Below are 72,089 nucleotides of genomic sequence, written 5' to 3'. Positions count from 1 at the left end.
CAAGAGGGTGTACAGGCTTACACGTGCTGCTTCCTTTCTTCTGAAGTTCCACAACCCTTCCAGGCTGTGACAGCTTCTCTCAACCAGCAGCAGGAGAGAGCTACATCCATTATTTTCCTTCTTTCTATACCTTTTTCCCCAACTGGGAGCAGCTGGAATGTGTCAGTAGTCTGTGGAAGACGGTACCAGAACATCTGTGCTCAGTCACTGTACAGTTTGATTTTCAACCCCATTTTAGCTGTTTTAGCATAAAGTAATCTATTCTGCCTGGGGCATGGCTAATCTCACAGAAGACTAGAAAGAGACATCGTTCTGACCAGGGGCGATTCTAGAACTTCAGCCCCCAATGACACTATTAAGTGGGTCGCACATGACATGGCACATACAAAAATTTTAAACAACTGTTTTCAGTGAAGATACACACACTGGTGCTCACCATCTGTTGGTGGCACCCAGCTACAACTCCGAAGGCTGCTCAAATTTCTGCCATGCCATAGAGCACAACTCGCATATTTTCCAATAAATTCGACCCAAGTCATTATCAAAGGACGTAGATTATTTACTCTAGCGGTGTTCATTCTTGAAGAAGGGAAAAACCTTTGTAACTTTTGTGCGTACTGTCTGCTACTTTAAGTGCATCGACGTACTCTGTGTTTGATACCTGTGCCGTGTCCGCGATGCATATATGGTGGGTTTTTTCTGTTTACATCATTCAACATAGCAGGCTTATGTTCATTCAGAATTTTTTAATTTTCTATAATAAACACACTTTAAGTTATAAAAAAAACCTGAAACCATTTAAAGAACCATTCAAATAATTGTGTGTGTGTGTGTGTGTGTGTGTGTGTGTGTGTGTGTGTGTGTGTGTGTGTGTGTGTGTGTGTGTGTGTGTGTGTGTGTGCGCGTGTGTGTGTGTGTGTGTGTGTGCGCGTGTGCATTTATCACTTTGTGGGGACCAAATGTCCCCATAAGGATAGTAAAACCCGAAATTTTTGACCTTGTGGGGACATTTTGTTGGTCCCCATGAGGAAAACAGCTTATAAATCATACTAAATTATGTTTTTTTGAAAATGTAAAAATGCAGAAAGTTTTCTGTGAGGGTTAGGTTTAGGGATAGAATATAAAGTTTGTACAGTATAAAAACCATTATGTCTATGGAAAGTCCCCAAAAACATGGAAACACTACGTGTGTGTGTGTATATATATATATATATATATATATATATATATATATATATATATATATATATATATATATATATATATATATATATATATATTAGAAAATTATAGTTTAGGACATCTGCTTTGTGCATGACATAAGTCATTTTTCCAACAATCCTTGGGAGCAATTTCCAAATGCCTGAAGGTGCCACGTTCATCTGTACAAACAATAGTAAGTATAAACAGCATGAGACCATGCAGCCATCATACCGCTCAGGAAGAAGATGCATTCTGTCTCTTAGGGATGAACGTACTTGGGTGTGAAATGTGCAAATCAATCCCAGAACCACATCAATGGACCTTGTGAAGATGCTGGAGGATACAGGTAGACAAGTATCTATATCCATAGTTAAACGAGTCCTATTTTTACATTGACATTGCTTAGCAAGGAAGAAGTCACTGCTCCAAAACCGCCATGAAAAAGCAAGACTACAGTTTGCAAGTCCACATGAGGACAAAGATCTTAATTTTTGGAGAAAAGTCCCCTGATTTAATTAATCAAAAATGTAACTATTTGGCCATAATGTCCATTGTTATGTTTTTGAGAAAAAGGGTGAGACTTGTAAGCTGAAGAACACCATCACAACCATGAAGCATGGGAATGGCAGTATCATATTGTGGGGGGTGCTTTGCTGAGCAGTTATATGAGTTACCATAGACTTTGTCAGTTCAAACGAGTCTGACCACTCTCTGTTGACCTCTCTCGTCAACAAGGCATTTCCGTCCACAGAACTGCCGCTCATTGGATGTATTTTTTTTTGACACTATTCAGAGTATATACTAGAGACTGTTGTATGTGAAAATGCCAGGAGATCAGCAGTTACAGAAATAATCAAATCAGCCCATCTGGCACTAACAATCATACCATGGTCCAAATCACTGAGATCATGTTTTGTCCACTTTCTGATGGTTGATGTGAATATTAAATGAAGCTCCTGACCCATATCTGCATGATTTTATGCACTGCATTGCTGTCACACGATTGAATGATTAGATAATCGCATGGATGATTGTTGGTTCCAGATGGGTTATCTACTGGTGAGAACTTTATCGGTGTGGATGATACAGGTGGGTAAACAATTAATTTTGTCATGTTACACTTTAACACACTATCACGATTTATATAGTAAAGGTAATATTAATTTATTGAGAATCACTCCATGGCTAAAGTTAAAGTAAAATTTGGTTTGATTTGTCCTGTGTAATGTGTTCATCAAGGATGAGATCCATGCACCTCATTGTCCTTAAATAATGTGTTTTAATACCCGTTCTGTCAGTTGTTGATAAAAAAGTAACAAACATTAATTGTAATCATACATGGCACGGATGCGTTAAAGGTATGGTGCGACTCTCTCGTTAATGTGTGCTGAAATTAACCCGAGACTCTTGCTGAACTGCAACTTTTTTTTTTAAAGAGACCATACAATTTTTGTATTTGATCTACACATCAATGTTATAACTTGTACTCCAAACAGTGGCAGCTCATGTAATTATAAACTTCTGACTTCAACTGTATGTCCGGATATCTTTCTCCACATGCAGAAGACCCTTTTTCTCTCTCTTTAATTCATGCCAGGGTCCAAAATTAACTTATTGGCATACCTACACTGTAAAAAATGCCTGTAATTTGAATGGTGATTAACAATACATTATAAAGTGAAATGCAGATTGTTACAGTTTTGGAAGTTTATCATTTAATTATATAAACAACGGTAACGCACTGTAAAATATACAGGCATCAAAATTACATCCTGTAAAGCCTGATATGTGGTTACCATATTTTTTTATGGTGACTTTTTGGTAACCACAGCTGCCAGTTTTTTACCGTAAGTTAAACAGGATATTTTGTACAGTGCAACATTTACCAGATAGAAATAGAAGAAAAAAACTTGATTGTACGTTTTCCACTGAGGTAAAAAGTTGTTAAAGGCACAAGTCATGGCAGATGGTATAGTTACTAATAAAGTTACTAGCCAACTGGTAAGTAACTCTGTTCTATTTAGCAAAGCCAAAAACTTGCGTTTGTTTCTTAGTGAGTGTTAATTTTGGACCTTGCCGTGATGCTCATTAAATAGCATTTTTAAAATGAGACTGCTCAAAACTCTGAGCTTTGGTTTTAAGTACAAAAAGTTTATCAGTTCCTTGGAACAAAAAGATTTTGGCTCATAGCCAATATTAGTGCCCTTGATAAAACAGTCCTGTTCTCTGCTTCCTCTGTGCTCTTCAAACTCAGTGCACACTGTATATTGATTTCTGTGTGCGGTGCAGGAGATGATGGCCTGAGCTTTCTCTCTCATACTTTGGCAATTCACAGCTAGAGTTTGAGAGAGGCAGAAAGAATTTTCTTTGTCTTCTTGTTTTTCGCTTGGAGCTGCTGAGGTCATTGGGTGGGATCCAGAGATGGAGGCCCTGGGATATCAGATATTGTGGTTTGGATTACATATATCGGTTCTCTCACTTTACCCGAAAAATATTGTGCAGTAATAAGAGCAAGTAGGTAAGAAGACAAAACATAATGCAGCATTAGATCAACAGACACTATTTAGTATATATATGTGTATATATATGTATATAAATGATATTCTAATGATAAACACACTGGATCCAAGGTATACTATTCTCTCACATTTGAATGAGAAACAATTTTGTAAAAGATTGTAACGCATCACAGTTTTCAATCGCAAAACACTAAACATAGAATCAGATAATTATATCCTGACTCGTATAACGATATTTTATTGCCTGGTTCCTACTGAGACCCACCATTAACACATACTCTAAAAACAACTGATATTGGTGCACATTTACCACTTTGATGACATCAGAATCATTCAATCATGCCGTTGGATCATCAGAAAAGATTAATGAAGCATTTTGTAAGCTCTCAGACAGAATACTTTGACTGTGTAACAGCAGGATGTCGTTGTACAGCATATTTAGAGGATAATCAAGACAGGCTGTGTGCTCAATGGCTCAGAGCTGTTCCTCATGCACACTTCCTTTAGACACACACACACACACACACACGCATGCATGCATATCTGTTTCCCAGGCACTGTTCTTCAAATAGCGGGTTCATCAGAGGCAGAATATTTAATGGTTTAAATTGTAAAGGGTTTCTTTTATTGGAGCTTGGTGCTTGGCAGGTATTAAATCTGCTTGGCAGCATTAGACCGAAGATAGCACCTCTAGGACACTTATAGACTGCACAGTAAACCTCAGGTGTTTTATCACATATGAATGTTGTATGGTCTAATCAGGTAGGAGTCATAATCCAATATATTTCTTTTTTTTTTTTTTTTTTTTTTTTACTCCTTTTGGCCAACTGGAAAGCGATCTCAGGGGTGCTGTAACACTGACATCCTCCTGCAGCTGTTGTCCTGTCATCCTTGTCTCTGCAATGTGCAGTATAATAAAATAAATATACTTATTTTTATTTCTGATTTGCCATGCTGAATGCACAGATGCACCCTCTCAAAGATTTGGCTGTTGTCATGAATTTGGAGATGTAACCTTACAGTTTACCCAGACTTGAAAATCTGTCGTTATTTACTCACCTCCATGTCATTCTTAACACGATGACTTTCTTTCTTCAGTGGAACACAAAACGAGATGTTAGAAAATGTTGGTTTCATTCACCATTCACTTCGTTTGTACAAATGTGTGTTTTTTTTTTTTTTTGCAATGACTGTGAATGGTGACTGTAGCCATCCATGAAACTCCTTTTGTCTTCCATTAAAGAAAGAAATTCTTACAGGCTTGGAAAAACATGAGGGTGAGTAAATGATGGGAGAGTTTTCAGTTTTGTGTGAACTATCCTTTGACTAAGTCCTAACTAATTGTAAGACATTAAGTTGAGTCAAATTTTCCTACCCTCTGTAGAATTGAACTACAGAGTGTGAACTTCATGGTTGTTGTTTAAATCATGACAATATAGAGTTGGATTTTGGACCAGTGAGATAAAATTATGGATGGGATCCATCAAATGTATTTTGCGTGGTGCACCAACAATATACACCAAGCATCTGATGATGATTGCGGCTGGTTAAGGCAACAGAAACTCACGATAAACATAGTAGAGATGTAATTTATCACTTGACACTTCTAGTTAGGACATCGTGTTCCATACTAGTCTTCCATTTCCCTCCAGTATTAATAAAGAAATGTTTTGGGGTCAATACAAGTTAAGCTCAATCAACAGTATTGGTGGCATAATGTAGATTACCACAAAAAACTATCCATAAATATTAAAATACAAACATTGTCTGAAGTATAGCAGCAAGATTAGGGCTGGACAATATACAAATATTTTAAAATTGCCTTGAAAAATATTGAGATATATGATAATGTCTTCATCCCCCTGTCGAGGTTTGGTGAATATTTTTGTTTTATTGATTTATTAATTTATTGAAACATGAAAAACTTAAACAAAAGACATTTCTAAATTCAAAATGCACTTAAAAAAAAAAAGCAGTTAAAACTGACGAAGTGATAAAAATCTTGTATAACCACCTTCCCAAATCCAAACCAAGTACATATCATAATAATAAAGCCTAATAAATTAATTATGTTCCCGAAATAATTTGCCAAATTTGTGATCTTATCGAATTTGTGTTTGTATTGCATTTTGGTAATACAGTTTAAAAAAAGCCCATATTATGCTAATTTACAGGTTCATGATTTTATTTTGGAGGACTGTTACAATAGGTTTACATGCTTTAATGTTTAAAAACACATTATTTTTCTAATACTGCACATTTCTGCTAAATCTATTTTCATCCTCTGGCTCAAACGCTCTGATTTAGGTCCTGTCTCTTTAAAGACCCCCTTTCTGTGTGTGTGTTGGAAATGTAATGCCATTCACCATAAATGAGTTTCAGACTTGCTTAACAGCTGTAAACACTATCGTAACAATGGCGTCGGTTTTGCCGTACCAGTTTGAATCCGAGTTCGATAATGAAAGTTTAGAAGAACAAGCTGATCAACCCGAACCACCATCACAAGCCCGGCTTGAGCAAGACGTTTCATAGTGGTAAGTTTTAATTTTGTAGCTTTCTTAAAAGTACACTGTACAAAAAAAAAGTGTGAACTCTTTCCATGCGTGTGTTCCACGAGACTGGCTCGTGCTGCACGCCTCTGAACAAACAGCAAATCAGCCACAAGCATTGTCTACTTTTCTTTAGTCTGTTACTAAACATATCTGTTTCTTCAAGAGTGCATCTTTGTGTCTAACATCATGTGTCACTCCGGGACATCTTACAGGTCACCCGTCTGTTTGCGGTGAGATGAGCAAAATTATCCGCGCATTAAATACCTGCATTTGGACGAGGAGCTTGCGAACTGGATTCAGCCTCGTCGCATTTGACCAGATTAGACCTGCTCGAAAGTGGTTATTCCTGGTTTGGTGTTGGTCTAGCTGGTGGACCAGCATAGTCAAGTTTTGTTTACAAGCACAAAAATGTTGGTCAACCATCCAAACCGTCCAATAGAGCATCCAAAACACAACCTTTGCTGGTCACCAGCAATTATGGTATTTTCAATCGCCTTTGACCTCTGAATGCTTTTCTTCCTGTCTCCACAGCAATCTGCCTACAAATCCACTCTTACATGTAGATAATGTTGCTTCTTATTGGGTGTGAGACCACAACCCAGGAGTTCATCCTGGCCTAATTTCAGACCACCAACGAGCCTGGCTCACTCCTCCTGACACACTTCTGCCTTTTTAGTGGATGAAATCTGGGCCAGTTGTGTTTGCAGTTGAGAAGAAAATTTAAGACCTCCAGCCTAATGTCACAGAGGGTTAATACAACCATATCCTGTGTTTGTTTTGTGTTTTTAAGTTCTATGTAGCCTTTAGCAGTAAAAATATGATTAGAGATAAAAGCTCTTCCAAAATCCAGTGAATTGCCTTTCTGCCTATTACCTACTAAGGCCTCATCCTCACTAATCTATTTCGGTCTAAACTAGTGGTGCACCAATCAGAAAGTTGAGGTAAAGATACAGATACTGTTTTCAATCACTGCTAATTCTTTTAAAATTGCCCATTGTCACACTTCTGTAAGTTATACTGTATGCTGAAGTTATATCAGAGATATGTGTAAAAAAATAAGGGAGCTATATCCATTACAACTCCAAAATTGCTCCAGTGACAAATCATTAGAAATCATTAATTATTAAGCAACTGCTTGAAGATGCGCAAGTTTGTCCCTGAATCGAGGCATGATCGGCCGATTGCAGATCATAGAATTTAAGATGAAGATCGGCCAATCTAAAAATAGGTATTTAAAAATAGCATTTGAGTTGCGAGCATCCCTTTTATATGCAGTTTGTTTCCAGACAGTATACAGCCGTTTACTCTGGTTTGGTCCCCACAGACTTTCTTTTAAAATAATGACCTAGAGTTACTCTGAATTATGAAACATTGACATAACTCACTCTTGTCACCATGATGGATTGATTTGCCTAAAGGAAAAGGATTTTAAATGGTCATGTTCATCATGTTTTCCCTTTAAAATGAAGTATTAGCTTCTTGTGGTACCGTGAATGAGGTTTGATATAGTAAATCAGTGTGCGTGCCATATACCCCTGGGGTGTTTTTCATACCACCGCCGTACACTACTTGACAAATATGTTTTTAAATGGCATTTGTCTCCATGCAAGCTCCCCACAGAGGGCTACAGTTGAGATAAGGCACAGTGAAACCCCTTTGTGCTGCTTGCTCTCTCTCTCTCTCTCTCTCTCTCAATTCAATTTAGCTTTATTGGCATGACAGTTTTCTAACAGTATTACCAAAGCATTTGTTTTTTAATTTAGATTTTAAATAAATATAAAATATAATAAAAAAAAAGATGCAGATCTCTCTCTCTCCCTCTCCCTCAGCAGGCTCTAATAGTGAGCCAGGAGACCTGAGCAAGAGAAGATAGAAATAGACCCATAATGTCAGGGGAGAATCCTGTGGATAATTTATGTCGAGGAACACAAACCGCACAACAAAAAGTCACCCATCCCGCCTTAAAGGAATAGTTCTCCCAAAAATGAAAATTCTGTCAACGTTTAGTCACCCTCATGTCATTGTAAACCAGTATGACTTTCTTCCAACAAACACAAAAAGAGAACACAAAACACCCAATTATATTCATGCAATTACAAAAAAAACAAGGACACTGGAGCTTTCAAGCTGCAAAAAGAATGCAAAAGCACCTTTTTAAAGAACCATAAAAGTAGTCCAGATGTTCATGAATTCTGCTATATTCTGAATCTTCTGTTGTTATTAATTCACTGATAATTCTATTCTACAGAGTTTTTAACTGCTGGAATTGGATCATTGAGTCAGTTTGTTAAACTCCAAAACCAGTTTCAATGATTTGTCCACAAATCAGATTAAACCTGCACACAGAAAACATATTTGCTCATGAATCTAGCATTGATTATTGTGAACGTACCAAGGAGCACTAGGGCGGATGTCAAGATTATCAGTGAATAACAATGAAAATGTATTTCTGTTTCTCACAAAATTATCAACCGTTATGCCTCAGAAGTCTACTTGTGTGGTGTTTTTGTATCCATTGTCTATCTTAAAACCAGTCATCCTTTGTTGTAATAGATGGAAGAAAAACTATCAGTACATTCTATAAAAAATTCTCTTTTGGTGTTCCATGCAAATGGAATGACATGAGTGCAAGTAAATGAAAGCATCATTTTAAGTTTTGGGTGAACTAGCCTTTTAACCTGTCTCTGAAAGATGGCTAACTGTGAATAAAGCCTAATTTCATTCAGACCATTTTAATACAAGAAATTGCCTACAAGTTACAGACTCTCAACTACCATGGCCTTATTAAAAACTAATTAAGCGTTTCCAATGGGCAGATGAGTGTTCTCCCTCCATTAGCTTGTTTATGTCGGTGGTTCTCCCTTTCTTCTCTCTCAGGCAGTCTTTTTTTTCAGTGTGAATGTGCAGTTTATTCGCAGGGAGTTATTCTGGGCTGAACTGCAGTGATCTTTTGCTCTGCATCTTGCAGTTGGGCTGCACTACACTACACTGATGGCTGCCAACAGTTATTTAATGTATGACTGGCTGCACTGTTCCTAATATTATTGCCATGTGTGATTTACAGTGTCTTAGCTGAGTCCCCAACTAGAGTCCTGAGTGGCGCTTAACAGATGGTGCACAAACTGTAGATGTTTGCTGATTAGGTGAGCTTCATAAGATGCTATCTGCTGTCTTGCAGGCAATGTTTGTGTGTTTGATACACACACATATGTTGGTGCAGCTATCATTATGAGTACACTCCATTGACCTAATGATTTTTATACTGTACAAACGATATATTCTATCCCCTAACCCTACACCTACCCCTAAACCTAACTCTCACAGAAACCTTTTTGCAATGTTTAGTATGTTGTTGTTTTTTTTTTAAGCTGTTTGAATTACGAGGACACTAGATGTGTCCTCATAAACCACATTTATAGCATAATACCCTCCTAATTACTAGTGTGTAATCTAAAAAAATGTCCTCGTAAACCACAAAAACCAACTCGTGATCCTACACACCCGGTCCCGTATTAGGCTAATCAAGCCTCCGAGAGGGATAAAGGTCGACTGCAGAGGATCGTGCGGGAGAGAGATCGTTTACGGACATGTCCGTCATGTGTGTGTTTGTGTGGCCCTCCAACAACAACTGAGCGCAGAGGAGCGACGCTCACAACAACGGGCATGAGGGTGGCTAAAGCACAGCAAGTTGGCACAGTAGGGGGCACAGGTGATGCATCAGCCAGTCATCTCAGTCATTCGACCCGTGTCGCCTGTTGGATCTGTCCCGTGACCTCCTGCCAGCGGGCGTTCGACACTTCACTTGGCCTTAACGTGTACATAGCCTGGCACAAGCGTCGTGGTCACGTCACTGCCACTTAGTGGCGAATGGCGTGTTGTTGTTGTTGTTGTTGTTGTTGTTGTTGTTATGTGTCTAAGTTTACTATTAAAATATTATTTACATCGTCAAGCCAGTTCTCGCCGCCTCCTTCCCATTGACTGCTTTACACTGGTGCCTAATACGGGACCGGGTGTGTAGGATCACGACCCGGCCCTGCCACAATGGTATTCCAGGAATGATAGCCTTATGAAAGATAAATTCAGACTGTGCCTTATGTTAGCTAGACAAACAGTTCTGCAGGCAAACAGCGATTAATGTTTAGAGAGAGAGTGACCCTATCAAAAGCTTGTTTTAAACTCGCACTACCACATAAAGTGGCACCAAAAAGCATTTGGGTGCTTAAGCCACACTTAAAGGGATCGTGAACCCAAAAATTACAATTCTGTCATTTACTTTCCCTCATGTTCTTCCAAACCTGTATGACTTTCTTTATTCTGCAGAACACACATAAAAACATTTTGAAGAATGTAAGAGAATATTTTGCCCATACAATGTTAGTCAATAAGGTCCTAAACTCCAAAAAGGAAATAAAGGTGGCAAAAAAAAAAAAAACATGCCTGTTTTACTTTGTTATTGTTTTCTTCATATAACTTCTCCAACCATGTGTGAAGTTTGTTTTGTCAGGTTTGATCAGTGCCAAATCAGCTTTGCTTATTTTTCCTTTTTTGTTGTGTTTATATTGACACTACACGTCAAATTCCTCCTCAGAACATAGACAAGATGGAGTTGAAAAGAAGGCTGATTCTCTGTTATATGAAAGGACCTTCGGTGACCGAAGACCAATATGTTAAATTTAGGAGCAAAGGAGTTCACAGCAAAAAGTTCATATGTTGCTGGATACAGGCCTGTTTTAAATCATAACACCAAACATTATTATTTAACCTAGTGCAAGTGTGACCAGTTCTTTGTGACTTCATACCCATCAGTTTCATCAATGCCAATTCCTGCCTCTGTGACCACTTCCTGGTCTTGTTGATCATGTCTCAGCAAGTTAGAGTTATTGGTGAGGGGTGTGGAGAAGAATGTGTGATGTGGTTTCCCTGTGCTATGAGTCTTGTCACCCACGCAATGACAAACTAAACTTGTTGACTCTGAAATGAGTGGGTGGCTTCTAAAAGTGTGACTTCCTCTTCTTATTTTTATCGCTTGTGTTCTCATTCCATGACATGTCATGCTCAATTCTCTCTCTCCTTTTTTACTCCCTTTTCTTTTCCTCTGCCAAGTAACTTGAAATTCTGATTGTTGCCATGACAGCTTGAAGTTTCTGTTAGAATGTGTCTCATTTTGCCCCTTAAATTTCACATGCACGTTTTGTTTCTTAATGCTGCGCTCTTTGTTTTCCAGTCCTCTGTTCTCATATTTCCCTACATCTTTCAGTCCCATCAGGATTTCGGGGCACCTTTTGCTAATTATTGTGGCCCAAAATTATTGCATTTGCTAAGGCTTTTCTCAAGTATTGCAATGCAATATGCAGCGTGTTTTTTTTGTTTTGTTTGTTTTTTCATTATTTTTTTTTTATAGTCATTATTGTACACCTTTGTAATTTGTCAATGATGGTATAAATGCAATTACATGTAAATATTTTAGTACACAATAAATGAATATGCAGTTATCAAACAAAAACAAATACATTCATACAAAAATACCATACAATTAGGGGAAACCTGTGATATGGCAATTGATGACGCTTAATTCTTTTTGTAATAATGTTCTTACAGGAACATTTAAAATAGTTTAAAATAGACCTACAATACATCTAAAAAATAAAGACACAAATGTGGATTCAATAATTAGGCCTGTTGTGATTATTACATTGTCTTAAAATCTGCTATTTGCCACATCCAAACAAATAACATTATAGTTGTTTTTTGAGCATGTGTACATATTGAAATTCCACAACTATCTGGAAAGAATTTGCTACATATATGAAAATGGCAAGTTTTTAAATATATTTAAATATACATTTGTTGCATATCTAACCTTTTTATATCAGTGAAAACCACATATAAACATACAGTATATTTCATATACATGTTTAACATATATTGCCAGTTTATCAGATTGATACTGTATTAAGCATTTCAAATTTAATCATATTTTACTATCCAACTAAGGGAATATTAAGCAAATATAGGACATCAGGTTTTTGTGTCTCATTCGAAGCACTCATATTGAAGGTCAAACACTAGCTGTGCTTTAAATATGCTGCCTGCGGTCCTGCAGAATTGTAGACAAGGATTTTAATATGAAACACAACAGTGTAGTTTCACTTTAATGTACCATTTGTGAAATGGCATTATGTTGTTGGTCATTGCTGGTTCTGTAGGGTTAATGACATGCAGTGACACACAGGAGTCGTCGAGGAGGAGACTCTTACTTTGTTAACGTGGAGATGATAGAATGGTAGCTGTGCAGTTGGAAATGTCGCAACAGCTTGAAGCAAACATGGAGGCAAGCGATGGGAATGCAGCAGATTCACGGTTTATGCTAAAACATTGCAGAAATTATATCAAATTGCAAGCTACCACAAATAACATTGAGATATGTTGAATTTTTAAGAATAAATCCTTGAGGGACTGATCTTTTATTTTACGTTCACAGTGAAAGCCTCTCTTGGTCTTCATAATTAATAAAAAACCAAGGGATATGTTAAATACATTTTTCACTGAATAACACTATCTAACTTAAAAAACAGAGGTGAGTTCTTTGCATATTAAGCTGCGAGAGGAGAAATTATTTTAATAGAGACAATTGACTAACTCTGATAGGTTCTTTGAACTTGTTATCTGTTAGCCAATCAGCTCGCTCACATGTGATACTTGTGTATTTTCTTTGCTGTGAGTTTATGGTGGGACTATCTGTTTGTTGACCAATAGCAGACTGATGAATTTCTTGTCTCAGTGTACTGCAGTTATGTGAATACCGTGAAACTTGAAACGTGATGCTTCAGAAAATACTGTAAACCTTCTTTAGTTAAAACCTACAATTCTAGGTGCTTTTCTGTATTGCATGGCCTTTCTCTGGTAAAGTAAAACTGGGTAAGGGAGATCATTTTAAATGGATATTGGCCCCAATGCAGTGTGGATTATTCACAGAATCAGGAGTGCCCTGTTCATACAGTACATAATTAGATCACAGATCCAGAGAGCTGGCTTATTTATCAGTTCATAAAACAAAGGGACTTGCATGGAGCAGCATATCAGAAGATCATTCACATCAGGTCAAGTGAAAGAGCGGATATATGACTGTGCCCTCTATGTGCTTGACTTAGCCTAATATCACGTACTGTTTGCTTGAAGAATTGCTTTCCATGCAGTGATTATATCACACCTATTCACAATCAGTCAAATCTACATGTCAGTATTTAAGGGTTGAGTTCCATAAAAAGGATAAAAAAAAAAACTCTGTGCAAGAAAGTCAAAAGTACAGTGAACTGTCTCCTTAAAGGTCATATCTGGGATAGCAAAACTTTGCTTTAATTAAGCTGTTTGCCTCTCTCATTCCCACATATGCAGTTAGCAGTTCCTATTACAGAGTAAAAGTTTTATCAAGCATTGCAAAAGCGTGGTGGAAGCCTTGAATTTAAGATGCATCTTCTTATTGTAAAGATTGCAGGTTTCTATGTAGGGGTGTTTGAGGAGCTGGTCCATTCTGCCCTTGAGCAAAGTACTTAGTGCACAGTCACTTTGTGAATTCAACTGAACCAGACTGTGAGACCATTTAAAGGCTCAGGAACCCTTTGCAGGTGTTTAGCTGATTAGTGTGACACTTTGAGCCTACAATACTGAACCTTTTCACAATATTCTAATTTTCTGAGATTCTGAATTTGGGGTTTTCATAAGCTGTAAGCCATAATCATCAAAATTATATCAAATAAAGGCTTGAAATATCTTACTTTGCTTGTAATGAGTCTATATAATATATTAGTTTCACCTTTTAAGTTGAATTACTGAAATTAATGAACTTTTGCACGATATTCTAATTTTTCGAGTTTCACCTGTAGTCTCAAGAGGTCTTGAGACCAAGACCACTAGATCAAGACTCCAACTCTGCTTGTTACAGAGCACCCTGTCTGTTTGCCATCAGGTGTGTAAGGGAGTATCAGTGGCTACGAGTTATTCACAGTTATATTCTTTTCATGTGTGGGTGTTTTATTGTTAATGATTACTATTTTTGACTACCAGTCTCCCACCATCAACCATCTTCTCTTTGGATAGAGACTGGGTGGTGACACGAGAGGAGACAAAGGCCTCCTGTATCTCTCAGGATCTAAAAACAAACTGTCAAAACTCCCACTGTAGGATAACACTAATAGAAGTGAGAGGGAAGCTGAGAACTTTTGCTACAGCTCTGGCATTTTCAGTCAAAAAATCTTGAGTTCTGAAAAAGTCTGTAAATGAGCATCTTATGACATTGATTAAGGTGAACTCAAGTCCTTTCAAGGAGCTACTCTAACCAGAGTGAAAAATTAAAGGAGTTTGAATGAGTGGCACCCCGAGACTCATCTGCTAACATTCTCCAATGTGGAGTGATTGTCTCTCAGACCTTGTGCAAAAGTCTGTTGTCTCCTTTTCTTCAATGACTTGCCCATCGACCCTACCTGTTTACACTTCTGCTTCTGTGCCTGTAGTCGAATTAGTAGAGAAGACTTGTTAGCCACTTACACACCACAGCTAAATAGTATTGTCACTTCTCTTTAAGTGCTTTGCTGCCTTCAAGTCCACAAAGGTCAGAAGCCTGATTACAATGTGCTGTGTGATCCGGTGATTTTAGTCCATAATAAATGGAAGCAGTGGGCAATTCCATATTTCTTCTTTCACTCACTGATAAAAACATGAATCTTTTAAGTGCTGGTTCAACAAAATAAAGAGCAAAAGACATTAATGTGTAATGCTTTATCTGATGGGGAGATGTCACCCTGAAGGTCTGGATTTGTTACAGGCTTCTGTATACATGTTAGTTCACCTGGAGGAAATGCTCCAGCAACCACACAAAAGCTCATTAGTATGTATTTGAGTAGTGGCACATTAAAGCTGCAGGACACATAAGAAGAAGAATATGAATTAGCCTTGTCAGCCTGGCTTCTTGCTGATAACCAATAGTTCCAAAAAACATCTATTGGCACTGAAATATCAATCGAAAGTACTCCCACTCCCTCAATATATTGTCAAACAAGGTGTTGGGAAATAAGCACACCTGGAACAGGTAGTGTGCCTAATGCATTCTTTGTCATGTTTATACAGATGCCTTACCCTTAAGAAGCTTTTGGCTAAAACAGTTCCCTGAAGATGCTCTAGTTTTTAGAATGAGCACCCACAACTCTTAATACATAGTTTATTTACACTGGTGACCAAAGGTTTGGAATAATGTACATATTTTGCTCTTATGGAAAGAAATTGTTACTTTTATTCACCAAAGTGGCATTCAACTGATCACAATGTATAGTCAGGGCATTAATAACTTGTAAAATTACTATTACAATTTGAAAAAAAATCCTCCACGTGCAGCAATGACAGCTTTGCAGATCCTTGGCATTCTAGCTGTCAGTTTGTCCAGATACTCGTGAGGTGTCACCTCTGTCGGGCACTTCTCACACACCTTACAGTCTAGCTGATCCCACAAAAGCTCAATGGGGTTAAGATCTATAACACTCTTTTCCAATTATCTGTTGTCCAATGTCTGTTTCTTTGCTCACTCTAACCTTTCTTTTTGTTTTTCTGTTTCAAAAGTGGCTATTTCTTTCCATAAGGCCTGCACCCCTGAGTCTTCTCATATATGAAACTGGTGTTGAGCGGGTAGAATTCAATTAAGCTGTCAGCTGAGGACATGTGATTCGTCTATTTCTCAAACTAGAGACTCTGATGTGCTTATCCTCTTGTTTAGTTGTACACCTGGGCCTTCCACATCTCTTTCTGTCCTTGTTAGAGCCAGTTGTCCTTTGTCTTTGAAGACTGAAGTGTACACTTTTGTATGAAATCTTCAGTTTTTTTGGCAATTTCAAGAATTGTATAGCCTTCATTCCTCAAAACAATGATTGACTGAGTTTCTTTTTTTTGCCATTTTTGACCTAATATTGACCTTAAGACATTCCATATTGCTTACTGTGGCAACTCAAAAACAAACACAAAGACAATGTTAAGCTTCATTTAATGAACCAAATAACTTTCAACTGTGTTTGATATAATTGCAAGTGATTCTCTTGTTCCAAATTAGCAATTTAGCATGATTACTCAAGGATAAGGTGTTGGAGTGATGGCTGCTGGAGATGGGGCCTGTCTAGATTTGATTAAAAATCACTTTTTCAAACAGAGTTGGTGCTGTTTTTACATCAGTAATGTCCTGACTATACTTTGTGATCAGATGGATGCCACTTTTGTGAATTAAAGTACCAATTTCCTTCTGAAATAGTAAATCCACACATTATTCCAAAATTTTGGCTGCCAGTGTATGTCATTTCTTTTAGCTTTTAAAAATTCCAGGTATCTTTGTGCTATTTTTGTTTCAGTCTGGCATTGGCAGTCTGGATCATATTCTAACTTGATGCTGATGCTTTTTTTGGTTAACGTGTGATGTCTAATATGGTACAAGGCTCTTCTACGCATTGCACGGCAGTGGAGATTTTGCCCTAAGACAATCCGCCATGGCTATGTTATAGAGCAATCCCCCTGTTGATCAAATGTACAGAGCCTCTGTTGTTCCCAACTCTTGTTGGAAGAACAGAAGACAAAGGGATGATGGATTTGTGAGTTACCCTCCCATAGGGCTACAGTATGGGCAATCCCCACCCCACCGGCTGACCATCATCACAAAGATCACATTCAGTCAGACACAATACGCGCACTGCCTCAGGTCCAGCAAACTGCCCTGCTCCACATGACGCTGAAGGTCACTATATCATTAGGGAAGATTTATAAAACTAAGAGATGGAAAAGAGAGTGAGTAGAAAGTGGAAGTAGAGGAGTAGAAAGGTCTAAGCTCAGATGAGTTTTCAGTTGTGGATAGCGATGAAAGTTGTTTTTAAAAGGGAAGATAAAAATCAAGCCGTAAAGGATGTGTGTAGTAATCGACAAAATGAGGAGTGTTAAAGGAATAGTTCACCCAAAAATTCTGTTACATCATTTATTCCATCTCGGATGTGTATGACTTTCTTTCTTCTGCAGAGCATAAACAAAGATTTTTAGATCTCAGCTCTGTACGTCCATACAATGCAAGTGAATGGTGTCCAATCCTTTGAAGCTCCAAAAAGCACACAAAGGTATCATAAACAAAATCCATAAAACTCATGTGGTTTAATCCATGTTTTCTGAAGTAATCTAATTCGTTTTAGGTGAGAACAGACCAAAATGTTACTCCCTTTTTTCACTGTACATCTTGCCATCATTGTCACAATCATGATTTCAAGCTCTATTACACTTCCTAATGCTTGATGAATGCATTAAGCGCTAGATGGTGCTATGATGTCTAATCAAGCTTGAAATCATAATTGCCAAGGAGACTGCATTTGTCAAGATTTATAGTGGAAAAAGACTTATGGTTGGTTCTCACCCAGTACTGGTTTGATTGCTTCAGAAGACATGGATTAATAATGGATTCTTTAAATGCTGTCTTTATGTGCTTTTTGGAGCATCGAAGTTTTGGTCATCATTCACTTGTTGTTTGGACCTACAGAGCTAATACATTCTTCTAAAAATATTTGTGTTCTGCAGAAGTATGAAAGTCATACACAACTGGGATGGCATGAGGATGAGTAAATGAGAATTTTCATTTTTCTGTGAATTATTCCGATAAAGGTGCAATATGTAATATATTTACTGTACTAAATTATAAAATTATCAATGTGTTAGAGATTTAGGAAACATTCTAAGTTGAAATTCTGGCTTCTCAGAAAACAATGCTACAGCTAGTATATTCTGCTTTAAATGTCCGTTCTGGGCCGGAATTTCTGTTTGTGTTTTGTCCTGTGTGATCCCACCCACTGCTCATTTCCCAATAGTATTTAGACACCACAGGTTGCCATATTTGAAACAGGTTGGGGAACAAACACAGCTCACTGCAGCCATGGAAGCCATCAAAACATCTAGCTAACATTGACAGAGTTATAAAAAATTCACATGAGCTGGTTTACAATTTACAAACAATAAAAACATTGCAAACATATACATTAGCTGATCAACTTACAGTGTAAGGCTCGTCGCTTGCCATTGTTTGCTTGTTCCTGTTGCATGTCCTCAACCTGGCAACCTGTGTGAGCTTTGAGACTGGGCAGGAGAGGGTGGGGGAGACAACTCTCTCCAATATTTAGAATTTGGATTGCTGTACCCAATTTAAACGCTTGATGTTAATGTTACATATTGCTCCTTTAAATATTGAGTAGTAGTGGGCATTAGAATGCTAGTATTATTCTGTTTTCTTTCTAGAAACAGTAGATCCATGTTTCTTACAAGGATGCAACCAAATCTGTAAAGGGATAGTCCACTCAAAAAGTAAACAGTTTTAAGAATATAGATGCTGTTGATTACCATACAATGAAAGTGAATGGGGATTGAGGCTATCATAGGGACTAACATTCTGCCAAAAATCATCTTTTGTGTTCTTTGAAGGAAAGAGAGTCAAATGGCTTTGGAACGACATGAGGGTGAGTAAATGATGAAAATTATTTTCATTTATGTATGAACTATTCTTTCTTTTACTTTTAAGGTTATTTTGAAGAATCTGTCATTGGACAAACCCATATTGATTGACCATTACTCAGCTGGTGGCCTAGTTTTTTGTACATCTTTGGATTATAAAAGTGAACTCATAAACAGCAGTTGTATAGCGATGCATATCATATCGTAATTTGGTTGGCGAATCCCAGCCCTAGTTCCAACTTTGCAGAATATTACAATTTTAATTGGTTAATAGATTGTGAAACAAGTGACTAACTTTCTTTAATGTGGGCCAGATAAAACTAGCAGAAACTAGATTAGATATTATCAGGCCTAAGTAAAATGTGGCGAGGGCCTGAATTCACCAAGCTTCACATTTATAGGAAAACACCCTGAAGGTATTTCCAGTGATGGTGGCAAAAAAAAAAAAAAAAAGAATAGAAATGAAATGAAACTTAAGTCTCCTAGGAATTCTCTGTTCATTGGGAAAGCCCCATTCAGACTGTGCTAGTTCATTAGCTCACTATACAGCATCACTGCCCACTGTTTGTGCAGCAGGAACATTTGTGAGCCGCAGACCAATCAGGAGGATTTTCCTATAAATCTGACCTCTGTTTACAAAGAGAGCTGTTATAATACACACATTCCAACATGTGCGAATGTGAGTGTTGGCATGTTATATGTGGTCAACCAGAACTTAATTGGTTTTAATTAATATGTTAATGTTTTTGGTTTGAAAGGGTAAATATTTGGGAGCTTGACAGTGACTGCTTGTGGTGGTGGAACTAAGAATCATATGCAGAGCATTGCAAATCCCTAGTTTGTCAAATCCTGGTGCACTCTCATCATTACTGCCTATATACTAGTTAAAATATATTCTAAACATTCATATTATTTTTATATCATATTTATATCATACAGCATACAATTTAAATTCCTGCTTGAGCCGAAACAGCATTTAAATGTAACTAAAACTTGCCAATTAGGACATATTTCAAATTTCAATACTCTGAATCCTGCCTGGCATTTCTGGAAACAGTCCCACTAGTAAAATATGTACATGTTTATATAAAATAGCATGTCAACTAATATGTAAGTAAAACTAAATGACTTACTCATCCGAAATTTTATCCTTGGCTAGATCAAGTCTCTCTTCAAAATGCAAACGTTCATCGGAGTCCCGCTCTTCTTCTGAGGAAAATGTGGACTTTTCCTAACCTGTGTGTTGTGCCATCTTCCAAACGCGCAGAAAAGTGAATGAACTTTGTTTTTAAGGCACAGTCGGGGGCGTTTACCATTTGCATTGATCGCCTCAGCACATTACCGTATGAATAGCTAACTCTGCCTTTGGGCGTGATCACGTTAGGGATAATTAACTGAGCCGGGAGAAACTGTACATTGCTTTGTTTCATACAGATTACATTGCAGGAGAATATTTTTTTTTATAATTTTAATTGTTTTATTTAAAAGTAGACATTTTAAGCTTTCTTTAGACATATGTTTCATGTTTGTGTGATAAGTATTCGTGAAGTTTCAGTTAATTTTTGTGACGTGTTTCAGAAATATGCTTGCGAACACAGAGACAGTTGAAAGCTCGCCCTTTTTATTTTCCTTATTTTACAAAAGCACAAGATGTTCTTGTTATTGTGAGTGTACACAAACAAAAGTAGACTCAGTTTATAGTCTCTAATGATGTCTTACACTTATCTGTATGCCCCAAAATGACAGAGTATTTTATGTTGTTTCCGCTGTAATGACGAAAAAGTCAGCACGTCCGTTGACCCCAGAGGGTTAAGATCCATAACACTCTTTTCCAATTATCTGTTGTCCAATATCTTTGTTTCTTTGCACACTCTAACCATTTCTTTTTGTTTTTCTTGCCATAAGGCCTGCCCCTCTGAGTCTTCTCATACATGAAACTGGTGTTGAGCAGGTAGAATTCAATGAAGCTGAGGACATGTAAGGCATCTATTTATCAAACTAGAGACTCTGATGTGCTTATCCTCTTGTTTATTTGTACATCTCCTTTATGCATTTGGCAGACGCTTTTATTAGGTTAGGAAAGCGACTTACAGAGCCTTTATTACAGGGACAATCCCCCTGGAGCAACAAGGACACAATGGTGGTGGCTGTAGGGTTCGAACCAGTGTCCTTCTGATTACCAGATTACCAGTTATGTGCTTAGACCACTACACCACCACCTCTCCTTCCACATCTCTTTCTGTCCTTGTTAGAGCCAGTTGTCCTTTGTCTTTGAAGACTGTAGTGTACACCTTTTTTATGAAATCTTCAGTTTGTTTTGACAATTTCAAGCATTTTATTGCCTTCATTCCTCAAAACAGTGATTGACTGTTGAGTTTCTATCTTTTTTTATTGTGTTTTTTTTTTACTTAAAATTGACCTTAAAACATGCCAGTCTGTATTGCATACTGTGGCAACTCCAAAACAAACACAAAGACAATGTTAAGCTTCATTTAATGAACCATATAACTTTCAACTGTGTTTGTTATAATGGCAAGTGATTTTCTTGTTCCAAATTAGCAATTTAGCATGATTACTCAAGGATAAGGTGTTGGAGTGATGGCTGCTGGAAATGGGGCCTGTCTAGATTTTATCAAAAATGATTTTTTCAAATAGAGTTGGTGCTGTTTTTTTATATCAGTAATGTCCCGACTATACTTTTTGAACAGTTGAATGCCACTTTTGTGAATTAAAGTAACAATTTCCTTCTGAAACAGAAAAATCTGTACATTATTCCAAACCTTTGGCAGACCGTGTATATCCATTTATGTATAGTATAGTATATATTTTTTTTATTAAGTTCACTCCGTTGTTTTGAAAAAAATTATTTTTTTTTTTCTTGTTTCAGACGCATACATAGCCTACTATATGTTCCAACACGTACATTAATATAGTCTTTTATATGCTTGCATAGTTGGGAGAGCCCCATCCAATCAGTGGTCCAGCCAGCTCATCCTGTTGTCATTATCCAAATATGTGGATGTCAATATCCAAAGTTGTGCTTTTCATTGGAACAGCAGGAGTTAAGACGGCCAGACTGAGGTGACCCACAATTTGTTCAGTTAACGTGAGCCTACAAATTCCTGTCAAGGTAAAAATATCACATGAACTACCCTAGATCAGTTCAGTGCAGTTCATTCAAAGGGACAGATAACCCAAAAAATTTTATTCTATAATTGTTTACTCACCTTTGTGTAGTTCCAAACCCAAATGACTTTCACAAAAAGAGAAAATGTGAAGACTCTTCCGTGCTATTTTCTAATGGAATTACAATGAACAGGGAAGCTTTCAAGCTTCAAAAAGTGAATCAGTGAATATCGACTTAAATTTCAGTCGTTTCCTTACACAAAGCTGTCATATGACTAATAGGAATATGTAATTCCATCCTTCAGATGGAATAAAATAGATGTCGTTAGGACTACTTTTATAATACTTTAATGATTCCTTTTCATCTTATTTGTGCTTGAAAGCTTCAGTCCCTGTTAAATACACTTTCCATTTGTGTTCCATGGAAGAAAGTCAGTCATGGGTATGGAATTTTTGGATGAACTATTCCTTTTTATTGGGGTTTGGACCATGAACAGGTTTTGATGAGTATAATCATGAAAACTAATGAAATAGTAAGTCACTTTGTTATAACAATGCATTCTGCTTCCATCAGCTTGTGATCACCACAATAAGGCTACCTGATGTTCAATCACTGTGACCTTGTTCATTCATACTCCCTTTTCTTCCTCCTCTATGTGTCTCCATGTCTCTCACACCCACTAGTTTTCTTACTGCTTGTCTTGCTCACCCTTTCTTTCCCCTTCCATCTCTCTCTCTCTCTCTCTCTCTCTCTCTCTCTGTCCACCCCCCACACACACACACACACACCACTCACTTTACTGAAGTACACCCACTCAAACACAAACATTCATATCCGCTGTGTCGTTTGGTGGCTCTCATTCATGCTTTGGTGCTGTGAGGTGACAGAGCTCTCAGGTAACGGACGGCACTTCCTCCCATCTCCGTATTGTACACTCTGTTCTATTTGGAGAACGGATTTTAAACTGGAATTACTAGACATACGGAGATCAGTTTTCAGAGTGAGTATTTGGCTGTTTTTGTTAACTGAGAGCTCAGGTTCACTTGTTGCAAAGGATTAGTTCTGTGCGTGTGTGTGTGTGTGTGTGAAACAATAGATAGTGCCCTTTGTGCAAAGATATGTTTGCACACATTGCCAAAGGAGTCACTCACCAATGGCTTCATGAGTTCCAATACTGGATACTGAGCTGGTTAAGTCATTCTGTTAAGTCAAGTCATTTTATTTGTATAGCGCCTTTCACAACATACATCGTTTCAAAGCAGCCTTACAGGAAATCATACATTAACCAAAACATTTTTAACTGTAATATCTATAAAGTCTTGGGCAGTTTGATTAAATATGATTGTGAATAAAAATTAAATAAATAATTATTGTATTTAGAACCCCTTTGTGCAAGCTGAAGGCGACCGTGGCAAGGTACCCAAAACTCCATAAGATGTTGTTTGGTGGAGAAAAATTACCTTTGGAGAAACCAGACTCACTGTGGGGCCAGTTCCCCTCTGGCTGAACAACATGAATATAATGCCAATTTTAGTTATTTGTGTGCAGTGCAGGTCATGGTTTAAATTTGTAAATTAGATAAGCGTTAAGGTCCTTTAAAAAAAAACCTTTAAGATTAATGACTAATGTCTTTGAAGTCCTGGATTAACTAAAGAAGTTCACATATATGGCTTTTCCACTTCACGGTACAGCTCGACTCTGCTCGCTTTTTGGGGGGTTTCCACTGTGGTACCTGGTACTTTTTTTAGTACCACCTCGGTAAAAATGTGACATCAAAACCCTGCAGATCACTGGTTGTTCAGAGAGAATCATCACTACTGACGTCACCGGATTTGCGACAAGGGACTTCATCCCGCTAGTATTAAAGTTAGCAATAGTGATGGCAGTGTCATTTGTTCACGTGACTTTCATATTTTAAAAGAATTGGCTGTGCGCAAAACCATGCTGTGGTCAATAAAAAAGGTGCAGACGTTCCTCTTGTTAGCAAGGAACAAAACGACGCAAAACGAAAAAGTATTTCTGGTAGTGTCTCATCTGTTGGCCACACACGGCTACCATCGGACCTACCAACAGTGTAGGGAAAAGTAAAAAAAATTGACCACAGAACCATCAAGGACCACAACAGCTGGAGTGGTTCAAGCAGAAGAAAGTGGAAGTGGTGGATGCTATCATTGGCAAGCAATGGGAGGGCGAGTGCCCTGGACTCGGCCACGGCGTTGTTGGAGTCCACGATAGAGGATGGAACATTTTGTTACCTTAACTCTATTTTCTGTTAGAAAGCTTCACTTTATTTAGTTGACCAGCTACTAGAGTAGAGTCGACCATAACGTGCAGTGGAAAAGTGCCAATAGATGCATTGTCCTTTGTTAGTTGGCTGATAAAGGCATTTGTTGGTAATGAAATTATAGTCTATGTATTCCATTTCAAGAATGTGGTCCATCAATAGACAAAGGTGATGCAGGCAGAGATCATTGAGTCGCATCTCAGTTTAACTGTTTTGGTGAGGTTCGGTGGGGTCCATCCTAAGCCCAAGGTTCAGGCAGTGGCATGTGAAGTATCCAATGTCTTACAGTTTGAGTTGGCATCGGTTCATCCTCTGAAGTCATAAGACTGAAGTGATGTCTGGCTAGCACCAGCTGTAGTCTGTCACCATCACTCAGCGACACATAACAGTGTAGTCCGACACAAAGCAGGAAAGGAGCTGGAGCTCGGGATATGAATCCCAAAGTTGAGACATGGAAACAAATAGAATAAAATTAGCGTAGATTCCATTCAATTTTATGCAGAGTAATAGATCATGATAGATGTTTCTGGTTCTAGCAGACCTAACTAAAGTAGCCTAATTGTGAGTTGATGGATTAGTTAGGTGTATGCCTGGCTAAATAGATGATTCATTAGTCTAGATTTAAACTGAGTGAGTGTGTCTGCATCCCGAACAGTATTAGTGAGACTATTCCATAGTTTAGGAGCCAAATATGAAAAGGATCTACCTCCTTTTATGGATTTTGATATTCTTGGAATTATTAACAAGCCAGAATTTTGTGATAGTAATGAGTGTGACAGAATATAGCATGTCAGAAGGTCACTTAATTGAAATATTATTAATTAATAATATTATTAAATATAACACCTAAGTTCTTTGCTGTAGAAGATGACGGAACAGTACATCCATCGATAGTCAAATTATAGTTTAGATATAGTATATTTTTAGAGGTTTTTGGTCCAATTATTAGTACTTCTGTTTTATTTTCTGTCTATCCAATCTTTGATTTCATTGATACACTCTGCTAAAGTGAAGAATTGGGAATTTTCGTTGGGTTTAGAAGAAATATAAAGTTGGGAAACTTCGGCATAACCATGGAAACTTATTCCATGGTTCCTGATAATATCTCCCAGGGAAAGCATGTATTAGGAGAAAAGCAGAGTCCCTAAAACGGATCCATGTGTCACTCCATACTTTTATTTGATTTGACAATTCCTTGTTTACACATACAAAAGTGGTAGTGGTCTGATAAATAGGACTTAAACCATGCTAATGCAGGTTCACAAATGCCAACATAATTCTCCAGCCTATTCAAGAGAATGTTGTGATCTATTGTGTCGAACTGTACTAAGATCTAAAAGCACTAGAATAGAAATGCAGCTGCGATCAGATGACAAGAGCAAGTCATTTGTACCTCTGATAAGTGCAGTCTCTGTACTGTGATGGGGCCTAAATCCTGAATGAAATTGTTATTGTATACCATTTCTCTGTAGAAATTAACATAGTTGGGAAAACACTACCTTTTCTAGTATTTTTGACAAATGGTAGATTTGAAATCGGTCTGTAATTAGCCAATTATCCAGGATCAAGCTGTGGCTTCATAATAAGCGGTTTAATAACAGCCATTTTAAAGTTTATTAGAATATGGTCTAAGGATAGCAAAGAGTTAATCATATTAAGAAGAGGTTCTGAGATTACAGGGAATACCTCTTTTAAGGGCTTAGTTGGTATTGGATCTAAAATACATGATGTGGCTTTTGATTTTTGCTAAGTTTTGTTAGCTCTTCATGACCTATGACAGCGAATGATTGAAGTTGCTCGTGAGGAAAATTATGAGAGACTGTTTTCTGAGGTGCTGTGACTGTTGATTGCATAATTCCAATTTTATTTCTGATTATTTCAATTTTATCAGTAAAGAAATTGAAATGAAGTCATTACTATTGTGCTGTGAGTATCTGGTTCAGTCGATGCTTTATTCCTAACCAATTTAGACAAAGTACTGAATAAAAAAGGAGGATTGTTGTGGTTATTTTCAATTAGTTTGCTGAAATATGCAACCTGGCAGCTTTTAGAGCCTGTCTGTAGCTACAGACACTATCCTTCCATGCACTGCGAAATATCTCTGATTTTGTATTCTTCCAATTGTGCTCCACAGCTGCTCTCTTGAGAGCATGAGTGTGATCATTGTACCACAGTGCAGAGCTTTTTTCTTAAAATGTTTTAATAGAAGGGGGCGACACTATCAAGGGTGCTAGAGAAGACTGTATTTATATTTAGTGGTCGAAAGAATAGTTTTACCTGAACTGTAGCGTGGTGTATATTGAGTGACATTAGCTGATCACAGCAAACAAGAGACAAGGTAATGATCTGAGATGTCATCGCTCTGCTGTAGAATTTCTATAGTATCAACATCAACTTCATATGAGAGAATTAAATCTGGTGTATGATTATGGCGATGAGTTGGTCCGGTCATATTTTGTCTGACTCCAAGAGAGTAGAGAATATCGATAATTGTGCATCCCAATGTGTCATTTTCATTATCTATGTGAATGTTGAAGTCAGCAACAATTGAATCTCTATCTATTTAATTACTAGATATGATCTAGTATGTGCAAATTCACCAAGGAAACCAGAGTACGGCCCAGGTGATCTATATACTGTACCAAGGGCAAAAGACGACAGAGTGATCTCCCGACTGGCAAAGCCAATCATCGTTAGTGCTGACATGAATAAAAATGTTAGAAAATCTGTGTTTAGCATTAGCCAGCACTAGTAAATTTTATCTGATGTCAGACACCCAAGCGTCTTTTTAAAAATTATTAAGGCTCTTTCAACATGAATCTCAGTGGGTGCTGAGTGGGGAGAATCGATTGGAAACCCTAACAGGAATGGGTGAGTGGTGTCGCTTTGCTGAGCGAGTATGCTGCCGAGATGTCACCCAAATGCCCTGCTCTTCAGCTGGAACCAAAGTGTGTGTATTGCTCGTTGTTCTACCCACATTCGAAACAGGATCTATTGGCTTCTCTTTCTCAGTGACCTCCACTAACATTCGGATGCGTGTCTCTAACTCATTAACCTTATCTGTCAGCCTGACTAATTCCTTACATTCCTTGCCATGACTTTCCGCAGTTGTTTGTTGTTGTTGTTGTTATGGTTGTTCTTCAGCAGCAAGGATTTGAGATCGATGTGATTCGATGTGGTTCCTAATCAGCAGATGTTTGGGATTGATGCAATAATCTGTGTAAAACACTGTGGAGAAAACAAATGCATGCAGTCGAGAATCCAATGTTTACATCACATCCTGTCTACAAAGATGCCTTCATCAGGTAGTTCAGGTAGTTTTGAAGTGGTGATTAGGTGAAAGAATTTAAATGGGGGCTGAAAGAGCAATTGAAAGTTTTATCAACTCATGTCCCAATTTTTACCACAAAATTAGATTTGTAGTTATTAGATATTTGCTTAGTTATGTCTAAAGCTCACTTGAATGTTTTCTAGACAATTAAACATGATATCATTGTGTCTTGGAAGGTTGTCTGAAACCAGTCATAGGAGGGTACCTTCCTATAAAAAACGCTGTCTGTGAAGTCACCGACTGATAAAAACTGAGTCAAACAGAGTCAATTGGCTGACTGGGCAGCGAGGTGGCAAAGTTGTTTTCAGACACAGCCTATGACTTAGATAATCTCTACATCAGGATGAGAAAGTCCAGGTAAGGTGCACTTTTGAAAAGCCCAGAGAGGTTTTCTCATTAACGCCACTTTGTTTTTGGAAGGTTAAAGCTAGGAGAGACCTGAGAGGTGGCAGTAACAAGGAAATAAATCTTAGAAATTCTGCTGGAGTATGACTAATCATATCAGCGGCTGTGTGGGCCGGCCTGTGTGCTTATTAGAGTTATGCAGGGCATCTGATTCACCGTCGCTCTTCGTTAGAGGCACTACTTGATTCACTTCCTGGTGTGGGTGGATTTTTTCCTCTCAGCCCTGTGCTCTGAAAGCCTCAGGATGAGTTGATTGACGGGCCCTATGTATGAACACTATGTTGTGGGTGGTTTGGAAGAGGGAGCCATTCCACTTGTTCTTCTGTGAATGTAAATGAATGAAACTCACACTGCTCATCTTTCTCATTCTTTGTCTCTGGTTTCTATGGAAGCCCTGAGCTGGCCATATTTTGCTAGAGTGTAGTAATTGTAGTAGGCCACATTCGAAGAAGGTAGCGTGGGTTCAAAAGTCTGTGCCCAAATTGAATATCTGGGATTCCATATCTATTTTAAACCTTGAAATGAAACAAATTTTATGATTTCGATAAATTTAAATCTAAGAAACGTAAATTACAGTATGTAAAATGAAATATTAACATTCAGCACAAGGTATGCTAACTAATCAGAGAAGTACATTTGTGACATTGACCGTGTTCATTCGTTGCACCATCTTTGATTTTTGATGGGAATGAAAAAGAGTCTGTGAGGGATAGATGTACCATCACTTCAATGGAATGCACTGTATGAAGCTATCAAAAAGCTCCTCGATCACATCTAATTTTCTGATTAGGTTTTGCACAAACTTATGGAGTCCATAAGTCCATAAGGAGCAACCTGGCGTTAAATGCCTTGCTCAAGGACACAATGGTGGTGGCTGTGGGGATCGAACCAGGAAACTTCTGATTACCTGATTACCAGTTCAGTGCTTTAGCCCACTACGCCACTACGACTTAAAAAAGAAAACTGATCCAGAATCAGGTTTCATTCTTTTTTGTGTGTGATATGTATACCTGCTCCAAAACAAGCACTTTGGTCTGCTGAAACTGAATAACTGCTGACCTGATTTGCCCTTGTTGCTTCTTAATCCAAGCAAACACTTAAAGCCTTCACAAGTCTGTCTGCCAGCATCTAAAGGTCTGTGAGGTAAGCCAATCAGTTCTTGGAGTTATTTTGGGTTTGTGGTACTTTACAATTGGTCTTTCTCGATTTGGAGCAGTTAAGTCTGAGATACATGGTATATTATTCCAAGATAAGTGAAGCTCCAAGTTTTTATGGCCTTTTATTTCGCTGTTTCCAACCCTGGCACTTAAAATCAGCCTTAAAGTCAGTTTTTATAGCTCTTCATAGCTGAGAAAGGATGATGTTTAGTATTAAAGGGGTCATACATTATCATGAGGAATCAAATTTTCCTTAAAAAACATACTTTCCAAACTCAAAACATCCTTCCCAGTCCAAATAATTTATTAAAACCAAGTTGCCAAAATAGCTCTTTCTGAAATTCTCTGAAATTCTGACATAAGAAATCCACATTTGTATGTCAACAATAACTGGGTTTTTTTCCAATGTTTCAAGCTTGCAATTTCCAGTTTCCAATAAGTAATTGAATTATTGCACGTTCCCATTCAGTACGTCATACCTTGTCAGGATGGAGCAGCTGAATTACCTTGCTTCGCCAAGTTGCATTTACATTACTGGAGCAATTGTACATAGTTTATTTTTAATGCTGCCAGGAGATGGTGCAGAATGAGTTTAATAAATCATATAATGAGGGCTGAAATGGCTACTATGCCCATAAGCCACCAGCCTCTGTATATCTGGGAGCACCTACACTCAAAACTGTTCTGTCGGATTTTGAAGACTCAATTTAATGACCAGCTGTGGTTTAAACACTTCCGGATGCCTGTTCTTCAGTTCCTACCCTTCGTTGGTCCATTTACATTAAGCTATCGCAAACCACAACACATGCTAACATAAACTTTTTAGCGAATTTTGAGAGTTTATTCGGCTATCAAGCATTTCCTTTCAGGTTTTCTTAAGAGCCAGTTTAAAATTTGCACAAAAATAGTTGAGTGGAAACCCATTCACTGCCTATTCTGTGTTCAGAAATTTGGCCTGCCCAGTAACAGTGTGGTAATGCAAGCAGTAAAATGTGGGTCAGTTTATCAAACCTTGTGCTTAAGGTTCTTGATCATTTCAGTAAAATCTTAAGTCTGTGGTGCATTTTTGTTTTTTTAATTGTAGATTGTTATGTTATCCTGCAACAATTTAACACTTGCTTTGCAAAGAGGCTGTTAATAAAGACTGGAGCGGTTAAAAACATATATTTGACCCAGAAAGATTTGTTCAGGCAATCAGTGTCACCATAAGCACAAACTTCAGAGAGAAGACTGCAGGCATGCAGGGCGTGGTGTGTAGACATCCTTGTAAGGTCCTTGTTCTGAGAACTGTAGGCTGACCGGTTTGCATGCATGTAAACAAATTATATTCATAATGTATGTCAATATTTCTGTAAATATACAGTAACTTTGAAGCATGTCCGGGGGTTAAGCTCCCTGTTTATTTCGTATGTGTTCATTTTTTGCGGGCTCTGTGTTTAATTACCCATATGGAATGCCCCCCTTTGGTTTATAACATTAAATATCCGATCATTGCAATGGACCTTTGGAGACGTAGAGTGGTTTTCTGATCCCTGATTCATGTCTTTGGATCAGGTGAGGGCCTGCTATTTGTCTGGCTGCATGTGCTTGAGGAAGAAACGCGGCAGGAAACGTGGTAAACGAGAAGCTCTGGTGAGATTAAAGAATAATTTGAGGAATCTGGCCAATGGGTTTCCGATCGTTGACAAAGATTGTGCTGCGGTGCCGATCTTGTTTATATGCTCATACCTGCTGCCTGTTTTCCCGGTTCTCTCTGTCAATGTTGCAAATTTTTCCGTCAAGGAATGAAAACCGAATCAAATCTTCGCTCACTGGCTTGCGGAACGCCAATGGAATTAACTGCTACCTTTTGTAATCTGCCTCTTGACTCCATTTCAGTGCAAATGGCTTTGGTTAATGCACAATCTCTTGTCAACAAAACTTCTGTTACATGAATTGGATTTTTTATTTGTTTCTGAAACATGGCTAAATGTTGCTGAGACAAGCCTTCTTACTGAACTTTCTGTCGGGTCGGAGGTTAGCAATTATTTAAAAAAAATATGTCTAAATGTAGAATACTGCCAGTTGAAAATTGAGAATTTTGAAATGCAATTAATTATGGTGGACATGTCTATGCCTGTGCTTTGCATTCTTATATATAGGCCTCCTATTTACAATAAGGACTTTATAGATAAGTTTTCAGAGTTTTTATCTTTTATTGTACCATCTTCTGATAGAGTTTTGATTCTGTGTTTTTAAACATACATGTCTGCTGCCCTTTAAAACACTTGGCCGAAGAGTTTTTAAATCTGGTTGATTCATTTAATTTGTCCCAATGTTTTTCTGGTCCCACACATGAACATGGCCATTAACTCAACCTGGTGCTATCCTTAGGTATTCCTGTGGCTAATGTTATTATTGAGGATACTTTGTTCTCGGACCATAAATTTATTGTTTTTTTATGTTGCTTTTATTGGTAAAGTTCAAAAAATCATCAGTCACCTGCTTTTTTATCTCATGTTTTTACTTCATCCATGGCCATTGAGTTCTCGACTGCTTTTAGTACATCTGTTTTAACTACTTTTATTGATTTCCCCCACCTCATCCTCTGCGGGACCTAAGGACCTAGTTACTCTACTTAATTCTATCTTCACTAATATCATTGATTCGTTGGCTTCTTTTAAATCGAGGAGTCATAAAATAAGGACACAACCTTGGTTAAATGCTACTACACAGATTCTTAGACAAGAATGTAGAAAAGCTGAACATTAGTGGCTGAAAGACAAATTAAAGGTTTCTTATGATATTATGAAAGAATGTTTATTCATTTATCAAAGAGCTGTTAAGATGGATAAATCTACCTATTTCTCTTGCATTATCTCATGAAATAGCAATAATTCAAGAGTTATGTTTGACACCACATGTAAAGTATTTGTATCCAGTTATTACAACTTTTTCAAATACTTCTATAGACTTGTGTGAAAAGTTTTTTTTTTTTTTTTTTTACCTTTTAGTGGATGTTTTATTTGAATCTACTGCTTGTTCACATTGTTTTAGTTGTGACCTGTGCCTTCTCACCTTTTTAAAGAGGAAGTGGACATTATTGGTCCTAGTGTTTTATCTATTATAAATAGTAGTCTGACATGTGGCATTGTCCCTGGCTAGTTTTAAAAATGTGTTTGTTTTTTTTCCTCTTTAAAAAAAACTTGGATCCCTGGGACTTCAAACATTTTAGACCCATCTCCAAAATACCATATAAACAAGATCTTGGAAAGGAAGTTCCCTCTAGGGTTAATTTAAAAATATATATATATATTTTATCATGTTTATGCTGATGATTCATGATTGTATTCACCCTTGAAGCACTGTGATGTTAACTGTAAATACGTTAGAAAAGAAAGTAAAATTTGTGGTAAAATTCGATGTGATAAGGATATGACCGATAGCTTTGATTTATTGCCTGGTAACAAGAACTCTCATGTTAAACATTTTCTGACTTTTCCTAAAATGTATTAAAGGGAACCGTTTATAAGTAATTGCAAAAAAAAATAAAAATTTTAAGAAAAGATCTAGCATTCTTTGTTTGTAAATGGCTCTTGCTTTTGTATACTTTGTTATATAATGTAGTGAAATACTGAATCTTTCAGTATTTGTGTGCAAAAGTGTCAAAGTACTTTTTGGGAGACACTGTTCATTTGAAAAATATTGGCTGTCCACGCTGCTCTCTAGATATTGAGAATTGGTCATTGGAAAAACCCTTACTGATTGGCCTTTAGTTATGGTTTGCTTTTTTGGCTTGTAGTTTAACAAGTGACCAGTAATTATTCCATTGAAACAATGTTGTTTCCTGTGTTGGACATGGATGGTAAGAAACACGGTTTAGAGGGGTCATGATCTTTACTGAGTGTTGATGTTCGTGCCAGTACAGGCAGGGTGGTGAGGTGTACATCTGACTCCTGCGAAGTGACATTCGGAATGGGCCTCCATGTATGTCTTTGATGAACATGTTGATGTCCCAGCAAGTAGACACGTGGGGTTATGTGATGCTGCCACTGGCATGTGGAGGTCAGCCTGTTTATCTACTTCCTCTTATCGTCGTTCCACTACACTCAGAGAGGATGCTGGGATACAAATTTAGACCTCCAGCTCACCTTCCATCTGCCATGGCTAGCTTTGGGCCTGTCTCCATGGGAACCGTAGCCTTGCTGCCAGGAGTACAGAAACTGAACAGAGAGGCACTAACTCTTATCAAGCATTTATCCATCAATATCCTTTACTGTAAAAAAACATTTTCACTATTTTAATGGTCCCATCACCATGACATCATAAAGTCTATTGTTGTCAAAAGTACCGGTACTTCGATGCCAAGTCAATACTGAAATAAAAAAGATGTAACGATACCAGTGTTTCTGCCTTAATGTCTTATTTGATCACACTAGGCCATGTCGTGAACTGTTAATCCTGAAATGTAATGCTTCTGGCAAAAAACACACGTCGTAATAAAAGCACGAATCAAAATAAAAGCTAGATGCCTGAAATTTAAGAAATTGTGACTATATAGTAAAATGTAATATTCACTGTAGTAATAATAATAATAATAATAATAATAATAATAACTAAGCAATATATAACAAGCAAGACTGCTGTTGAATAAAAGTTTGGGGGAAAAGGCAAATGCATGTTGAAAAGTTCCATGTTCACTTGTTAAATGTTTTAAGAATTAATTGATTAGACACCATTTTGATTATGAAATTAAATTAAACTTTAAAACATGGAGTAAAATAATTATCATTATTAAACTATGATTATTAAAATAATTATACAATTACTAAAAATAACTAAACTGGTGTGTTCAGCATTATCTAATTAGCATATTTTTGCTGTAGTATCGAAATTGTTTTCAAGAACCGTGAAATTTCATTGGTGTCGGAGCCGACTACTGAATCTTTGGGACCTTGACAACACTAATAAAGAAAAGTATTTGATATGCAGTAAAATTGGATTATCATCTTAGTTCACCCAAGAATTACAATTCTGTTTTAACTTACCCTTATGTTGTTCCAAATCCATAGACTTTGTTACGTGGAACACAAAAGGAGATGTTAAGCAGTGTGTTAATCTCAGTCACCATTCACTTTCATTGCATCTTATTCTATGCAGTGAAATTAAATTGTGACTGAGGCTCAGAGATTTGTACCACAGAAGATTGAAACTACAGTCTTGACAACATGCTTGCATGTCGCCTTTAGAATCCTTGAAAACCTTTTAATTGATTTGCAGCAGAACCCAAGTTGCACACCATCTGGGTCAGCTCACCTGTAAACTACTAGAAACAAGAACCAACCACATCCAATGGGAAGATGTTTAGATCATTCTAAGGGGGGTAATTAACATACAATGAACAAGGTGACAATATGTTATCAGTTCTGGCAAATTTGTCAGTAGGACAGTACAGGTGAAACTCGAAAAATTAGAATATCGTGCAAAAGTTCATTAATTTCAGTAATTCAACTTAAAAGGTGAAACTAATATATTATATAGACTCATTACAAGCAAAGTAAGATATTTCAAGCCTTTATTTGATATAATTTTGATGATTATGGCTTACAGCTTATGAAAACCCCAAATTCAGAATCTCAGAAAATTAGAATATTACACGAAATCAATAAAAAAAGGATTTTAAATACAGAAATGTCGGCCCTCTGAAAAGTATAATCCTGCATATGTACTCAGTACTTGGTTTGGGCCCCTTTTGCATTAATTACTGCCTCAATGCGGCGTGGCATGGATGCTATCAGCCTGTGGCACTGCTGAGGTGTTATGGAAGACCAAGATGCTTCAATAGCGGTCTTCAGCTCTTCTGCATTGTTTGGTCTCATGTCTCTCATCTTTCTCTTGGCAATGCCCCATAGATTCTCTATGGGGTTCAGGTCAAGCGAGTTTGCTGGCCAATCAAGCACAGTAATACCATGGTCATTGAACCAGGTTTTGGTACTTTTGGCAGTGTGGGCAGGTGCCAAGTCCTGCTGGAAAATGAAGTCAGCATCTCCATAAAGCTTGTCTGCTGAAGGAAGCATGAAGTGCTCTAAAATGTCCCGGTAGGCGGCTGCGTTGACTCTGGACTTAATAAAGCACAGTGGACCAACACCAGCCGATGACATGGCTCCCCAAACCAACACAGACTGTGGAAACTTCACACTGGACTTCAAGCATCTTGGATTGTGTTCCTCTCCATTCTTCCTCCAGACTCTGGGACCTTGGTTTCCAAATGAGATGCAAAATTTGCTCTCATCAGAAAAGAGGACTTTGGACCACTGAGCAACAGACCAGTTCTTTTTTCTTTAGCCCAGGTAAGATGTTTGACATTTGAAGCCCATGTCCAGGACCCGTCTGTGTGTGGTGGCTCTTGATGCAGTAACTCCAGCCTCAGTCCACTCCTTGTGAAGCTCCCCACACATTTGAATGGCCTTTTCCTGACAATCCTCTCCAGGCTACGGTCATCCCTGCTGCTTGTGCACCTTTTTCTTCCACACTTTTCCCTTCCACTTAACTGTCTATTAATGTGCTTTGATACAGCACTTTGAGAACATCCAACTTCTTTTGCAATTACCTTTTGAGGCTTTCCCTCCTTGTGGAGGGTGTCAATGATGGTTTTCTGCACTACTGTCAGGTCAGCAGTCTTCCCCATGATTGTGAATTCAACTGAACCAGACTGAGAGACCATTTAAAGGCTCAGGAACCCTTTGCAGGTGTTTAGCTGATTAGAGTGTGACACTTTGAGCCTACAATACTGAACCTTTTCACAATATTCTAATTTTCTGAGATTCTGAATTTGGGGTTTTCATAAGCTGTAAGCCATAATCATCAAAATTATATCAAATAAAGGCTTGAAATATCTTACTTTGCTTGTAATGAGTCTATATAATATATTAGTTTCACCTTTTAAGTTGAATTACTGAAATTAATGAACTTTTGCACGATATTCTAATTTTTCGAGTTTCACCTGTAGATGTGTAGAGGGAAATGTGAGATTTCTAGTTGAGGAGCTTTAAAACTTGTTTTAGATTTTTTTAACTGCTGTCTGGAAGCTTTGTTAGGAATTCTGAGAAGTTTGTCATATTTGTTGAGCTCATTCTCTGCATGATATTTGATATGTTCAACATCCAAAGGGTTCAGTGATGGTTTGATGGATTAAAATCAGATTACCAATCCAGCTAATCTTGAAAGTGAAACCAAACCTAAATTACGATATTGGGCTTTTCACACTTTAAATTGTTAACTGTCATTTGTAACCCTTGGTAAATTCTGTCATTATTTACTTACCTGCATGTTGTTTAAAACCTGCATGACTTTCTTCGGTGTAACACAAAAGGAGATATTAGGCTGAATGTTACCCTCAGTCACCATTTACTTTTTTGCTTTCTTTTTACATATAATGAAATTGAATGGTGACTGAGGCTGACATCTTGCTCAATATCTCCTTTTGTGTTCCGAGCAGTACCGTCGCTCTCTAGACGCATATTTCGCAGTCTTCATAGGGCACTAAATCTCCAGGTAGCCTCCATCTTACCCTAGGGGGCACCAGAAACTCCACCGGCTGCCCTTACTCGCATGTTATACGTTATTCAAGAACCCGGTAGCAGTCGCGTAAAACAATCGATTGCCTCGCGCTCGCACTTTCTCTTGCGCCCTGCTCTCGTGCTCGCAGATAGTTCGCCCAAAAATGAAAATTCTCTCATCATTTACTCACCCATTTGCCATAATAATTATTTTCTGTAATTCTACACTTTCACTTTCACTCCCACATTCTGGTATGGAAGTGACATTTACTTTAACATTATGCCGCCTACTGGTTGGGACTGGTTAAAGTTGGAGATTTATAGTAAAAACATGGACTTAAATATTTATCTGTTTCTCACCCTCACCAATCATATCGCTTCTGAAGATATGGATTTAACTGTCATATGGATTACTTTTATGTTGCCTTTATGTCCTTTTTTTACCTGAATTCTGGTCAACATTCACTTGCATTGTGAGGACCAACCGAGCTGAGCTAGTCTTCTAAAAATCTTTGTAAGTGTTCTGCAGAAGAAGTCAAATGCATATGGAATGGCATGAGTGTGAGTAATTGATGAGAAAATTATAATTTTTGGATTAACTATCCCTTTAAGTATCAAAAAAGGTAGTGTTAAAGTGGTGCAAACCCACTTTCAGAATTGCAAGTGCCTAACCCAGCATTAAAAGATCACGTAACTCAGGGTTTCAAAAAACATTAAATGTCATTGCATCAGGGTCTGCATGTCTGCCTGAGTTTTATGATACTGCCACTCCATTCATGTTTAAGAGACAGTGCCTTATATTATCCCATTCTCCTTGAATCTTCTGTTGATCCTTCACTTGTCCTCTGCCTGGCTTTGTTCTTCCTGCGTCTCTCTGCTATTGATGTTACGTGAGCCAGACAGAAAGAGAATGAGTAGTGCAAAATTTGTGTGCTGTCTATTCTTCAAGGTGCTGGCAGCATCATTTATTGTTTTTCTGCTGACTAAGGATCCAGTGTCCAACGTCCAACCCTTACTCTCATTCTTCTTGTCTCATGCCTCAATCTTGTTCTCCTCCCTTCTTTCCACTGTTATCATCATCATCATAAGTAGAATTCTGTATTACACACATATTTAGATTTACATGCTTACAGGTGTTGTGAGTATAAGGTAAATTCTTCAAGTGTACTGTACTAGGCAAAAGTGTGGACACACCTGTTCATTCCTTATTACTATTTCCACATTTTTTAATAATTGTCATGTAAAAATTGTAAAATAACACCGATAGAATTATGTTGTAACCAAATCTTATATTTTAGCTTCTTCAAATTTGCCACCCTTTGCCTAAATTACAGCGCAACACACTCGTGACATCTGGGTGTGCTTTTTAAACGGCACATTCCCAATAATGCAGGGGACTTGTTGACTTCCTTAGAAATGTTTCCGGCCCAACTTTTAATATGATTTTTTTTTTATATAAAGACAATCATACATGGGCACAATTTTTATTTGTTCATGAAGCTCATTTCATGCATTTTTAGTGCATTAGCTCACAGTACAGTAGTAAGAGATGTGGGTTCAATTCTGGTCGGTGTCATGTTCCTATCCCAATTTCTCTGTCTCTCTTCCTAACGTCCTTTCCTATCTTTACTTTTTCTATTCAATTAAAAGTAAAAACAAAATAAAATACAGAATAAAATTAACTGTCACAAATTATTAGTATTTTGAACATTAATAAACTGAATTCATTTTTGTTTACTATTGACAAATTATACAAAAATATGTTAAATTTGAAATTTGTTGTGCTTTTTGTTTTGTTATTTGTTTTTCTTTTGTTTTTAGTTTTTTTTAATGTGTGCTTGGGAAATTTTGTAATGGTAGGTCTCCCAATCCAGTGCATTGCTCATAGATCACTATAAATAATTAATATAGTGCTTTCCCTACCCAAAATGCTCTTAATCTCCCAGTTTAAGAGCCACATCAATATCGTGTCAGAGATCATTAAGCTGTCTTGCACTGATCTTGGACGGATGAACAGACATCCATTACAGAGTGACAATGTCTCTTGCCTTTTGCCTTTAGTCTCTTGCCCCTCCACCCCATATCTAAATGACTTTCCTAGTTTATATCTTTTAGTATCAGTCTTCGTGGAAATTCCAACGATCAAGCACAGTTTAATTCTACAGTACACAGTTTGCACCATACACTGTAATGACCCTCTGTAAATCAAAGAGATTCATTATGAATTTGTGGTTCAATCCTTTCATTTAAAGTAAGCAAAAATACACCTATGTCATAAGTAATGATGGTCTAGTGTTGTTATATCCTCGATAATTGCTTGCTGTTGATAAGAGCCACTCCGTAACCAAAGCCTTCCTCTGCTCTGAAAAAGCTCATTAAATTGTTGCGCATCACTCAGCCCGCACCAGCTGTTTGGGAAAGTAAACTCAGTCAAGAATCTGTCAAGTTATTTCAAGAGGAAAAGGAATGGCTTTTTTACCTCACTGCTTTTCCCTCAGCGAACTGCAAGTAATGAAACCACAGTTGCTGTAATTTTCATAAACATAAGGGAGAAGAGGAAGATACCTAATTGAAAATGATAAATAGCAACAAATAAAAAACACTGCATGCACATACCAATCACACTCTCTAGTATTACATGATGCCAGTTTAATCAGGTACTTGGGACTAAATTATAGAATCACTCAGAAAACTCCCTTTTACTTTGTTTTTATTTTCCTTGACCTATGGATAAACCACTGAGCATTCAAAATAAACTAGAAGAGCTACAGTATGAGTTCAGCATGTGGCAGTTATCTCAAGATGCCTAAAAATGTGGTCTCGTTTGCTGATTGAACTCCTTCTGTGGAAAAAGTTAAGTGCACTTACTTCTGAACACCCATGTTTATATATTGAAGGCATAAATGTTTTGTCAGACTGGGGGTTGCCATGATCAAGTAAATTTTACATTTTAGGAATATAGCAACTTTAACCTGCAGTATTCATTATGAGTGCTTTGAAGTGGACTAAAGAGGTGGCCCCAAGCACTCCTAATGTCTTGACTTGGTCACTTTTATGTAAGTTACATGCAGGCAAACAAGACCATTTCTGTTTCTAGGCTTTAGGCCCTATTCCTCATTCATCCAAATTTCTGTTTTGGTTTCGATTAAATGACAACTTAGAAAAAAGAAATAACTTGTACGTCAACGAAAGGTGAAAAGAAGCAATTTAAATTTATATATACTTGTGAAATCATTTTGAAACCACTGGCTTGATAATAGCTTGAATCACTTTTGAGTTATAAGGCTCCGCTGTGTCCAGGCTATCAGTACCCAGCATTTATAAAATCTCAGTATTGTTTGAGTTGTTTTGCTAGGTTAGTTTCCTTTTTCTCTTTTAAACTTTGCAGTTTTAACTTTTAGTAGCTTGCCCAACACTGCTCATAACACCTGAACACTTTTCTGTTTTTGTCTCTGCAGGGCCAGTGAGCAGAGGCAAATAGGGCTTTAAAAATGATTCACATGTGAGCAGAGTAAGCACCTCAGAAGCATCTTGAGACATTCTTTGTCCTGACCCATTTCCTGGCATCAGCCCAAAAGACACACAATGATGAATTCCATGGAAGCCATTTGTGAAGAGGAGGGGAAACATTCAGCACACAACCAGCACTCACGTATATGGCAGCTACACACAGACACTCTTTAATTATGTATTTTTCAGTCAAAACATTATATAGTATGTGGAACATTAATTATGGCATAATACAATTATCCCCCTAAAGTGCAAGTAAAACTACTACCTATCTGAGAAGTACTGATGCAGTGATGTTAACTGGATTGGCACTCACAGGAGCATTCCTACTGCATCTGTGAGGCCTCCTCCCCACATTCTATGGAGGCGGAGGAAAGCTGGTCGGCTGATGGGAAGCGGCCTGGTGGGAAACAGCAGCCATTGTCGGAGTCCTTGTTAGGGGCACAGCTTCCTCAATTACAGCAACAAGTTACCTCGCAATCTATCCATGGATCTCATGGCTGCCTTCAACACAGGCAGCCAAAACGCTTCGAAATGCTCCAAAGACAGAAGCAGCAGTCACAGGCAAGTGTGTCATCTTGGCAGCTTTCAGGCATGCCTGGTCCTTCAAGACGCAGCTGTTCTGGCCCGATCGATCAATCTCCCCAAATTCATAATGTTCAGCAAACTCAATCTCTGCCTAATATGGAAGAACAGGAAGTCACCCCTTGTAGGAAAGAACGCAAACCCCAAAAACCGGGAAAATATGTGTGCACATACTGTGGCCGTCCTTGTGCGAAGCCCAGTGTTCTTCAAAAACACATCCGATCTCACACAGGAGAGAGACCCTATCCTTGTGTCCCATGTGGCTTCTCCTTCAAGACCAAAAGCAACCTGTACAAACACCGCAAATCCCATGCACATCGGATAAAAGCAGGCATGGCCTCAAGTCATGAAAAACCCAGTTTAAGCTGGCCTGAGAGTGGAGCCTTGGTAGAGGAGCAACAAGAGTGTACAGAAGGAGAGAGTACAGGTTCTGAGGATGAGACTGGGCAACACATACCATCTACATCACAGGACAGGCCAACTCTGAAGAAATGTTGTAAGGTGGAATTGTCATTTGCAGAGGAGGTTCCCCAAACTGAGGATTCACATGCAGTCAAGCAAAGGTTAGCAATGAGGCTAAGTGAGAGAAAGCGAGCTCCTAGGACATCTTCAGATGAAACCCGATCCTCATTGGGTCCCGGCAGTAAGGGCAGCACAGAATCTGGCTATTTTTCCCGTTCTGGAAGTGCAGAGCTCTCGCAAGTGAGCCCACCAAATCCCAGTGCTAAAACCTATGCTGAGATAATTCTTGGAAAGTATGGGCGACTAGGACAACAGCAAAGGATTCCACATCAACAACTGCAGTCATCATCAGGCCAACAGGAAAAATCACTCCCTTTCACTGTTCCTAAGACACAAGTCATTGAGCATATAACCAAGCTAATTACTATAAATGAAGCTGTTGTGGATACAAGTGAAATTGATAGTGTCAAACCAAGACGTTCATCACTCTCTAGGAGAAGTAGCATTGAGTCTGTCAAGTTCTCCTTACCCATAGAACCCTGTGTTTTTGAACCAAAAGGAGATGTCCCAGGCTCTTGTGGCTCTGCAGTTCAACATATTACTAGTAAATTTGCAAGTGATTTCCCAGGCTCATACTCTGCTGATAAAGTTACATTGGCTAGTCAGAGCTCCAGTGCAGTTCTGTATAGAAGTCAATCAGTGCCATCCTCTGCTGACACTTCAGATACAACTTCATGCAGCTTTCGTCTCAGTCAATCTTTTGATGAGCAACAAGCCATAGCAGCAGAAACGAGGATTGGCCCCCACCAACGAATGTTACGACGCCAACCCGCTATTGAGGTGCCAACTGGAGTGGACCTCATTACTGAAGATGCAAGCCCTTCTTCTAGATTGAAACAGTCAGATCCTGGGAAGAAGCATGAAAAGGAAATACACCTTTATGAGTGTGAAATGTGTGGGACTCGCTTGAAGAGGCAGGAAGCTTATGAAGCACACAGAGTTGCTTGTATGATTAAAACTCCACTGGGTCTTCAGATTGAGGATGGCAGTTCTTTTATTGAAACTCAGTCACAAATGATGAGCTACAAGATTAAAGACATGGCCATGGCTGTACGCAAGAGAAAAAAAAAAGAGGAAAGTCTTGAGGACGACCCTCCCAGTCCTGGCCCAACAGCAGTCTCCTTCAGCACTCAGATCCCATCAATGCTAGGCAGTACTGACAATCAGGGCACACCTGCCCTTTCACAAAGTGAGTCAGAAAAGAGGGGTCCCTGGAAAGAAATTTCTGTTATCCAACATACCAGATCATTTGAAAAACAGGAAAGCATTTCTATGGCAAATCAGGAAACAGAGAAACAAGAGCCATCTCAGGAGCCAAAACCAACCTCCATATCTAGGTTAACCCGTCAACCCAAAATTCAAGTTCCAGAAATCCTGGTTACGGAGGAGCCAGATACGGAGATGGTGTCACCTCCAGCAAACACATGCACCTCCAAAGAGTCAGAGAAGGTGGAGGAATTCCAATGGCCTCAGCGCAGCCAGAGTCTGGCCCAGCTCCCTGCAGAGAAGCTACCACCAAAGAAGAAGCGTCTCCGTTTAGCTGAGGCAACCCAGTCATCAGGAGAATCTAGCTTTGAGTCAATATCCTTGCCACACAGCCCAAGCAAAGAGAGTAATGTTTCCCATGCCTCTAGTCAGTCTACATCCTTTGAGGAATCAGGAAGGCCAGACTCTAAGATGCAGAGTGGCACCAGGAGCTCCCAAGGGTCTCACATGCTGACTGTTCCATCAAGTCTCCATCAACACCATCATTCTCACAGGGAGATGCGCCGTTCCACCTCTGAACAGGCACATGCAAGTCCTCCACATCCTGGACATGTAGAAGAAACAAGAAGTAAATCTTTTGACTATGGATGCCTCTCTCTACAGCACACCTCTGCTACTTGGAAGGAGAGAAGGAAATGTCTCTTGGTGAAGCATGCAACCCTTGGTGAACTCCGATCAGGAGGAGCCATCTTCTACACCACTTAGTAAACCTGGCATCTCAGCTGTGTGCCGCTCCTACACTGATCATCCTCCATTTACAATTAAAGATTATGGAATTGGAGGCAGGACCTCTAGGATTAGCTCTGAGCATATAGGGAAGACCTTGCAGATTTTCCAATCCCCTCTTTCTCTCCCACCAGCACTTTTTCCCCTACAACAAGCAAGTCCTAATTTTTGCACCCCACGTCAGCTCACTAGATTCTTTCCAGTCACTACTGCAATATCTGGGATCATTTCAACCCAGATGTTTCATCAAGCCCTCATTCACAGTGAGCCACCACAGCTGCATCCAAGACCTCTTGAGTATTTAGAACAATTAGGACTACCCCTTCAGCCACTCTCCACTTTATTTCCTTTGCAATCAAGGGACGTTACTCAAAATGTTTGCTTTCCCATGCCAGGTGGTCTGACTATTCAGGTCCCCTCAGGACCTCTTTTCAGGGAGTCTAGGTCATCACCTTCCTTCTTTTATAGTCCTGGTCATTCACAACAGCAGCTAATCCTTCCCCACAATCCTCATCCCATTATTGCTCCATGTCTTGAACAACTTGCCCCAGTGGTTTCTCTTGTAGTGCCTGTGCGCTTACAGACTCACATTCCTACATATGCTAGTGCCATGTATACAACCATCTCACAGATTTTAGCCACAACACAACATCCAATCTGCTGCACGTCTATGGTAATCATGAGTACGTTGGAAGACAGGCTTCAAAGATCTTACCTCAGGCTGCCCACCGCAAGTTCCAAGAGCTATATTTCCATGCCGCTGCCTCTGGAGCATGGAGCAGGAACTTCATCTGATGACAGCTATGGGCAGCTTGGTGCTGGTGGAAGTAAGCGAATACTGTCACCTGCAGGTAGTCTAGAACTCAGTTTAGACGCCCAACGGCATCAAAAACGGGTTAAAGAGGAGAAGGAAAAAGAAAAGGATCACAAGGAAGATGAAGATAATAAATGTGATAATACATCTCAGGAGGGGGAACAGGGTAAAAATAAGCTGACAGTGGGGATGGAAAAAGATGCAGGAGAAGTCATAGAATCTGACATTTTAAGCAAGCAGGACAAAACACAGCACAATACTGAGCCCTTAAAGCAGGAAGAAAGGAAAGAGGTAGGACACAGGTATGTTCCAAGGGTAACAAGTCTAGATAGAACCATGGACCCCTCATACCCCAGTTTACATACCACTACATCTGTCAGCTGGTGCTATCTGAACTACACCAAGCCCAACCCATCTACACACAGAGATGCACAAGCTTCCGTCTATTCCTCGTGGAGTGTTAGCATGCATAATCCCAATCTGCCTGGTTTTTCCACCAAGATTTTACTGTCTTTATTGCATTCCAAGCAGAAACATAGTGCTGAGACATACACTATAGCTACAGCTTCACTACCAAACACTGACAAACTGGTTCCCACAGGGAGCAAGAAGGCTAGCACCTCACAGGTAAACATCACTGTAATTTCCCTATTTGTGTCCTATAGAAATAAGTCTAACATGTTGAAATCTTGCATGTGTCATTTTAAAATATGTGGTTTTAGTCAAGTTTGTAGTTGTACTGCAGTGTTGGTGAGTTAACCTGTCTGTCTGGAGTGTAGGTACCTGCCTCCCCTCCTAACACACCTGTCGAAGTAAAGGAGGATCCACCAACTGAAAGAGAGGAAAAAGATAATACTGCTGACGATGAGCCCGCTACCTCAGCAGCAAGTGAGGTGACACGTGCTTGCATTTTTGAGGGCGGGTGAGTAAAGAACAGTAAATTGCTACTCATGCCTGTGTGGGTCATTACTATTGTGCAATACTTTTTCATGTCTCCGACATATTAGTCGTAATTGAATTGATATAAAATATTATACCCATTTTCTACCTTTTTGAACTAATCATAGTAGTATCCTTTTTTCTTTAACTTTTTTTATCCCCTTATCTCCACAATTTGAAATGCCCAATTCCAACTACTTCTCGTGGTGGCATGGTTACTCACCTCAGTCTGGGTGGCGGAGGACAAATCTCAGTTGCCTCCGCTTCTGAGACAGTCAATCCACGAATCTTATCTCATGGCTTGTTGTGCATGACACCACAGAGACTACCAGCATGTGGAGGCTCATGCTACTCTCGCGATCCACGCACAATTTACCATGTGCCCCATTGAGGGAAAGCACCACTAATTGTGACCATGACGAGGTTACCCCATGTGACTCTACCCTACCTAGCAACCGGGCCAATTTGGTTGCTTAGGAGACCTGGCTGGAGTCACTCAGCACACCCTGGATTCGAACTCACGGCTCCAGGGTTGGTAGTCAGCGTCAATACTTGCTGAGCTACCCAGGCAAAGATAGTAGTTTCCTTTAGTTATCTATAAAATTTGAAGCAGCTGAGCTAGACCAGAGAATGAAAAGTCTTGTATACCCTTTTATAGAAATACTTAGTTAAATTACAACAGAGGCATTTTTTTTTTTTAAGTTACTGAGCTGAAAAGGTACTGGATAACAGGAAAGACCTGTATACTGTACATAAATATATTGTCCAAAACATAAGTATATAGTATTTTATTTATACAGTATATAGCCTTCACAGTTTGCAGTCATGTTAAAGAGTCCTTATAGTGCATTTTATGCATCATTTCCCCTGCCACTTAAGCACTTTTATTTTAAGTGGTAAGTATAGCGCAGTTACTCAAACAGAATGTTTGCTATTTTCTTTATGAGTGACAAAGACATGGCAGTACAGGCAAGGATACAAACCATTGGGGACTTTATTCAGCATGCTTGGTTCTGTTGTCTGCAGAATTCACACCTCTGCTCAAAGGCATACATTTGGATGGAGTGTAGAGAGAGTTCTGATAACTTACTGACAGCAGCTCTGCAGATTTATTTTTGAAGTCTGCTGCTCATTAGTGTTGTGCCAACAACATCTCTGAATTGAGCAGTTGAGGAGTAAGAAAACATGTTTTTATCTTCAATTGACTGACAGGAATAACCACAGAAATTTAAGCTCCACATATATTTGCAGTGATATTTGTTTTTAATATATAAAGAATACTAATTGCCACATGTTATACATGATTTCAATTGCATTTTTGTTTTTAAAAGAAAAAAATCAAAAGACGGACTAATGAATGAATGGATAATAAATTAAAGAAAGGCAAGCTGACCTGTAAACATCAAAAGCTTTGGATTCATTAGCTGAGTCTCTTGCATTCATTTCTCAGTGTGGTTGAGAGCTTAAACTGCAGTAACAACTCACAGCCTTCATTTTTATCCCTGCTTCCTTTGTCTCTCTCACTGCCTTTATTTTGCTCGTATGGTTCTTCCGACTCACACTCCCACACATTCCCTAATCACACCAGTCTCTTTGCTCTCTTTCTCTTTCTCTACCTGTCTCTCTCATGTACAAACTCCATGTTGTCTCCAAAATCTCACATCCTTCAGCATCCTTTTTTCTTCTGAAACTCATAACTGTCTTTTGTGCTTACTTTCTTCCATATTAGTAGGAGACAATGCCACTGAAGCAGGGTTATGTTGAGTTGAATTGGGAATGGCTTTTAAATTTTAATTCAATGCCAAATTATTAAAGTAGGATGCAGGATGTTGAATAGTTTGAATTTATATTTAAGAAAGTAGAATAAAATTGAATAAAACATTTTATAAAATTAATATAACTCCTACATGTGTATTTATTGTATGTTATGTATTCACAGTGCTTTTGTTCTCTTTAGAGAATGCTTCACCAAATATTATCTGTGAGAGATGTTTAATATTAAGAAGGGTATAGCTTCCCCATATGTGTTGATCTTAATCTTGATCTTAATAATAATAATAATAAATAAAGCATGTATGATCAGGGCCAAGTCCTTCTGGCATTCACTAAACACAATGCAAAAAAACAGGGGCACAATGTTAAGACTAGTTGAAGTGGGGTTTTCACCCAGTCTTTTGAACCACTGTCCAGAGTTTCAACCACTGCACACCACAAAACTGACAAGTCTATACGGCACTAAAGAGACAATCCAAGTTGAGAGTACAACATAATTGCTGAGAAAATGTTTGGTTCTATCTAAGTGGTTTGAATTGAAGCAGGAATTTTAAAGTGAAGTACAGCCTACATTGTATTAAGAACAACATGAAGACTCGGAGGTCAACTGAAGTAAAACATTTTAAAACCATTCTTTGGACACTCACTTTTGAGCCATAGCCTCATTTTTTTAACCACTGTGCCACTCAGCTGATCCATCTCAACAATGCCAAAGAGACATGACATTTTAGCGTGAGCACACAAAAGCATTGGTTAGCATACTAACCAATTAGCATGCTAAGCTATCATATCATGTAGCATGATAACCATGCTAAACAGACAATTTTCTGTTGAACTATAGTTGATGCTGTCTCCAAACTGATCAGGTGCCCTCAGGACCTGATGTGGGTGAAGCATACACATTTAAATTTTTGAACTAATTTAGGTGTTCAAAAGATATATCTCTTTATATAAAAAAATCTAAATGGCAGAGAGGCAATAAGCATGAAATTGGAAAATGTGGTATCATTGGATTCCAAAATAACAAGCTTATGATTTTAGGACAAATGGTTCAAAAGTTACTTGCCAGAATAGCCAATTTTTATATTTTTTACCCTTAGGTGGCGCTGTCACCAAACTTTGCATGTACACTTAGATCATGATCCCTGATGAAGCATACCAAGTTTCCTTTCAATAGGATAAAGCATTGCCGAGATACAGACTCGGTTCCTGTTTCATAGTCCACCTTGTTAACTTTGCATTGGCATAATTTCCGAATGGTTGCACTAATCAAAATGCTGTTTGGTCAGTTCTGTTCGGCTTAGTCCAAAGATTATTTTGAGCCATTGTTTGGGCAAATCTGACAAAGTTTGAAGGACATAAAAAAGGTATTCACAATTAATTATAAACAATTAATTATGTTTTTGTAATTATTACAAATGAATGGTGTTTTGTTGCAAAACTTGTGTTGGACTAATATAAATCTGTTAAAATACTTATTTAAACTATTATTAGAAGAATTTAATGGTGTCATAATGATTACATTTGAAATGTTCTAAATAAAGACTTTCATACAGAGTCGAGCATACCATTTTTTTATTTTTTTGCCTAGAAACAGATGTTTAGTGAGACATTTTATAACTCCCCACCCCATCATGTTTTACACTTTTCATAAAAGTCTACAGATAGCTTTCAAAATGCATATGCCGTATTGAAAAATCCTTCATTATATACTAAAGTATATTTCAAACATATTTCTATCAAGTAGATAAATATGAATCATAAAAATATAAACCCTTATAAATCTTTGATCCGTTAAGTGTATTAACATCTTTCTTTGCATGTCTTTCTCTTGGTCTGGTGCTCTCTCTGACCTGAGCAGGTATAAGTCAAATGAGGAGTACGTGTATGTGCGGGGTAGGGGAAGAGGGAAATACGTGTGTGGGGAGTGTGGGATTCGCTGCAAGAAGCCGAGTATGCTAAAAAAGCACATTCGCACACATACAGATGTCCGTCCCTACGTCTGTAAGCACTGCAAATTTGCCTTCAAAACCAAAGGTAATCACATATCTTTCAAACTTATTCCATTTACTATTTCAGCTAGCTTCTGTATGGATCATAAGCCTAAAGGGGTGTTCAGACATATAGAGCTTAAATGGATAGTTTCCATCACTTTCCCTGTTGTTGTTCCAAAACCGTTTGAATTTCTCTTCTCAATGGAACACTAAAGGAGATGTTAAATGCTGACAACTTGAGTCACCATTCACTTTCATCGCATCTTTTTTCCATTTAAATTAAAGTGAATGGTGACTGAGGCTAACATTCTGCATAACATCTTGCATTTAACTGAAAGAAAGTCGTACAGGTTTAGAACAATATGAAGGTGAGTAAATGATGAGAGAATTTTCCTTTTGATCTATCTCTTTAAATAGCTTGAGATTGCTATAGTCTTTACTACTTGACTATATAAGGAGGCAGATCATTTAAGCTTCATTTGTATTTGTCGCTTTAGGTTGCTTAGTCACTGAAAGTCCACACACAAAAAAGTGTCATTGTACTGTATGTTCGTCAACATGTCCAGCTTTGAGAATGTATATTTGTTTCCTCAAAGGGAACCTTACCAAACACACGAAGTCCAAGGCCCACGGTAAGAAATGCCTGGAGATGGGTGTATCCAAGCCAACTGTGGATGAGCTGGAGACTGAGGAAGCAGGTAGGGTTGCAGAGAAATTACATCTTTGCTGTTGTGTAAAGTTGCAATTTGATTATAAATTTTACTTTCCACATTTCTCTTGTGACTTGGGAGAGGAAATGTGAATTTGCCTTTGTAATATATAATTCTGCATATGATGTCTACATGTCTAGACATACATCTCTTTTGAAACGTCTCTGAATTTGAGTGTTCATATACAGAGTTTGATGCTGCATGTATCAAATGTAAGTATTTAGCTTGTGGAATAGTGGTTCAGGTGTATTATCAATTAACAATGCTTAAAATACTTTCTCTTTGGACAAAGTACTTCAAAACTTGTTCCACCTAAATCTTTTGAAATTATGTTTTTGCTGGTCATTGGTGCCAAAGCAATATATAGTCTACCATGCAGTGTGCTTTCAGACTTAAAAGTTGAAGGGGGGCATTGAAAATAGTTTACCATAAAGAGAAACAAGACTGTGACCTTCAGTTTCCTGCATTTACCATGTTTATATATTTAGCCAGAACTGAAAACTAAACTGCCCTTCTCCTCGTCTGTCTCACTTTCTCTGTCGCTACATTTGTCATCCCCAGAGCATTTTAGAGCTCCAAGGATATCCCATTCAGCCACACTCCATTCACTTGATTTTACATGTAGCTGTTGAATGAAGCACAGCCCAATTATAAAACATGAATGCTTTGTATTTAAATGCTATATATAGCCTTCCAAGGAAAAATGTATGTGCAGAATATATCAGTTGATTTTGCTTTGGATTTGCATCTGTTTGTTTGTAAAGTTCGCTCTTGTTCAAATGCTTTGTTCAAAAGCTCCTTTGTCTGCTTCCCGCAAGACGTCAAGGAACACCCACTACATGACACGCCCACTTCAAATAACGCAGGCAATGGATCATAATTTTATTCTATAGGCTAAAAGAGCAATTAAAATCCTACATATTCACTGAATGATTCATGTTTTCTTAACTGTGTAAACATAACAGAATAACTTTTAAACTATCTGTCACATATAGTCTTAAGATATAAAAGATTATTTTTTTCTCCAGTTATTTCACAAGCTAATCTGTTAGCCTTTTTGCTTAGCATACCGCTAACTTCACTTCATTTTCATCACATTTCCTCTCACTGTCACCATCTAGTCATACAGCAGTATAATTGTATTCAACTGAACTTTTTAATCTTTGTGCAAGCACCCTCAACCTAACCTTAATCACAGAGTTTGTCCTTTGTCCTTCCAACGCACCATCCCCAATGCATTTGTAGAGTTCTCTGATGCAGCATTAACTCTTGTGTGTAGGTGCCCTTAGGGATATATTTAGGGTTGCTGCAGGACTCCAAATAAACAACAAACACATTGTACAAATTTGACATCCAACTGTTGCCAGCCTTAAGCATTTCGCTGGTTTTTTAAAGGGTGATGTAACTTGTAGTGGGCATGTCTTGTGGTAGTCTTGCAGGACGAAGACAGAACCTTCTCCCTTTGTTTGATGATGAACAGATGTCCATTTCTGTCAAACAGGAGGCAGTGAGGAGCGAGTATGTGAATCAGAAGACCAGGAGGAGCACCGGTTCTCTGATCCTGAAGACTCTGAAGATGATGATGAGGACGAAGATGAAGAAGATGACTTCTCCCATGATGAACCATCCTCAGCCTGTTCCACTGACACTAGGCAATCCACACGTGACTTATCTGAAATTGGGCATGGCTTACAGATGGACTCATGTGATCAAAGAGCAGAAGAGGAATACCCCTCACCTCGCAGATTTTGGCCTGTACAAGCTGCATCTCCAAGAAGCAAGAGAGCTTCATTCTCTCACAAGGGCTGGGATGTTTCACCTAGGGCCTTTTCTCCAAGCAGTGAGGGCTCACCTCTTAGAAGTTTGTCTCCCAGGCTTGACTTGTCCTCACCTAGTCATCTCTCTCCCTCTCCAGAGAGGGGCCCATCTCCCATCAGGGCCCTCTCCCCACTCAGGCCCCTTTCACCCCTGAGGCCTTTTTCTCCTACCCGGCATAGGAGCACCAGAGCTCTCTCTTCTTCTACATCCCTTAAGCCCCATCGACAGCACAGCTCTCCTGCAGGGCTTCATTGGGAGCCTAGCATTCCATCGACAGAGGGTCAACAGGTGGGCTTCACAGACACCGTACATGTTATGCCTATAATGCCAATATCCATATGCTTTGTTCACACTGACTGCACACAGATCTTATTTGGTTTTGAAATACAATCTTGTAGCACATGTATGAGTTGATGCTACATGTACTCAAAAGGTATATAAGCTAATATAAACAGAGGAGACATGAATGTATTGTAACACATTCATATACGGTGCAGGATATGCTGTTTCCAAAACCACTAGTTCACTCATTCTCAAATTCACTGAAGAGTGAATATAGACATGACACAGATAGCTATATATGTGGTAAGTTTGTTAGATGATAAACTGTACTAAGCTACAGTATATGAGGAAAGAAAGTTAGCTATATTAGTTAGCTGACATAGCTGTTTGAGAAAGGTTAGTCAGATGGTACAGTATAGTAAGCTATATGAGGACATTTAGTTTGATGATAGATTAAGCTTTTTGAGGAAAGTTTGTCAGATGGTAGAGTTAGCTATTTTAGAAAAGTTTGATTAAATATATATGAGAAAATGTAGTTGGATGTTGTAGTTAACTCTAAGAGGAACGTTGATTAGATGACAGTTAGCTACTTGAGGAAAGTTTGATGATGTTGTTAGCTATATGACTAAAGTAAGATGATATAGTTAGATATGAGGAAAGTTAGTTAGCTATTTGTGAATCAGAAGACAGATATTTGAGGAACGTTAATCAGATGCCATAGCTATGTGAGGAAAGTTAGTCAGATATTAGATTAAGCTATATGAGAAAAGTTATTTAGATGATATAGTTAGCTATATGAGGAATGTTGATTAGATGATATAGTTAGCTACTTTAGGAAAGCTAGGTGATAAAGTTAGCTATATGAGGAAAGTTTGGTAATATAGTTAGCTTTATGAGGAAAGTTACGTGATATAAGTATAGCTGTACGTGGAAAGTTAGTTCATGTACAGTAGCAACTATATCATCGAACTTTACTCATATTGCTATGTAGCATCCCAAATGGCAACAAAATATACATCAAAATACTTGAAATCTGATCTTAATTTTCAAACCGATTTTGATTGGACTTCAAACCACAAATGTAAATGGTCTGCACTTATATAGTAAGGGCGGCTGTGCTCACTTGGTAGAGCAGGTCGGCCACTAATCGCAGGATTGGTGGTTTGAATCCCGGCCCAAACGACTCCACATGCCGAAGTGTCCTTGGGCAAGACACTGAACCCATATCCCTAGCGACTTGCATGGCAGCTCTACCGCCATTGGTGTTAAAAAGGTGCTATATTAGTGCAGACCATTTACCATTTACAAATGTCGTTTTGAATGTGGTTTGGATCGGGTTTGTAAAAAAAAAGTACCGTGTACCTTTTTGGATCATTTGTTTTCTCGTTTTTGTCTTTAAAACTAAATAACCAATGTACCGTTCATTTCTCACATTTCCGTTGTCTCTCTTTACAACATCACATCAATTTATGTTGTATCTGCTTGTTTTTGTTTGTTTGTTTTTCAATTAAAAAAGAAATAGCCAATAACAAGAAAAATAAATTTAATTTGTGCTTATAAACCGAGATTATAACTTGAATATTAGTTTTGTACATGTGGGCGGGCCTGACACTCCTGTTTCCACTGATTGGTCAACGCCCATCATCTGTTCTTCCTCAAATCCGTTCATAGAAAATACGATTTTACCAAGTTCAAGTTTGCCCATTGCTTTTGCTGATAAATTCTAATAATTTTAATGAAGAACATTAAAATGATCAATAACTTCTTTCTTTTGCATGTTTATTGCAAGCTCATCAAGCAATGGACACCTGGATATGAAAACCAATGAACTCACCAACTCGCTTTTGTCACCGTGGGATGGGCTGGCAGTGCTTTTTGTTTTTAAAAGGAAAATTATTAATTGGGATGCTTTGCACAGACCTAACTGTATCTTAATATATTTTATCTGGTTGTTGTTGTTATGAATGATAAATAAATCAAGCCAATTATTGCAGGGGAAACATAAGGGCAAATATAAATGTTTATTGGATATGAATAAGCCTCGCAGGACATCGTCATGGTTTTGAGGAGCCTATAAAGGACACAAAAGAACCATAGGAATTTTTGAGGGAAGGTGCTCAGCCCATATTGTTCATGTATTATTAGTTATTTCATTCTCTCTTTCGAATTTTTTTTTTTTTTCATTTGTAGTTTTGCATTTTGCTTTTCAGTCTTTATTCGGCAAGTGTCAAGTTCATTGTCTGGGCACGAGTCATGCTCAGTTCTTCACTTATGGCTGCCTATCTGAGGCCCGCTCACGATTCCATTGAATTCATGAAATAAAATGGCACCAAACATGACCTGTTCCTGATTTACTTTCGCTGACATACAGTTGTATTTTGCTTGATTTAAAAAAATTTTAATAAAAAATCATTAGACATTATCTGATCCTGAAAACGCCCCCCTCACACTCAAAGTATGAATCCCTAGTGTAATTAATTTATTGGTCATCTGAGTTATTGATCATCTGTTTTATTAAAAAAAATATATCAAAAAGGTACATTTATCTGAGTTACCATAGACTTTGTCAGTTCGAATCAGTCTGGCCATTTTCTGTTGACCTCTCTCATCAACAAGGTCTCTCCATCCACAGAACTGCCGCTCACTGGATGCGTTTTGTTTTTGACACCATTCAGAGTAAATTCTAGAGACTGTTGTGCGTGAAAATCCCAGGATATCAGCAGTTACAGAAATACTCAAACCAGCCCGTCTGGCACCAACAATCATACCATGGTCCAAATCACTTAGATCAAATTGTTTTCCCCATTCTGATGGTTGATGTGAACATTAACTGAAGCTCCTGACCCATATCTGAATGATTTTATGCACTGCACTACTGCCACATGATTGGCTGATTAGATAATCGCATGGATGATTGTTGGTGCCAGACGGGCTTGTTTGATTATTTCTGTAACTGCTGATCTCCTGGGATTTTCACACACAACAGTCTCTAGAATTTACTCAGAATGGTGCCAAAAACAAAAAGCATCAGGGGCACTTACCTATACAATATTAGGTAGCTGGTTTTAATGTTGTGGCTGATCGGTGTATAATGGGGTATTCATATTAAATACCATAATCAGATTGTGGCTAGAAGAGCCTTACTTAGCAGCAATTATTTTACATAATTCCCATTCTGTTTTAAACACATACGCTGTCCATAAATAATATTTTATTGCATAATGGTTGAACGCATATAATAACATCTTGTCTGTATGCAGCTCATATAGTCCAGATGATAAAGAGAGATGGCTGCATAATAGATAAGGGTTTCATTTTATTCAACTAGTTCATGGTTAGATGTTGTATCCTAAAAATAAAATGAAAACTATTTGTAGCCATTAAAAATGTAAGGTTCATACTGTTCTGTTTAACACATAGCATTCTATATATGGACACAAATGTACACCCCCACAGATATTTCACTTTTAAAAAGGAATAGGCCTACAGAAAGACGTGTCTGGCAAAGTTAAGTTCTTTCTGACTGTAGCCATGGCAACGTGCGCACCTGAAACCGCATTGCGAGAACCGTATTGAGAAAAAAAAATATTATAAACTATGTGATAAACTTGTGGTGATTTAACGCTCGCCATGTCCAGTGTGAAAAAGCTTTTATTCTGAAGAGAAGGAATGAGGGAGAGAAGAGATTACATTGCAGGTTTAACCAATCAGTAGAAATGGGCGTGTCATGTCCATCCACATGTGCAAATCAAATAATAAGGTTGTACACTTCTTTTAAGCACTTGAATGAAAAAAATGAAATTTTTCTAGTTCTTATATGAAACGAAAAAATTTTAAATCAATAGTTTTCTCAATTTTTATCATTTCTTTCTAGATGGAAAAAAAAAAAAAAAAGAGTAAACGGTCAGTTTAGTGGTTTTCCCTTTTGAAGACAAAAACGAGAAAACTAATTTATCCGAAGGTACACTGATCATTATTTCATATCTTTTTTTTTTCTCTTTTTTTAGCTGTTCAGACTACAAAAAGAAAAAAAATATTTAAGTCATATCTGCCAAAAAAATAACAATTTTGCTTCTTAGTGATGTTGGATAAGCTTTATTCCAATGCCATGTCTCTCCCTACAGGACAAGCCTGGTACTCAACAAACTCAAATGCCCCCGGATCCTTGCCTGGTTTCTCCAACGTTATGCTTCTCCCCCAGTGAACCTTTCTCACCCACACCTGTTACACCACGGACAGTGGACCGTATGTTTAGCCACCTTCCTTTACATTCCCAGGACCAAGCCCGCATGCCATATCACATGATTCCTATAGGAGGCATACAAATGGTGCAGCTCAGACCCAGATCTCGGCCCAAACTGTCATCCTCTACCCCCTCTCACAAAGACGACTCCCAATTCTCCCTAGCCAGGAGGGATTTCCCATGGATATCCCTCCCTGAGACAAGTCCACAAAGATCCCTGGTGTACAGCAAGACACAAAGCCAAGATGGAGCGACCCATTCTGACCTGTCTTGTTCTAGTACAAGCTCAAAATTAGCCAAACCACCCGCTCTACAATATGGAGGCTCTAGATCCGCCATTCAGAGTCACACCTTCGTTCCTGAAACATTTAGAAAATGTGCAGCAGAAAGCGACGGAGCTAAGAGGATCTCTATAGTTTCACAGGGAGAAAGAGAAAGATCCTCACATGAAACTAGACAGCTGCATGAGACCGAAAAGCCTGCAGTGGCATCACTCAGGGGACGTGGCTCTTCTTCAGAAGAAAGTTTAGGACAGCAATCTGGCAGTGCTGCTCAGAGCCAAGAAGGGGGTCCAGACAGCACTTAAAAGCCTCTTGTGCACAATGGTGCAATGCTTTCTACTGTTAATAATACTATTCATTTCTTTTGTTTTGTAATGCGGTTATTTTTTTATATTCAAATTTTCAATACTATTGGTAACTTGTTAAATGTTTGTTCTGCAATATTCAAGATTGTAATATGATGCACTTTTTTCTTGAAAAGAAAAATATTTATGTAAATCAGTTATATCTGTCCCTCCTGTATCTTTATTGACATTACAATCTTAATATATCTATTTGAATATGCATATATACAAAAATACTTAAACGTTAAGTATGGGTATGAATGTATTTCTAAATGACCAAGGTGAAGACTTAAATCATGAGTAATTCCAATATTTTGTCTCTTGTCCAGTATTGCACAAATTATATTGATGTGTGCCTTTTTCTGTCCAGATTTACTGCTTGAAGTGTCAACAAAGATGAAAGGCTGTGAATAATTTTTATGAATACATTTTTTGTTTTTCAAATGAGCTGGTGTTTGCAGAATTGTGAGGTGTTTCGCATTCAGATTTTTTCCGTACATAAACGAGAAGGAAGCGCTGGTGTTGAAAAAGACGTGAGAAGAAGGCTTGGCATGGAGCCTTGCAGGGAAATTGCACTGAAGTCATATTTTTTATAATAAAAGTTAAATGATTAGGTACATTGTCTCTGTACAGATAGAAAGTCTATGGTCCATATTTATTGTCATGTGAAAATGAAAATGCCTGTTTAGTTTACTTTTGTTTTCAAGGGATTTCTATTGTCATTTTTTTTTTTTTATTCTTTAACTTTTTGTTAAAAGTTACTTTTTAGTTATGATCTCAAGAATTGAAATAAAGATACTAGACTGGCTCTCAGTAAAGTCGGTCGAGAAATGTATTATTTCTGAACCAATAAAAGTACACCACAAATTACTAAACTTGCCTAAGATAAGTGTCCCTGTTTTATGACCAGCAGATGGTGCAGTCTGTTAATAAATAACCACCCCACCCCAAAAAACAAACTCTTCAACTAGGTTTAGTAGTATTCCAGAGGAAAAGATACTTATAAAACGCAGTTCATCCAAGGCAGTTTCATAAGTGTCTCTTTTTAGCCAATTGTCTTTTCAAACTCTTCAAAAAATAATGTAACACAATTTGTGACAAGTATTTGAATTGCTTAATCCATGTAGTATGTGTGACCATGACAGACATATTCATTGTGGAGCATGTTGCACAGACCTTGAACTAATGCTTCATGTGAAAGGATTAATTTACAGATTGTGCCATAGTCGTAAACTAACAACAATTTGCCTTGTTCAATGTTTAGTATCAAAGCAATATTGACTGAGTTTTATGCTGCATGTCTAATGTAAGATAATTATCGTTAGTCAATTGCTCCAATAGTCAATTAATACCAAATGTATTCACATTGTGAGAGAAGGGTAAATTGTGATGTATGTAACTATGTTTTATAGTTCTAACTATATAGCAAATTTACAATTAAGGGATGAGAATTATCAGTACAGTCTTGCCCAAAAAGAGCCATTCTGTATGTGTGCAAATCAAAAGAGAATCATCATCATCAGAACACCAATAATAATTATTTAAATCACATTCAATAAGTCTTGAGGTCCTAAATATTGATTCTTTCTTGTTTAACATAAAAATGCAGTGCTATTATTTATAAGATGAATGTTTGTATAGAAAAGTGATCACTTGTTGTTTATTAGAATAAGCTTGAAAATTAACTTGATGTACTTGGAATTTGTTACTTCTTGCAATCAAGAAAAGTTGATGGCCAATCATAAACGAGGTAGAGGTTCCTCCATTGAGGTGATCCTTATTTTACCTTTAGGTCAGGCATTTACAAAACAGGGCTGTTTGTGTAATATTGTCATTCTCATGCTTTAAGCTGAAGATTTAGGTAACATACTCACTAATCAATGACAATGCACAGGTTACATAGGTCAAGTGATTGAAATTAGAGTGCAGTTTATGTCATCTTTGTTTTGCCATATCACTCTTACTTCTGATTGCAATCATGTCTAAACATTAACCTTTTTTTAGCCCATTTAGTGACTCAGGGGATGGCAGATTCTTTTATTTACAGTCTCTGTTTTAGCTGCAATCTGGCATGACACTGGAACATATAAACCATAAAACCATAAAGCTTTACAGGTGCGTTTCACGGGGTTGTGGGCACTGGGTCCCAGATTCTGTAGAATAAAGGTTTGATAACGATTGATAACATAAGAGGTGAAGGCACTCCTTCATATAAGGAGAGGCAGGAAGAATTCCATTAAAAGACATTAAAAAAAATATTGAACTCCTTGACAGAATGAGGTTGAAACTGAATGTGCACAGGTTGGCTGAAGGGTTGAGATAGACCGTAATTAAAGATAAACAAAAGCATTAAAGTGCTAATACTACACCTCCACCCATACTGCCAAGCTGGACAGACAAGGTGTGTGTGTGTGTGAGCGTGTATTTATCACTTTGTGGGGACCAAATGTCCCCATAAGGATAGTAAAACCCGAAATTTTTGACCTTGTGGGGACATTTTGTCGGTCCCCATGAGGAAAACAGCTTATAGATCATACTAAATTATGTTTTTTGAAAATGTAAAAATGCAGAAAGTTTTCTGTGAGGGTTAGGTTTAGGGGATAGAATATAAAGCTTGTACAGTGTAAAAACCATTATGTCTATGGAAAGTCCCCATAAAACATGGAAACACTACGTGTGTGTGTGTGTGTGTGTGTGTGTGTGTGTGTGTGTGTGTGTGTGTGTGTGTGTGTGTGTGTGTGTGTTTATGGGGTAATACATACCTGCACTTTCATACTAATGTGTTAGAATAAATTATTTGGTAGCAAGTAATACTGAACTGAAAGTACATAAAGTACATTTTGAACTCTGTTTTTAACTATTTAAAAATGATTGTAATATACCAGACTTTCAGAAATGTGCTTCAGTCAAAGCATAACCATTATTAATTATTCTTGATATATATATATATATATATTTATTTATATTTATTTATTTATTTTTTAAATGGCAATAAAATGAACAGGATCCCTAACAGGATGTAACTTAACAGTGCGGAAGTAATGAGCTAATGTACATTTTGAGTATTTACATATTGCTTTATCCATTGAGTAATTGCCGTGCTAACCATAGCATAGTGATCAGGTTACACTCAGTAGTGCTTCCCACCTGTATTTAGAATGTTAACATTTCCTGTCACTTGCCAGAATATCACTAAATGAGTTTCATTTTAGTTATTTTAACATGTTATTTTATTGGCTTTACTTGATTCAGTTAGACCCTTTCTACCTGTGAACTTACATTGTCATTTTAATTTAAGAAAACCAATTTCAAACATGAAGAACCACGGTCCATGATTAAATCAAGTTCAGCCAAAGAGTTATTTTCTTAGTGTAGCCATTGCTCAATGAGGGATAGACAAGCTTAAATGAGGCTGTCAACTTGAAAGTTATTTTAATACATTTTTTAAAACTTCTTTTGACATTTTGATTATATCACAATGATTTATCTAACAAGATGCCATGTTTTAGAATAAGACAAACCAACTAATACCGCAGTTCATCACAGAAATCATACAATCCAATACATTGCTAAACTTAATGATGGATGTGCTGTTGTTTTCCTACCCAAAGGTATACAGGTGAAACTCGAAAAATTAGAATATCGTGCAAAAGTTCATTAATTTCAGTAATTCAACTTAAAAGGTGAAACTAATATATTATATAGACTCATTACAAGCAAAGTAAGATATTTCAAGCCTTTATTTGATATAATTTTGATGATTATGGCTTACAGCTTATGAAAACCCCAAATTCAGAATCTCAGAAAATTAGAATATTGTGAAAAGGTTCAGTATTGTAGGCTCAAAGTGTCACACTCTAATCAGCTAAACACCTGCAAAGGGTTCCTGAGCCTTTAAATGGTCTCTCAGTCTGGTTCAGTTGAATTCACAATCATGGGGAAGACTGCTGACCTGACAGTTGTGCAGAAAACCATCATTGACACCCTCCACAAGGAGGGAAAGCCTCAAAAGGTAATTGCAAAAGAAGTTGGATGTTCTCAAAGTGCTGTATCAAAGCCCATTAATAGAAAGTTAAGTAGAAGGGAAAAGTGTGGAAGAAAAAGGTGCACAAGCAGCAGGGATGACCGTAGCCTGGAGAGGATTGTCAGGAAAAGGCCATTCAAATGTGTTGGGGAGCTTCACAAGGAGTGGACTGAGGCTGGAGTTACTGCATCAAGAGCCACCACACACAGGCGGGTCCTGGACATGGGCTTCAAATGTCAAACGTCTTACCTGGGCTAAAGAAAAAAGAACTGGTCTGTTGCTCAGTGGTCCAAAGTCCTCTTTTCTGATGAGAGCAAATTTTGCATCTCATTTGGAAACCAAGGTCCCAGAGTCTGGAGGAAGAATGGAGAGGAACACAATCCAAGATGCTTGAAGTCCAGTGTGAAGTTTCCACAGTCTGTGTTGGTTTGGGGAGCCATGTCATCGGCTGGTGTTGGTCCACTGTGCTTTATTAAGTCCAGAGTCAAAGAAGCCGTCTACCGGGACATTTTAGAGCACTTCATGCTTCCTTCAGCAGACAAGCTTTATGGAGATGCTGACTTCATTTTCCAGCATGACTTGGCACCTGCCCACACTGCCAAAAGTACCAAAACCTGGTTCAATGACCATGGTATTACTGTGCTTGATTGGCCAGCAAACTCGCCTGACCTGAACCCCATAGAGAATCTATGGGGCATTGCCAAGAGAAAGATGAGAGACATGAGACCAAACAATGCAGAAGAGCTGAAGGCCGCTATTGAAGCATCTTGGTCTTCCATAACACCTCAGCAGTGCCACAGGCTGATAGCATCCATGCCACGCCGCATTGAGGCAGTAATTAATGCAAAAGGGGCCCAAACCAAGTACTGAGTACATATGCATGATTATACTTTTCAGAGGGCCGACATTTCTGTATTTAAAATCCTTTTTTTTATTGATTTCATGTAATATTCTAATTTTCTGAGATTCTGAATTTGGGGTTTTCATAAGCTGTAAGCCATAATCATAAAAATTATATCAAATAAAGGCTTGAAATATCTTACTTTGCTTGTAATGAGTCTATATAATATATTAGTTTCACCTTTTAAGTTGAATTACTGAAATTAATGAACTTTTGCACGATATTCTAATTTTTCGAGTTTCACCTGTACTTTGTGAGCACTATGTATTCACAAAGTATGAGCATATTTGGATATATTAATCAAATAAATGAGAGCTAAATAGTAAGAGAAAATATTCACATTGTGTATTTTTGCTCAGTTCTTCAAGGTTAAAAATAAAGTTAAAATGTAACAACGGTCTTTAATAATGGTTTACTCCCCTAATTTCTTTGCCACTTGGATGAACATGGACTTGAAGAAAAGGCCGGAAAGAACATGATCGGATTTTGGAGGGATGAACACATTTCCTCTGTGGAATGAGCACAAGAATGTGTTCTATCACTCTGCATTGACTTCCTTCACACTGTCACCCATTCTTTCATCCATCTGCAGGAGATAGCAGCAATGAGAAGTCCATGTTCTGCCAAATGTCTGCTAAAGGTAATCTCTTGCTCATAAATGGCTTAAGACATTATACATCAGTTCCAAGAACTGAATGCAAATGAAAAAGTTACCCAAGTATTTTAAAGACCATTTTAAGGACTGTAAACTAGAAAAGGGATTTAGAGTGTTATGCCTTTTTCAATTTGAAATACACCCATTATATAAAGTCATGCCATTTCAGTGTGGGATGGTGTATGCAATCTGTATGTTTGACTCCGATTAGTATTTCCATATAAATTTGCTATGTTTCCTACATTTTCCTATCAGAGTGATATGTAGTTTTCTCAGCAGCATGAGAGTAGTGCTTCAACAAACCTCTCATCCCAATTTTATGTCACAAATGATAAAATCACTTTAATCAAAATCTGTGGGGAGATTATGTTGATACATTTGCACTGAAATGTGTGTGCATTTGCATCACCCACAATGGCTGCTGTGGACCCTCCATAAATGTGTGGGCCACATTTGCAAACTCGGCCCGATACCTGTAATGGGTGAGCATCTAAGTCTTATCTTTGTATGGTTCGTGGCAAAGTCATCACGGAAACCCATCGTTGATGAGTTTGAGTTGTGGACATGAGCATTGCTCATCCACAGTTGGCCTCGTGCCAAAATGTATTTTCTTTGACAGAGCAGCACACATAACTGTTTTTGAATTCTGAACCATCTTCATATTTCTGGCTACCCATAGCAGGTCTAACAGTGATTTAGAGATAATGATGTTTTATTTAGTTTTATTATACAGTATAATATTTTCACATCAGATTTGTATATATTCATTAGCGTTTCAGATTTCCACAAATATTGCACAAACAACATGAAACCCTGTCTTTGAACTGTCTAAATATCATCAGCCTCTCTTCACAATACAACCGTTTTAAAGGATTTTTAAGAATCTGTGATTTATTTTTATTTTAGAATATTTTATATTTTTTTAAGAATATGTGACATAATTTGAAAGAAAGCCAATCAACTGAACTTCTAAGAAACATCAGTCAATCAAGTACTTTTTATGAGAGAACTTTAATAATTAGAACAAAAACATAGCAACCATGTATGAATCATTTTCATATTAAGCAGAACAATTATATAATTTAATCACTAAAGTCAAACATTTCAAACATTGGTCCAGTCAGCCAGAACTAATCTAAATTAAAATTAATGTCAGAAAAAATAAAAACATGGAAAAGTCAAAGAACAATAGCATTGTTTAGATGCATATTATAACATACGATTATTGTTGTCACACACATGACCCTATGAATAAAAAATAGTCCGTATATTGGCTGGTGGTTGTAGCCTACATGAGTACATTATTAGTCATTCAGTGTTTCAGTGAAATTACTAACAATAAAGAGGTCCGAGATTAGAAACTAATGAGTTGCCAAAATGTAAAATTATTTCATTTGTTCAACAACATTAAATTCTAATAGTCAAAGATTACTTCTCTGGTTGATCATGTGTTGTCTTAGGTAGATTGCATATTGTCAACAGCTCAGTGTCTGTCATGCTAATGGCTAGCAGGCTGTGGGGCTCATTAATATTAATCATGTTGTCTGTGTTCGGCCGAACTGATTTGCTGAATCAAAATACCCACTGCCGAAGCAACCCGCTACTTTGAGTGTCGCAAAGCAATGTCTAAATGGCATAAGCCGCAGTTTTTATTGAACGCTTTATAGCACAATGTATGGCAAACAGGCGTATGGCATGTCCAAATGTCCAATGGTTCGTCAATAGGAAACACCAACTTGCTAAGAGGAAATGCAAAGGTTTATGCAGGTATTCTATGTAATAACACAAGTAATCAAATTAATTCCATATTGTATTAGTGTCTTCTTAAATGTCTCTTATCTGGGATTCATTTTGAACAATCAAAATCAAATAGTGACTAAAGGTTAAAGGAAGTTTCTGAGCACTCACATCTTTTCCACACTGTCCACCCACACCTGGACCTCATAGAGAGGACCTACTCTCCAGAAAATTCCCCTTGGCGATCTATGTTTCCATGGGACACTGGCTTGTCCTACAGTGTGCTTTTAACAGAATTCATGCAAATGCGTATATCCCTCTCTCATCTTTTCCTGCTGGCCCTCCAAAGCTAATCTCCCCCCGCCCTCTAGTCCCATTAGACAGCATGTTTAAGTCCACAATGTTTAATGGCAAAGTTTCACAAAACTGAAAAATATCTCAATGTTCAATATTCTGCATGTTGTTTCACACCCATTTGACAATAACTTTCTTCTGTGGGATATAAAATGTAGAATGTAAGCCTCATCGCCATTCACTTTCATTGTATGGAAAAAAGATGTAGTGAAAGGGCTAGGACCTCAATATATTGCAGATATGCTCACTGAATATAAACCCAACAGATCACTCAGATCATTAGGATCACATCAGCTAGAAATACCAAGGGTTCACTCTAAGCAAGGAGAGTCTGCTTTTAGCTATTATGCCAGCCGCAGCTGGAACCAGCTTCCAGAAGAGATCAGATGTGCTCCTACAGTAGTCACATTCAAATCCAGACTCAAAACACATCTGTTTAGCTGTGCATTTACTGAATGAGCACTGTGCCACTGTGTGTCCGACTGTTTGTACTGTATTTTATTTTATTCTAAACTGTTTCAATTATTCTTATTTTTTTATTCTTATATTAATCTCTTCTATGTAAAGCACTTTAAATTACCATTGTGTATGAAATGTGCTATATAAATAAACTTGCCTTGCCTTGCCTTGAAAGAGAATGGTGACTGAGGCTAACGTTATCCTTGACATCTCTTTTTGTGTTCCACAGAAGACAAATAGTCATATGGGTTTGGAACAATATAAGGGTGAGTAAATTATTATGATTTGGATCAACTAATCCCTTAATGCATGTTTGTTTAAAAATAGGAAAAGAGGGATTTTTACTATTTATCATTATTGTTTCTGAGCTGGGGTCTCTTCCTCACAATCAATACAGTGACAATCCTGTTTGCTGAGGGGGCAGCAGAGATTCTTGGAATGTTGCAGGGTGCGAAGACAAACTGGAGTTGTGTAACTGCCACCCATGAGAGCCAACCTGACAGGGGGTGGTGCATATCACAAGAGCTATAAGTGTGGCCAAACAGGACGGTTCAACATAGACAATCACCTGCAGTTGACTGAAAACTGTTGGGATTGCTTGGGTGAACATCTGGACTTCTTACTTTGTGGTGAACCCTGAATTATTGACATAATGGAATCAAGAACAACTCTGATCTTCATTTTTACCTTGTGCACAACTCTTCATGAAGGTAAAATACTTATTTTAACTTGTTAAACCTTTTCAAATTAAGTCTGAGACTTTAAGCATTTAGTACAGTATATTTTAGAAATCAACGGATAAACAATTAATAAGCATTATTAAACAATCCTAAAATCCTTTTATACATTTATAAAATCATCTAAAATATTTCTGCACCTTTTTAAAGGTTCAAAAAATACATTGAGTAATCAAACTGTCTCCTGGCTAAATGAGACTCTGGAAGAATCTTGTCAACACTTACATATTACAAGAGATATATTTTCAACACCTGCCTAACGATATGTGTTTATTTCCAAGAACTCATTCAGGGACTCATACTCGTTAGCCTCTCAGTCAAGATAAGTGAAGCTCAGATGCATGTGAGAAAAGCTACAAACTTTAAAGCTTACCGCTACTCATTAAGAGACGTCCGGGATCCCATGAGACGTCTGGGATCGCATTCATGATAACACATTTTGGATAGAGCAGGGGATAGAGTGATGTAATAAACTGAAACCATAAAAGCTAAATAATAACATGTGGTTTGTGATAACACGGTGCTCATTTGCGATAACAAAATGCTCAGACAGTTTCTCTGCTGGAAATTTTTTGGCTTTGACAGATTATGGCAAGTTTTCTTCCCACTCCCCTCTTTGCAGGTTGGGGGTTGCCAGTAATGCTCCAGACTGACCCGAGTGACCCGTCGGCAACCCATAAGGTCAGGACCAAGCGCTGTTCCTGCAACAACCAACTGGATTCAGAGTGCCACTATTTCTGCCATCTGGACATCATCTGGGTGAACACACCAAGGTGAGTGATCGCCAATGCATGAGCAAACCTGCATAAACCGTACGTAAGGTAGACTGAAGACTCTTTAGAGGTAGATGCTTAGATGAAGGACAGATCTTGCTTTTGGACTCTATATCAAATAGCCTATGTTGGAAAATAGCACGAATTTGTTCATGACATACAGTATTTATGTTGCTAATGCTAATTTTATTTTCAAAATAAAATCACTGAATGGTGTCACTATATTTTCCAAGGCCTTGTTTGCTTACATTTACATTGAAATTTATGCATTTGGCAGACGCTTTTATCCAAAGCGACTTACAGAGCCCTTCTTACAGGGACAATCCCCCCGGAGCAACCTGGAGTTAAGTGCCTTGCTCTAGGACACAATGGTGGTGGCTGTGGGGCTTGAACCAGCATCCTTCTGATTATCAGATTACCAGTTATGTGCTTAGACCATTACACCACCACCACTCCTGCTTAGTTGGCCTCTGCACCCATTAAAACTTCTGCCCACTTATTAGGCCTTGTTCAGACTGCCACTGAAAATCAGATTTTTTGCTTATCCAGATTGTATCCAGATTAGTTTTTTAATAGTCTGGATAGCAATCTGATTCAAACCAGGTGGTTTCAAATATGATTGAAATCTGATTTTTTCAGATGTGTCTCAGTCTGGACAATCTGGCTGCTCAATTCGGATTTCAAATGGTCTTTTGAGTCACTCAATGATGACGTCAAAAATCGGTGACTGCAGCACAGAACATCACAATACTTCTCCTCCATCGCTGAGTTTTTCTTGTGCGATGGAGGAGTTCAGTACTATGACTGGACAGGGCCCTTATTTGGAGAGCGAGATGATGCACCTTTTTCCCGCATTTGTTTTGAAAGCATCGTCACGTGGTTACACCTACGTTGTTACGAAAGCAACCCATGCAGATAGGTTGGTTATGTCTGAACGTGCAAATCTGATTTGATCACTTGCAATTAATAGTGTGGACAATATGCCTGAAAAGATCTGATTTGAGAAAAAAAAATCAAATTTGCCTGCGGTCTGAACATAGCCTTAGTCTCATTTACTAGACCAATTATTTTCAAATGTGTCAATTCTGGGGGCCTGGGTAGCTCAGCGAGTATTGACGCTGACTACCACCCCTGGAGTAAGGAGTTCGAATCCAGGGCATATTGAGTGACTCCAGCCAGGTCTCCTAAGCAACCAAATTGGCCCGGTTGCTAGGGAGGGTAGAGTCACATGGGGTAACCTCCTCATGGTTGCTATTATGTGGTTTGCGCTCTCAGTGGGGCATGTCGTGAGTTGTGCCTGTATGCCGCAGAGAATAGCATGAATCCACCACACACTCTACGTCTCTGCAGTAACGCACTCAACAAGCCACTTGATAAGATGCGCGGATTGACCGTCTCAGACACAGAGGCAACTGAGATTCGTCCTCCGCCACCCAGATTTAGGCGAGCCACCACGAGGACTTAGATTGCATTGGGAGTTGGGCATTCCAAATTGGGGAGAAAATCAAAAAAGAAAAAGTGAAAATTCTGTCATCATTTTCTCACCCTCATGTTGTTCAAAACCTATATGACTTTCATTCTTCTGCAGAACACAAAAAGCAGAATGTTATTCTCAGTCACCACTGATCTGTTTTTTTTTCATACAATGAAAGTGAATGGTGACTGAGGCTAACATTATTCCTTACATTCTGCCTTTTGTGTTCCACAGGAGAAGAAAAAGCGATATGGGTTTAGAACAACCCCATTGCGGAAGAATACATGATGACAGAATTTAGATTTTTGGGTGAACTATCCCTTTAAGTGAGGGTGCTTTTGCATCACTTAAGTTTAATAAGTGTTACTATTGAGTAATTGTGCATTTATTGCTGTTTATCTAGAATCAACTTGGCACTGGATAGAATCCCCATTCTGAAAGCTGAAACAGTACAAAGTCCCACTGTGTTCACTTTCTATGATACCCTTTCTAACCAGTTAAATAATGACTGTCTTTTCCACAGTAAGACCGCAGTTTATGGATTGGGCAGTCCTTTGGCTCGCCGGCGGAGATCTACAGGTCGCTGTTTCTGTGTCAACCCTGCAGACCAAACATGCAATACCTTCTGCCGCTACAGGTGAGCCTCATCTCCTCCTTGCACATGACCAGTCAAGTGACATCACTTACACACGCAAGCATGGGGAGGACAGTGTATTTAAAATTCATCTTCTTTAAAATCCTTTTTTTAGTACATTAAGTAGCACTGTAAATACAATGGGTGTGTTTGTTTAGGGTGTGCTCTTTAGGAGTTATCATGAGGGTGCAATATGATACCAGAAAAACACTGATAGAGAAGCCAGACTATGTGGCATGAGTAGTTTTTGTTACCTGTGAAATTTCTAAGAGAAATTTCACCCGATGAATCAGAATTTTAGTTATTTGGTTTAGGCAACCCCCTCTCTTCAATCCAGGAAGCAAAACTGTTTGTTATGACATGTTAATCACAAGAGACGTCATATCCATTATCTGTTAACCAGTGTTATAGTGTTTGCATTCTTAAATGATGCAGTTATGCTGTTGCAATTTGCAATCTATTTTTATGGAAACAAGATAGACAATAGATTTGAGCTTGCCAAAAAGAAAAATTATAATAATAAAACAACTGGACTACTTTCCTATTTATTGATTTATTAATTTATTAAATAATAAATGTATTGCAATTGGTTGTTTACTTATTGCAGTAGTTCTCAACTGTTTTTTCTTCAGCACACAGATACATTTTTGCCAACGTTTTGTAGAGTTTGATTGGAAATGGCTACAAAGTCATTTGATTGTCCAACCAAACATGGATAATCACATTCTCACACTCTGTTTTCTCTGAATCTTTGCATAATTGAGCAAAACCCATCTGTCACAGGACGGATCACAATTTCCAGTTTTTGTCACAGCTCAATTTTCAAACTGATCTCATGAAAATGTATTATTGACTGTTGCGACATTTTGGCAAAATGATGTTACATGGTTACTTACAGTATTACAGCAGTTCAGAGGTGAAATGTCCACTGTGTGGTGCTCAAAGTGAGTTAAATTTCCACCCAAAAAGATGAGGTTTTTAAGGTTAATTCTCTATTGAGTCGTAAAGGAACTAAACCTTCCTCCCATCCTAACCGACAGGGTCTTAAAAAACAAATGTGATATGAAAAATCCAATTACTTGTAGCCAGTGGGTTGAAAAAAATCAACACAGGATACAATTATTCTGACAGGTGTTTCAATGAAAAGATAAAAAAGGGGTTGATGGGGCCGTGTGTATATATATATATATATATAAGGATGAAAAATTGTAAAATGAAATATGGTACAATGAAACACAAAAATGAAATACGGTAATGAAATAAAGCAGAGGCAAGTCCTTGCATGTGTGCAAAATGTGGTCAACCTTCTCACATGCAATCCATATGCATCCCAAACATGTGCAACAGGAGAGTGCTGGAAAACAGGTGTTGCAAAACTCCGGTTCTTAAAGGGGCCACATCCAATTAATGATAAGAGGTATGATTAATGATTAAAAAAAATTCCACTTGGCTACATACTGTTGTGCTTCTTTGAAACTTTTCAGTTGAGCTACCACGCAATTTGATTGTGGTTGAGCAGGCTTGTAAATTTAGTGTGTTACATAAAGCAAACATTAAAATATATCGCCCTACTGGTCATGCGCAATAATAAAAGAGTTTAGATGTCATAAGATGGCATTATGTACTGAACTGGGTGAAAAGTAAGTGTTTATGAACAGATGATCTGCTGTTTTACTCATGGTTTGAGTGAAAGGGAATATAGGTTGCTGTTGTAGCACCTCTAGTGTTTATTTCACTAGGAACCAGCGATGCATACAACGAGCCACGTAAAAATCATTCTGCAAAAATATAGGTATAGTAATGTGATTCTATCACGTTACTTTACCTGAGGCCAGGTTGTCAGTTTTGCCTAAATGTTTTGCCTTTGCATGGCAGCACTGATCTAAGACAGTGTCATGTTTATTGTCATGCATTTAATGCAAATAATTAATTTGAATATTCTTTCCAAGCTCTGAAAATCCTTCCATAATCCTGGCGCACCCTTCTGAACCTGTGCGTGAAAAACAGGAGCAGCCTATATCAGATCACTTCACTGCCCTAAATGACTCAGAGAATGCTGGTCCAGGACTACTGGTTTTAGGGGAGTCTTCCTCCCTTCGGGCTCAGTCAGACGTCATGACATTCCTCAAGTAAGACTACATTCCACAAGTTCACATAATTGTTTACACACCTTATTCACTGACTCTTCTGTGAATGTGTCATCACTAGCACCATTACTTACAATCCATTCATTTGACGTTTCAGAAAGCTGAAAGCTAGAGCCAGGGCTATGGAAAAGGCCACCCACATTAGGCAGTGGGCATCTAAGGCCTGTAAATCTGGCTGCAGATGAAGTCTTCACCTGGAGGCAGGAGAAATAGGAGTGTGAGCAATTGAACAAGAGATGACCCTTGTGCAACATAGGGTAGCAGAACAAATGTATGTCCCAGAGAATGAGACTTTGGTTCATGTTCAAGGCATAGGGCAGATTTAAAGGCCTGTGAGATATGAAAATGTTGTTTTGAAGACCTTGGAGAGTCCTTTGTAAGTTGAACAAAGTCAGACGGTCTGTCCATTGGGACAGCAGAAAAGAGAGACAGGTGTTTGCTACAGTTCTGGAGTGCAAACAGGATAGTAAGTTAAGCGGCTATGCGAGAGAACACTAACTGGATCAAAGCAAGTCCACAACATCATGTTTGAACACTCAGAGGTAAAAGAGACAGATGAACTGCTAATAAAAATAAGTTGGGTTTCAAGCGAACAGACCCTGTATTGTCACTGTGAGAAACTCTGGCACTTTTTCTATTTATTGGCACTGTAGGAGTGCACCTACATCTGAGAGCAAAGGTTGAGATTATAGATTTGGCAGCGGTTTATCATCTAGTCATCAGTACATCTGTGTATTTATTAATTTCGAATAGAGATTACAAAAAAAGAAAACATAACATACACATTTAAATATAGTATCACACCAAGATGGATGAAATTTGAGCTTCAATCCAAATGAGTTTTTGAGCACCCAATAGGGTCTTTGACTAGTAATGTTATTGACCAACAATCATAGTGAAAATAAAATTTGAAGTGTGATCAAGAATTATCACAAGTGTACAGTTCAGAGACTAGACACTTTTTGGAAGTCAGAACATTAAACAATGTCCTGAATCAAAAAGCTATTTATTTGAACATGAAATATGTTTCAGTTTAGATTTAGCAAAATAATGAAACAATGCATATAAAATATGAATTATTAACTATCAAAATTGAAACGATTAGGGTAGGTCATGCAGTTGCAATCTGTTGTTATGACAATGAGATACACAGAATATACAGTATGAAAAAAAAAAGAATAAATATATATATATATATTATTGAATACCAATGGAACATTACTAACAATTTCCGATGTTCAAAGTGTAACAATGTACTTCTGTTTTCAATTGATTAGCTATTTATAGTCTAATTTAAATGCATGTATAATCTAATTATTAATTAGCATCAGTTTGAGGTCAACTGCAAAATATATGTAACAGCAATATGGCCTCATTATAATGTCATTTACTCAGTTATGTATTTATTTTGTCCACTTTCTGTGAATTGTTTTCTAATATGTTCAAAGGAATGACACATTTCAGATACAAAATGCTCAGTCAACTTTACTCTGTTGTATGTAAAGAAAGAATGGTCATTAATAAAAAATATTTAAAAAAACACTTTTTTTCTCATCTTAATCTTTTGTCCTCTTAGTCTAAAATATATGGTTACCTTTTAGCCCTTAATATAATGCTGACGTACTAGGTAACCCTTAAAAAATGTTTTTGTAGATTCCAACATACAGTTACAGTTAAAATTGCAATAAAACTGTGGTAGCTTCACATTTTCCACTACTTTTGAAAAAATTAATGAAAGAATATGACAAAAAACCTTTTTTG

At 37.9% G+C, this 72,089-nt stretch overlaps 2 protein-coding genes across 3 annotated transcripts; both read left to right on the top strand.

Annotated features, from left to right (window-relative positions):
* Positions 1–22,789: 22,789 nt before the first annotated feature.
* On the top strand, positions 22,790–57,307 carry LOC127657600 (transcription factor HIVEP3-like). The gene is given in 8 exon segments (XM_052146463.1): positions 22,790–22,911; positions 40,085–43,177; positions 43,179–44,676; positions 44,829–44,971; positions 48,623–48,798; positions 49,352–49,453; positions 50,967–51,571; positions 55,690–57,307. Coding segments are annotated over 7 exon segments (5,910 nt in total). The 5' UTR covers positions 22,790–22,911; positions 40,085–40,496; the 3' UTR covers positions 56,395–57,307.
* A 4,604-nt stretch (positions 57,308–61,911) lies between these two features.
* LOC127658278 (endothelin-2) lies at positions 61,912–71,834 on the top strand. 2 transcript variants are annotated; one of them, XM_052147481.1, is made up of 7 exons: positions 61,969–61,998; positions 64,793–64,829; positions 64,961–65,273; positions 65,923–66,073; positions 68,071–68,184; positions 70,131–70,310; positions 70,426–71,834. In XM_052147481.1, the coding sequence occupies exons 3-7, from the start codon at positions 65,216–65,218 to the stop codon at positions 70,511–70,513; spliced, it is 591 nt and encodes a 196-aa protein (XP_052003441.1). In that variant the 5' UTR covers positions 61,969–61,998; positions 64,793–64,829; positions 64,961–65,215; the 3' UTR covers positions 70,514–71,834. The 2 variants fall into 2 exon arrangements, with proteins under 2 accessions (XP_052003442.1, XP_052003441.1); XM_052147482.1 differs by lacking the exon at positions 64,793–64,829 and having other exon boundaries at positions 61,912–61,998.
* The last annotated feature ends 255 nt before the right edge of the window (positions 71,835–72,089 follow it).

The sequence above is a fragment of the Xyrauchen texanus genome, chromosome 17 (assembly GCF_025860055.1).
Source record: "Xyrauchen texanus isolate HMW12.3.18 chromosome 17, RBS_HiC_50CHRs, whole genome shotgun sequence".
NCBI classification, from domain to species: Eukaryota; Metazoa; Chordata; class Actinopteri; order Cypriniformes; family Catostomidae; genus Xyrauchen; species Xyrauchen texanus.
The sequence above is the reverse complement of the archived record's forward strand: the minus strand, read 5'-3'. Positions and strand labels throughout refer to the sequence as shown.

Coding starts and splice junctions, on each gene's coding strand:
- LOC127658278 (XM_052147482.1), top strand. CDS start 65,216: ATGGAATCAAGAACAACTCTGATCTTCATTTTTACCTTGTGCACAACT. Junction 68,185..70,130: donor AATACCTTCTGCCGCTACAG/GTGAGCCTCATC, acceptor ATTCTTTCCAAG/CTCTGAAAATCCTTCCATAA. Junction 70,311..70,425: donor GACGTCATGACATTCCTCAA/GTAAGACTACAT, acceptor TTGACGTTTCAG/AAAGCTGAAAGCTAGAGCCA.